At 45.4% G+C, this 60,948-nt stretch overlaps 5 protein-coding genes and 1 pseudogene across 7 annotated transcripts; 2 read left to right on the forward strand and 4 right to left on the reverse strand.

Annotated features, from left to right (window-relative positions):
• The first annotated feature begins 28,664 nt into the window (after positions 1-28,664).
• On the forward strand, positions 28,665-46,036 carry LOC123127326 (DDB1- and CUL4-associated factor 8). Of its 2 annotated transcripts, XM_044546980.1 has the most exons (6): positions 28,665-28,923; positions 29,476-29,727; positions 29,819-29,962; positions 30,073-30,256; positions 44,586-45,127; positions 45,608-46,036. In XM_044546980.1, the coding sequence occupies exons 1-6, from the start codon at positions 28,810-28,812 to the stop codon at positions 45,836-45,838; spliced, it is 1,467 nt and encodes a 488-aa protein (XP_044402915.1). In that variant the 5' UTR covers positions 28,665-28,809; the 3' UTR covers positions 45,839-46,036. The 2 variants fall into 2 exon arrangements, with proteins under 2 accessions (XP_044402915.1, XP_044402913.1); XM_044546978.1 differs by lacking the exons at positions 44,586-45,127; positions 45,608-46,036 and adding an exon at positions 31,279-31,707 and having other exon boundaries at positions 30,073-30,798.
• LOC123127330 (tetracycline resistance protein, class A-like) lies at positions 32,325-37,239 on the reverse strand (annotated as a pseudogene).
• Positions 37,985-40,336, reverse strand: LOC123127336 (uncharacterized). Of its 2 annotated transcripts, none has more exons than XM_044546990.1 (2): positions 39,096-40,336; positions 37,985-38,404 (listed from the first exon to the last, which is right to left on the reverse strand). In XM_044546990.1, exons 1-2 carry the CDS (start codon positions 40,299-40,301, stop codon positions 38,387-38,389), a joined length of 1,224 nt encoding a protein of 407 aa, XP_044402925.1. In that variant the 5' UTR covers positions 40,302-40,336; the 3' UTR covers positions 37,985-38,386. The 2 variants fall into 2 exon arrangements, with proteins under 2 accessions (XP_044402925.1, XP_044402930.1); XM_044546995.1 differs by lacking the exon at positions 37,985-38,404 and having other exon boundaries at positions 39,152-39,392; positions 39,461-40,336.
• Positions 46,037-46,585: 549 nt separating the features above from the next.
• LOC123127317 (uncharacterized) lies at positions 46,586-50,513 on the reverse strand. The gene is made up of 9 exons (XM_044546971.1): positions 49,282-50,513; positions 48,242-48,328; positions 48,050-48,130; positions 47,917-47,949; positions 47,779-47,832; positions 47,640-47,681; positions 47,448-47,526; positions 47,221-47,291; positions 46,586-47,084 (listed from the first exon to the last, which is right to left on the reverse strand). Exons 1-9 carry the CDS (start codon positions 50,485-50,487, stop codon positions 47,022-47,024), a joined length of 1,716 nt encoding a protein of 571 aa, XP_044402906.1. The 5' UTR covers positions 50,488-50,513; the 3' UTR covers positions 46,586-47,021.
• Positions 50,514-53,516: 3,003 nt separating this feature from the next.
• On the forward strand, positions 53,517-56,224 carry LOC123078762 (DDB1- and CUL4-associated factor 8). Its single transcript, XM_044501369.1, has 3 exons — positions 53,517-53,977; positions 54,694-55,315; positions 55,796-56,224. Exons 1-3 carry the CDS (start codon positions 53,517-53,519, stop codon positions 56,024-56,026), a joined length of 1,314 nt encoding a protein of 437 aa, XP_044357304.1. The 3' UTR covers positions 56,027-56,224.
• A 549-nt stretch (positions 56,225-56,773) lies between these two features.
• On the reverse strand, positions 56,774-60,701 carry LOC123127349 (uncharacterized). The gene is made up of 9 exons (XM_044547004.1): positions 59,470-60,701; positions 58,430-58,516; positions 58,238-58,318; positions 58,105-58,137; positions 57,967-58,020; positions 57,828-57,869; positions 57,636-57,714; positions 57,409-57,479; positions 56,774-57,272 (listed from the first exon to the last, which is right to left on the reverse strand). The coding sequence occupies exons 1-9, from the start codon at positions 60,673-60,675 to the stop codon at positions 57,210-57,212; spliced, it is 1,716 nt and encodes a 571-aa protein (XP_044402939.1). The 5' UTR covers positions 60,676-60,701; the 3' UTR covers positions 56,774-57,209.
• Positions 60,702-60,948: the final 247 nt, after the last annotated feature.

A 60,948-nucleotide genomic window follows, 5' to 3' on the forward strand; every position in this document is an offset into this window, starting at 1 on the left:
ACTTTCTCAACCTTGCTCTGCTTTCGAGCTTGAGTTATTTACTTCTGAACCTTGTAGTATATGTTTCTAATATACCCGATGGGTTGGACCAATGCCTTCCCTAGACTGTGCAAACCCGAGAGTTTTCACGAGTTATATTCTTCGGGTGATTACCAGATAAAATTTCAACACTACGACTTCGTCGAAAATGAGAAGTGAATGAAAAGGTATGCATTGGAGAAGTGGGAGTCGACCTTGAACCTTGTGTTCATGCCCATGGACGCGATTTATATCCTATCATGGAAGCTTCTTGTAATAATAACTATTTCCTTGATAACTAACATATGGTATCTGTGAATTGATCCCTTGCAATCGTGGTTCCGACCATGATTGTTCTTCTTTGATTCCATTTCTCGGACAAGTTAAAGCAATTGTCTTCTATGGATCAATACACCCGTCCAATCTTTACCTTGATCTTGTGTCGAGTATTACCCCCTGGTATCTCAATATTATCATGGAACTGCATAACTTCTTATGAGTTCTTCATCAAGTGCTACCTTCCCACTGATTCCAATTTTTCACGGGCTCTGAGTTATTATACACTCAAAGACACCGATAACTGAATCGAGTTCGCATTGCGATTCAACAAGTATTTGTACCCATCACTGCTTACAAATTTGTTAATCCTTCAAAGTCATTCCTAGCCTGATCGGCTATATCATTACCGAGCTAATTTTAACTGTGCTACCCGGTCCTTCTTCCCGGAGCACAATTTTCGATGATGAACTACCTTATGTTGATCATCATCGTCATATCATTTCGCCTTGAACAACAAGCTTGGTTTCGAGTTTGTGTCGTACCCTTGGTTCCAATAACCTTTCACTTTATCATTACTTCGACTTGATGTCGTCGCCGATCGATTACATCTTCATGAACTTCCGCGACAAATGTGTCGTGAATATCATCAACATTCTGAGCTCTTCCAAGAGATCTATTGAAATCATGATGAGAAATACCATCCTTGCCCTCGATGATTGGTGTTATCAGCGACCACTTTATTGCCTTCCGTTCAACACAAACTTGTTCGTGTTTCGTATTATACCTTGACTTCCTTGCTACCCAGCATTGTTCTTCTTTACCTTGGAGAATTACCGCCTTTTATGTCAAGAATGTCGTGGGAATTTCACCACCTTTAGGAATTCTGGGTATAGTGATACCTCTCACCATCACCATTCTTTCCTGGTCCTCACGTTGATCCCAACCGGGGTACCAACAAGTGAACGGTGCTATTTGGATTCTGCCTTTCTAGCAACCCTATTGCTTTGAAGTTAATGGTCGGCCGTTCATTCTTAGTCTATTGATTATTGAATCACCATTCCGACATTTGTCGTGCAACCCAACCCATATTTCGGGCGCACCTTTCAACCAATGTTTAATTATGTATGTTTTCCTCGAGCATACCTCACTATATCATTTGATCTGAAAAGGGTTATCTCCTTGTTCAGATAATCGTGGAAATCCATCTTTTGAGATCTCAATGGAATGTCGCTGAGTCCATCGGCCACCTCCTCATTCTCTCCTTGACTTAATGATGAACTCTTGTTTCGGAACTCGCTTCCATAGTTCAGTTCCCAAGAATCTTACAATGTCATCTCGACAATTTGTGTTGCACCTTTTCTTCACAGACATCCTGATTCTGAGTTATCCTGACACCAATCGGATCTAAATCTCGGTCAGATATGATGGTTGGGACAACTTTCCAAGAGTTATGATGTTGGACCTTTGATGACCCGGTAACATGATGTCATGCCTTGCACCCCCCCCCCCCATGGGTGGAGGACCTATCGTTATAATTTCTTTTGCAAGGATAACCATTCTTCCTGGAGGAAATTGTAAGACTTAGTCTACAAGTTATTCCTGATGGATCCTTCGTGTTTCCAAAGTCTGATCTTCACCTGAAGACCATGTCAATGCTATCTCGAAGCATGTCAATGGTACTCCGATTTTCAACTGGAACATTTGAAGCACGATGCTAAATTTTATTTATCACTTATCCTAACACCGTTGTATGGGTAATATCATGAGATTCCTTCCCCCCTTTCCTAAAGGGTTTTCTATGTTATATCCTGTCATGGATATCTTGCTCTGGTTGTCCTTGGGAAGGATATACCCTTGAAATATGTGTTTAAACATATTTTCCTTTCCATTGTTCTGTTTAATCTGATGATCATATTTTCCTTCCATTGGTTTGTTTAAACCTTTTATATGATCTATATGATATAAGCAGTAATAATCCACTGCTTGTGCAAACACCTCGATGTACAACTCTGTCGGTAAGACCTTGTACTATTGTTGATGACATTCCGGTAACCACCGATGGACGGGAACCTTGCCTATTGGTCCGCCTTGTTCAACGAGCAGGAAAATGGTTCCCTTCGTCCCTCGCCCTTGGTATCGATGTTGTTGCCGACATAACTGACAGGCTACCCTCTGACATGCCTTGCTATTGTGACCGTGCAAGATGTCCGCCCCTTTCTACTTTCATACACATAGTGGGCCCATAACCGACAAGTTCCACAGGATCGAAACCTGACTCTCCTGTACACCCTGTTGCCAAAGATATTCCTCGCGCTTGACTTGTTATGTAATTCGCAAGCCACCTTCCTAGTGATCTACTCTGGTGTCAGACGCAATACTTATTCTCGTGCCCTGAAACCCTTTCACCTTCTAATTGGGCATCGACCGATTGTCTATCCGCTTGATACTTCTTACTATACCTTCTTGATTGGCTCTCGATGAGTTTCATTTGACCAACTCGAGAGATACCCCTGTGTTCATTCATGGGATAACCCCCGATGGTTAACCCTTATAGCATTCTATCATTGTCGAACTGCCCCTTGCCTGTTAGTAAGTACGAGATAGAACCTGAAGAAAGGATGCTGACTTCATCATGATGACTTGAAGCAGAGAAATGAAGACATCAATGAAAGGGATCAACCTCTTCGAAAGGGCAGCCAAGACCGAGAAGACTCGTTAGGTTTTTCGCTACCAGCACCTCCCCCCTGACTCCACCGCTTAAATCTCGGGACGAGATTTCTTGTAGTGGAGGAGATTTGTAACGCCCGGATAATTAAGCTACAGTGATCCCACGCTATTGGTGCCACGTCACCACGGTTACTGCTGCTAATCTATCGTTAGAAGAAAACCGGTCCTAATTTCAAATTCAAATTAATGATAACAATAAAAGTTTTCAAAATTTAAAATAAAAATGTTTGGTTTGTACTAAATATTACAAATGTAATTATGGTGCAACAAACCCATTTTTCTAAAATGCCTAAGTAGTTTAAAATGAAATTAAACAGAAAGGAGAATAAATAAAAAGAAAATAGAAAACTAAAACTAGAAAAAGGAAAAGGAAAGAGAGAAGGCCCCCACTGGGCTTCGGCCCAGCAGGCCGGCCCTTTTCGGCCGCAGGCCCAACCGGCCTCCCCCCACTTCAACTTATCCCCCCCCACGAACCCAAACCTTAATCCACCCACTCGCCCCACACCCCACTCGCTCTCCCCCTCCTCCCCGATCCAGATCGGATCGGGGGAACGAACCCCGTCGCCCCCTACGCCTAGCGCCGGCACGCCCCCCCCCCCCACCAGGACGCCGCCTGGACCGCACCGGCCGCCTCAACCGCAAGCCGCGCACCTCGGACCCGCCATCCCCAGCGCATGTGGACGGCCCCGCCGTCGCCGCTTGACGCCGCCCCGCCGCCAGGACGACGCCACCTCGCCGTCCCCCTCCACTCCGTCGCTCGTCCCCGTCGTCCTCCCCGGCCTTCCTCGAGAACACTGCCGCGTGCCCTACACCCCCCCTGTGAGCTGCGCCCCTCCTCTCCTCTCTTTGCCCTTGCCCATTTGCGGTCACCGCGCCCCGGCCGCGCTCGCCGCGTCGATGGCCGCACCCCGGCGCCTCTGGACGCGCCCTGGCCATGCTCCGGCCGCGCCCATGGACGCACCCCCGCGCTCCCACTCGTCCTCTCCCCGCACTTGTTGCCGCCCCGGGCCGCCGTCCGGCCTCGCCACGGCCAACTACGGCGCCCGGCGCCCGTGCTGCACCACCTCGTCCCCGCCATCTCCTCCTCCCGTGGCCTTGTGCCCTGCCTTCCCGTGCTGCCGCGCCGGGGCTTCGCTTTTCCGCCGCCCCCTGCAGCCTGTAGCTACCGGCGCCTAACACGTGTCCCCCGCAACTCCCCATGCACGGTGCTGCTCCCGTCGTCGCCGGCCACCTAGGCCCCAGGCGCGCTCGCCCTCGCCTCTCATGGCGTCGGGTGCGAGCACCCGCACCAGTTCGCTCGTCGCCCGCTTTCCCCTCGCCCGTTCGGGCGGTGCCCGTGGGCCTGACCCGTTAAGGCCCCTGGTCCAATGACAGCCGGGGCCCAGCCCCCAGAACGTTTTAGAAAAAAAAGGAATTAATAATAATAATAATAAATAAATAATGAAAACAATTAATTAATTAATTAATTAATTAACTAATTAACTTAATTAATTCTGATTAAATTAACTAATTAAGGTTAACTAACTTAATGATTAATTAACCTAATTAACTACTTTTAATTAATTAGTATGACAGTGGGGCCCACCCCGTAATTAATTATGATTAGTTTAAATAATATGTTAATTAAAATGTGTCACTGACCAGTGGGACCCACTGGTCAGGTTGACCAAGTCAACTCTGTTGACTGCTGACGCCAGCATGACATCATGCTGATGTCATAAATCCATTTTCGAATTAAATTAAATACTTAATTAAATTTCAGAAATTAATAAAATCTTTAGAAAATCATATCTTTTAATCCGTAACTCGGATTAAAATATTTTCAACATGAAAGTTGCTCAGAACGACGAGACGATTCCGGATACGCAACCCGTTCGTCCGCCACACCCCCCTAACCTATCGAACTCGCAACTTTCCCCCTCCGGCTCCTCTGCCCGAAAACACGGAACCCCGGGAATACTTTCCCGGATGTTTTTCCCCCTTCACCGGTATCACCTACTACCGCGTTAGGGCACACCGAACATCGCGTATTGCCTTGTTATATTTTGTGATGCTTTGTTTGCTCTGTATTCATTATTTCTTCCCCCTCTTCTCTCCGGTAGACTACGAGACCGACGCTGCTGCTGACCAGTTCGACTACGGAGTTGACGACCCCTCTCTCTTGCCAGAGCAACCAGGCAAGCCCCCCCCCCTTGATCACCAGATATCGCCTACTCTTCTCTATACTGCTTGCATTAGAGTAGTGTAGCATGTTACTGCTTTTCGTTAATCCTATTCTGATGCATAGCCTGTCATTGTTGCTACAGTCATTGATACCTTACCCGCAATCCTAAATGCTTAGTATAGGATGCTAGTGTTCCATTAGTGACCCTACACTCTTGTCCGTCTGCCATGCTATACTACTGGGCCGTGATCACTTCGGGAGGTGATCGCGGGCATATACTATATACTTTACACAGTTACATTACCTGTGATATTGTTCGGAGATGGGGGCTGAAGGGGCAGGTGGCTCCATCCCGGTAGAGGTGGGCCTGGGTTCCCGACGGCCCCCGACTGTTACTTTGTGGCGGAGCGACAGGGCAGGTTGAGACCACCTAGGAGACAGGTGGGCTTGGCCCTATTCGGCATTCGCGGATACTTAACACGCTTAACGAGATCTTGGTATTTGATCTGAGTTGGCTACGAGCCTATACGCACTAACCATCTACGCGGGAGTAGTTATGGGTATCCCGACGTCGTGGTATCAGCCGAAGCACTTCAGACGTCAGCGACGGAGCGGCGCGCGCCGGATTGGAACGTAAGCCTGCTCTTGTATTAAGGGGGCTAGTTCTGCTTCCGGCCGCCCACGCAACGTGCAGGTGTGCTATGGGCGATGGGCCCAGACCCCTGTGCGCTTAGGTTTAGACCGGCGTGCTGGCCTCTCTGTTTTGTCTAGGTGGGGCTGCGACGTGTTGATCTTCCGCGGCCGGGCATGACCCAGGAAAGTGTGTCCGGCCAAATGGGATCAAGCGTGTTGGGTTATGTGGTGCACCCCTACAGGGAAGTTAATCTATTCGGATAGCCGTGATCTTCGGTAACAGGACGACTTGGAGTTGTACCTTGACCTTATGACAACTAGAACCGGATACTTAATAAAACACACCCTTCCAAGTGCCAGATACAACCGGTGGTCGCTCTACCTCAGGGATATGAGGAGGGGATCGCCGGGTAGGATTATGCTATTTGGAGATGCTACTTAGAGATGCTACTTGGAGGACTTCAATCTACTCTCTTCTACTTGATGCAAGACGGTGGCTGCGAGAAGTGTAGTCTTCGACAGGATTAGCTATCCCCCTCTTATTCTGGCATTCTGCAGTTCAGTCCACTGATATGGCCTCCTTACACATATACCCATGCATATGTAGTGTAGTTCCTTGCTTGCGAGTACTTTGGATGAGTACTCACGGTTGCTTTCTTCCCCTTTTTCTCCCCTTTCCTTTCTTTCTGGTTGTCGCAACCAGAGGCTGGAGTCCAGGAGCCAGACGCCACCGTCGACGACAACCCCTACTACACTGGAGGTGCCTACTACTACGTGCTGCCCGCTGATGACGACCGGGAGTAGTTTAGGAGGATCCCAGGCAGGAGGCCTGCGCCTCTTTCGATCTGTATCCCAGTTTGTGCTAGCCTTCTTAAGGCAAACTTGTTTAACTTATGGCTGTACTCAGATATTGTTGCTTTCGCTGACTCGTCTATGATCGAGCACTTGTATTCGAGCCCTCGAGGCCCCTGGCTTGTATTATGATGCTTGTATGACTTATTTATGTTTTAGAGTTGTGTTGTGATATCTTCCCGTGAGTCCCTGATCTTGATCGTACACGTTTGCGTGTATGATTAGTGTACGATTGAATCGGGGGCGTCACAAGTTGGTATCAGAGCCGACTGCCTGTAGGAATCCCCCTTTCCAACTCCTTGGCCGAAGTCGAGTCTAGTCGTTGAAAAACTTTTACTAACATGGCTGTGTGGCCCATGGGCCCACGTCGCCATCGGGAGGTATTAGGATCTTTTATTCCTCGACCTTTACTCTGGGATTCTGAACCCTCTTCTATTCGGGTTAAACGATTTTTACTAAAAACTAACTTTAGGTTCTCGAAAACTTTCTCCGGAGAGCCCCTTCAGTCCAGATGGTCACCGACTGCACCAGAAGATTTCGGAGATACTCTTTGTTATTCTCTTGAGACTTTGTGCCCATCACTTTTGCTATTTCCGACCACCGATAAATCCTTATGGATAACTACTTACACTTTCCATTCTTACGATCATTCTCCATTGTTCTTGTTATTACAAGATACCCGAAGTTTTCTCTATTGTTCCGAGAATACTTCGTGCCTACTGCCTAGCAGTTCTTTGCCACATGAATACCCCTTCAAATAAATCGCCGCACTTGTCAAGTATCCGTTCATCCCCAGTTGTTCATGAGTTTCACAAAAGTCTTCAAAATACTATTCGATCTTCCGAAAATCCTCTGGAGCCTTTGGCTCTTGAAATTCTTGTTTGCTCGCATTATGGTTAATCCCATAAGTCTCGTAGTCTTAATGACATTCCTTGTCATTATCATTTTGAGTCTGTTGACTCAATATGTTTGCGAATGCATGCAATCATCATTGATCCTTATAAATTACTTCTCCGGCTAAGCTGCCATTCTTTTAACTGGAATTGGTTCTCGACCAATCCAATTGTCATTGATTGTACCCTAAGGCTATTCAACTTATCCATCCCTACTCAGAGCATTGCTTCTGATCCCTTGATTTGGAAATCATAATTCCTTTGCATTTGACAAATGATTTAGTCAGTTGTTTCTATAATCTGATCTCCTTGCAATCTTCTTCCTCTAGTTGAGTACCGATGCCCACGTCAGATCCCTTGTGGACCACCAGATCCTTTGTTGGATTTTATCTGACAACGCCCTTCATATTCAATAACTTTGTGAGCCTTCCCTCGGATACATAATGCCTTTGGTAAATTGTATCCTCTACTTTCTCAACCTTGCTCTGCTTTCGAGCTTGAGTTATTTACTTCTGAACCTTGTAGTATATGTTCCTAATATACCCGATGGGTTGGACCAATGCCTTCCCTAGACTGTGCAAACCCGAGAGTTTTCACGAGTTATATTCTTCGGGTGATTACCAGATAAAATTTCAACACTACGACTTCGTCGAAAATGAGAAGTGAATGAAAAGGTATGCATTGGAGAAGTGGGAGTCGACCTTGAACCTTGTGTTCATGCCCATGGACGCGATTTATATCCTATCATGGAAGCTTCTTGTAATAATAACTATTTCCTTGATAACTAACATATGGTATCTGTGAATTGATCCCTTGCAACCGTTCCGACCATGATTGTTCTTCTTTGATTCCATTTCTCGGACAAGTTAAAACAATTGTCTTCTATGGATCAATACACCCGTCCAATCTTTACCTTGATCTTGTGTCGAGTATTACCCCCTGGTATCTCAATATTATCATGGAACTGCATAACTTCTTATGAGTTCTTCATCAAGTGCTACCTTCCCACTGATTCCAATTTTTCACGGGCTCTGAGTTATTATACACTCAAAGACACCGATAACTGAATCGAGTTCGCATTGCGATTCAACAAGTATTTGTACCCATCACTGCTTACAAATTTGTTAATCCTTCAAAGTCATTCCTAGCCTGATCGGCTATATCATTACCGAGCTAATTTTAACTGTGCTACCCGGTCCTTCTTCCCGGAGCACAATTTTCGATGATGAACTACCTTACGTTGATCATCATCGTCATATCATTTCGCCTTGAACAACAAGCTTGGTTTTGAGTTTGTGTCGTACCCTTGGTTCCAATAACCTTTCACTTTATCATTACTTCGACTTGATGTCGTCGCCGATCGATTACATCTTCATGAACTTTCGCGACAAATGTGTCGTGAATATCATCAACATTCTGAGCTCTTCCAAGAGATCTATTGAAATCATGATGCGAAATACCATCCTTTCCCTCGATGATTGGTGTTATCAGCGACCACTTTATTGCCTTCCGTTCAACACAAACTTGTTCGTGTTTCGTATTATACCTTGACTTCCTTGCTACCCAGCATTGTTCTTCTTTACCTTGGAGAATTACCGCCTTTTATGTCAAGAATGTCGTGGGAATCTCACCACCTTTAGGAATTCTGGGTATAGTGATACCTCTCACCATCACCATTCTTTCCTGGTCCTCACGTTGATCCCAACCGGGGTACCAACAAGTGAACGGTGCTATTTGGATTCTGCCTTTCTAGCAACCCTATTGCTTTGAAGTTAATGGTCGGCCGTTCATTCTTAGTCTATTGATTATTGAATCACCATTCCGACATTTGTCGTGCAACCCAACCCATATTTCGGGCGCACCTTTCAACCAATGTTTAATTATGTATGTTTTTCTCGAGCATACCTCACTATATCATTTGATCTGAAAAGGGTTATCTCCTTGTTCAGATAATCGTGGAAATCCATCTTTTGAGATCTCAATGGAATGTCGCTGAGTCCATCGGCCACCTCCTCATTCTCTCCTTGACTTAATGATGAACTCTTGTTTCGGAACTCGCTTCCATAGTTCAGTTCCCAAGAATCTTACAATGTCATCTCGACAATTTGTGTTGCACCTTTTCTTCACAGACATCCTGATTCTGAGTTATCCTGACACCAATCGGATCTGAATCTCGGTCAGATATGATGGTTGGGACAACTTTCCGCCCGTGACACTCCCCAAGCCAAGAAGGCAGAATGACGTGCTTACCATGAAATAAAAGTATGATGTCCATTGTTGGGCATGCAAGTCTATTATTAACTCTTGAAGCAACCAAATTAAAAAAAACTCTTGAAGCAACCAGCAATACATTTATATTTCTATCCTAACCAAAATTTTGTACAATTTGGTGGGAAAAAATGAACCGCTCACTCATGCAATTTGCTACAAAGCGATCTCTAATGAAATGCAATTTGCCACATTTTTAAAAGTAGGAAAATTATTCCACTCAAATAGTCATAATTGAACAGACCAACCCCAACACCCATCCTGCTCATTCTCAACCCTCACTCGTATCACAAAATCTACTTCGTCGTGTTCTAAGTGAGCAAGTGATTAACACCGTCGTGGCATGCCATCGGCAAGGGACAAGGGCGGCAACTGCCTTCCTATCTTAGTGCTAGAAATCAACATGCATGTTTTTATAGAATTAAAGTGAAAAAAGAAATTGCATGTATATCAACTTAAAAATCAACTGCACTTATGTGAATTGGACACGGTGGAACACAACCTTTGCCTTTGTCCCCCATGGTCACCGGTTGTCCAAGTAATGATGACATTTACTTGGTGATTGACAAATCAAAAGAGAATACACAAAGGACTCTGCCATCAGCCATGAGCCGTCGGACTTAGCAGCCACCGCGCCATTCTCAAATTGTTGTTCATATTCACAAGATGGAATTATTCCAAAAAAATGGCATACATGTACGTGTTGTACAATGAAATGTAAGTATACCTGTGTATGGATAATCTAGCCTACACATTTTGCACATAACTTTATTTAAACAAAATTCAGCCATGGAAATTGCTAAGCTACTGTCTATGTCTTGAATATACTGAAATTGACTTCACTGGATCTATGGCTTGAAAGTGGGCAGGATCTGCATGTTGATCCAGCACACAACAACATCCCGTGCTCCCAGTGTAACCCAACTAACAAATCGTGAATATGCATATATGATGGATTGCATTACCTGAAGCGCACATAGTCTGGGTTCTGGCTGAAGTGTTGCTTCCACACGTGATTGATGCCCTAACCGCGCACACATGTACCTGCACTACACAAACATAGAAGCACACGAGCAGCTGGAGTGTGAAGGAGCCATGAGGAGGCCAACCGAGGTCATAGAAGCCGGCATGGCCGCTTGCCATGGATGAAGATGAATTCTGTAACATTTCTCTTCACCTTTCAGAATCGTCAACCTAGGAAGGAATCACAAATGTATACACACACAAAAGAACTTCTTCCAATAGATCAGGGCCAACTCACTTTGGAGCTCCACCACTGTGATGCTAGGCCAGCAGCAGCGCTTGCCGAGCCTAACATGTATCCTCACATTTAGACAAAGCAAAACATACAAGATGACTGGTAGCCGATCATCATCAGGAACAAAACAAGGTTCATCCACTTGGTGCCTGTCGATGATGATATCCCATACAAGCCTCGAACAGCCTGCATGCCGGGTATTGTCCTCGTGGCCCTGACTTCAAATGATGTACCAATGATAGGAACCGGGTCCCTACCAGGACGAGCTCTCAGGTTATAGAGGTGGAAGGGAGGTTGGCGTGGAGGAAGGCGAGGTCGCCGGTGCTAGGGGAAATGGACCTGGTGGATGGGCACCCCGTGCGCCGTCGACGGAAGGCCCGGCCCCGAGATCGCCGGCGGCTGCTGCTGCAGCAGCAGCGGCATGATGGATGCAATGGAGGTCGCCGATGGTGACGACGGCCATGGGAGCTACTGCAGCCCGGTGATGGTGGTGACGGGGGCGGGCCGCTGCAGCCCATAGTGCTCTGCGAGGAAGGTGCGGATGACCTGGACCGCCTGAGTCAGGTCTTGAAGCGCCGCCGTCATCTCCTCCGGAGTGAGCATGGCGGGGGCGGGCGTGGGTGGCGTCCAGGCGGGGGAGGAGACCGGCCCGGTGATGGACGACATGTTGGCCGTGGTGGTCATCGGCGATTGGCAGCGGAAGGGAGGGGGTGGGCGGTGGCGTGGACATGATCGAGCTTGAGACACCTGATACCAGGTTGATAGGAACCGGCTTCCTACCAGGACGAGCTCTCAGGTTATAGGAGAGAGAGAGAGAGAGAGGGGGGGGCGCAGGAGGCGGCGGCTAGGGTTAGGTCTCCCGGCTCCCTTTAGGAAGCCGAGCAAATATGATTGCTTCTGCTCAACTTCAAATGAGTCCTTACATGAGTTCATTTAATCTCCAAATACGATAACTGGGCTAAGCCCCTAATAACGATAAGATAGCTGTGCTAGGCCCCTAATTGCCTGGGCTGTAGCATATGTCGGTCATAACAACCAACATACTCATTCTCGATCAAACCCTACAGCAGCATTGCTCGTTAGCATGCCAGACCCGATCGAGGAAAGATAGGGCCTGGACGGCATATATATGGAATGAGATCTAGGACAACGGATAGTTCCACACGGGCAAAGGTATGGCGTCTTGGATTTGAAATACCCAGCCAGCAGCATCATGATAACCTGAAGTAGCCATGGTTATTTAATTGTGGTTCATTTCATTATTTGTTCCCACTTGAAAGAATAACAGGATGGAAACTTACATATATGCAAATGAGGGTTAGGGTGCACTTGTAAGTCTCGAACCAGATGTATGCAGGAATCATCACAAGTGCTTCGTTCGCCAATAGGCACATAAAGATGGTGATTATAGGTACATAAGGAACCAAACTCATTCATGAGGCCTAGTATGAAGTAGAAAATTAGCGACCACGAGATGGACACCAGAAATACGAAGGGAAATTGGCTAGGTAGTGGCCTAGTAGGAAAACCAGTGTCCCGGAATGCCAATTTGAATCCTCATGAAAATATATCTGCATAGGAGGAAACAGTGTGTTGATATGGTTTTTGGTGCTTATTGTTTTCACCAACATATTCTAGGTATAAATCACATATTCTTCAATTAAAATTATTAGAAAGGAAGTGGCCATAATGTTGCAATTCTGCTTTAAAGAAGAAGAAAAACCGACCTTGATCTCATCAGTATGAGCAGTCACTCCACGAACACTCAGAAGGACGACAAATGAAACAAAAACAAATATTGCAGAAATCCTAACATGTCAAAACAATGCGAACATTTAGCGTCAAATCGTAAATACCGTAAATTTACTCGAGAATAGAAATGTCTAGTAAATTGAAATGTAATTCTGCACTGACACTAAACACTACAGATGACAATGACTGACCAATGTTGATAAATATGGTGCCAAGTTAGTGAGCAATATTAGAAGCACTTCCACGACATACAAATTACTCCTTTAGATAAAATTATTAGAAAGGAAGTGGCCATACTGTTGCAATTCTGTATTAAAGAAGAAGAAAAGCCAACCTTGATCTCATCAGTATGAGCAGTCACTCCACAAACACTCAGAAGGACAACAAATGAAACAAAGACAAATATTGCAGAAATCCTAACCTGTCAGAACAATGCGACCTTTGAGCATCAATTAGTAAATACCATAAATTTACTCAAGAATAGAAATGTCCAATAAATTAAAATGTAATACTGCAGTGACACTAACCACTACAGATGATAATGACTGACCAATGTCGATAAATATGGTGCCAATTGAAAGAGCAATAAGCATATACAATACAAGTCTGCTCCAGAAGTACTTCCAGTCTCTTGACACAATTAACAACAATCTCTAAGTGATAATACCAATTCTTGCTACATCACTGGCTCTTCCTTTACTTTTCAAATAAGGACCTTCCTACATTACACCTTGTTTCGTTATGGTTTATGGATATTGCAGTGTCATATTTCCGCACAGAGGATGTCAATCTAACATAGTTGATTGTGGCATTCCTACTATATGATTAGCGACAAGACAAATATGCAGTAGTTTAGTACCTTCTCAATCAATTTTGCAATCGTTGATTCAACAAGGGAGCTTCAGCCAATGACTTGTACGTCGCTTTTAATGTCCGGATTGGTACAGCAGTGTCCATGCTCATTGATGAGATATTCCTTGATCATCATGTTAATAACTACAAAGCTTTTTATCTCTCACGACGAACGAACATTTGGCCATCAAGTTGACTAAAATGGTTGGACATAATATCAGAATTTATGTCATATCAAAATCAAAAGATACCTGCAGATTTTTGCACATGGCTATGATGCTGTCGAAGTCGGTATGATTGCTCTTAGGGCATCTCCAGCCGTTGGCCCCCCAGGGGGCGTCAAAAAGCGTCGCCTGGGGGTGAGCCGGCGCAAAAAATGGCCCTGGGGGCGAGTCGGCCCCCAGCCGTCGGCCCCCAGGGCCGTCCCTAGGCGCGTATTAAAAAAAGATGAGACGTTCGGCGAAGTTATGATAAAAACTAGTTAAATTTCGGCCAAACATGGCAAATTTCGTCTAAACATGGCAAATTTCGGCGAAATTCGCCATTTTCATGACATTAACCTAATCTAAAAAAGAAAGGCGCTGAAGTCGTCGCCGCCATGTCGTCGGCGGCGGCCTTCTCCTCCTTGACGCGGGCGCCCCTGCTGGACCCGGCGTCGCCATGGCGGACTGGCGGCGGCGCGTCGTCGTCGTCGTCGTCGCTGTCGCGTAGGACGACGACCCCGTCTTCATCGCGGCCGCGTCGGCGCTCTTCGAAGCGGCGTAGGGCGGCGCGCTGGCGCTCCTTCACCTTCTCTCGGCGCGCCTTCTCCATCGCAATGGAGTCCTGGCGCGCCCATTCTAGGGCCGCGTCGTCGTCGTCGAACTCCGCCTTCACCGGCGCAAGCCCCGGCTCCGTCTTTGGCTTGACGAAGCGCGGAGGAGCCAACAAGGACGAGGCGCGCCGGCCGCCCTCGTTGATGACGATGTCGGCGCTGCGAGTGCGCCGGCCGAGCGGCGACTCCGCCGCGGGCTCGGCCTTGACGCCGAGCAGGGCCGGAGTGCCGAAGGAGTGCGACGAGGATCGGAAGGAAGAAGAGGAGGAGGAGGAGCCGAACCTCCTTGGCGCCCATGGCCCGACGCGTCGGTGCTGCGCCGGGGGGTACGCCAACGGCGGGTCGTTGCCGCCCTCGAGGTACGTGAGCACGCCCTCGAGTGTGCGGCCGGGGACGCCCCACCAGAGGTGGCGCCCCTCGCTGTTCTGCCGGCCGCCGACCACCGGCGCGCCGTTGGTGGACGCCAATCGCTGCTGCTGGCGGCGCTCGAAATACGCCGCCCAGGCCGCGTGGTTGTCGGCGGCGTACTGAGGGAGGGAGAGTTGGGCATCGGTGAGGGACGCGCGCACGATCTCGACCTCCTCGGCGAAGTACTTCGGCTTCGCCACGGCGTCGGGCAACGGGGGAATGGGTACTCCCCCGGCGCTGAGCCTCCACCCCGATGGCCCGGCGCGCATGTCCGGCGGCGTCAGGATGTTCGCCTGGAACAGGAGCCAGGACTCCTGTTCGCGGAGCGAACGGCGGCCGAAGCCGTTGGCCACCGCCTCGTCTCCGAGGAAGCGTTCTGCCATGGCAACGGCGGGGCGGGGCGTGCTCGGGAGAGGTAGAGGGAGGGGCCAGAGGGCGGCGCTCGGGAGAGGCAGGGAGAGGGAGGGGTTGGACGGCGGCGAGGGGGGACTGGTCTGGGCACAGGCGAGTGGAGGCCGCTGGCTTTTATAGCCGGGCCGCGCCCGTGTGTACGCGTGCGTGGGAAGGGAGGCGTCGGCGCGCCGCCCCGTGAAGCGCCGCCCATGAGGAATCAATGGCAAGGCTGACCGGCGGCAGCCTTGCCATTGATTTCCCGCGGGAAACCGAGGCCGTTGGGGGAAGACGAGGCGTCGAGTCGCTGACGCGGCTGGCCCCCGTCTTTTTCGCGCCAAAACAGCTCGCCCCGGCGCCCCCAGGCGCCCCCAGCGCGCCGGGTTCGGGCTGGGTCCGCCGACGCTATTTTCGGCCCAAGCCGGCGAAAATCGGGCTCCTGGGGGCGCGACTGGGCCGTTTTTTCGGCGCCGGCGCGAAAAAAACGTCTGGGGAGGCCTTCCTGGGGCGCGGCTGGAGATGCCCTTAGGAAGTCGTCAGATGGACTTTGCATGATTGGACATGGAAACCCAGCATTTGAAAAGTGCCATAACAGAACAAGGCCAAGTAAGGAGAGCCCTTAAAACCATAGGATGAGATATGGAAAATAGGGCCATCTACAACAGGAATAAAGATGTAGCAATAAGGATCATACAAGAAAAGAGACACTATTTTCATGGATATATAGTTTTTTAAAAGGGATATATATGTGACCGCAGGACAATTGAATGGGCTGCAGTAATACGGATCATACAAGAAAGGATAAATTACTCTCATGAATATATAGTGAGCGTGCACTACCTTGTGCAGGCTTGTTTGTTCACAATTCATCTTGGACATAGACATCGTTGATTGAGTGCATCAAGCAAATAGCATCCCACTCGAGTAACAACTCATGCGATATTTAGCTTGGACTCACCGTGTATCTAGTGTTGAAAGAATTGCCATAAATGACAGTAATGTTGAATGAATTAGCAAAATAATTTAGTGATACTATAAACTTGGTGGCATTATTATGTAAGCCATTACCGCTCATTCTCACCTTCATCAAGCATAAAAACCACATGATCTAACCATGGACAAAGACAAATACAAAATGGCAAAATAAAACTATAAATAGAACTGTAGCAACACGATTGCGTATGAACAAAAATTACATGGCAGTGTGATGGTAATGTGCATTCAACCCTGCTTTTTTTTACAGGCCACTTGCAATTGGACAGGGATTTAAATCATCAAAAGTTCAATTCAATACATCAGTCCACAACAAGTGTGTACCTCCAATGAAATAATGATCATCAAATTACAATAAAGAAACATGGTAATGTTTGGCGTGTATCACTAATTCACCATCAGAATCATTACAATACATTGAGCTATTAGAAAAATAATAAGTCTTTGCAATGACAGGTAGCACGCACATAAGCATCCCGTCGTTCCCATCCACACTCAGCACCATCATTTGTACCTGCACCCTGAAGTCACTGAATGAGTTTCTGAACACAGAAAAGTAAAGCAGCCACTCTACCATGTATACACAGGCAGCAAACAGCATAGATCGAGTGAGTGTATGATTACGATAAACTTCATACATAACATGACGTGTTATAGATGATCATGTAGTCTTCGTATACATATTCGTACACCCATCAGGTGATAAACAAAAGGTATGTATTAGGTCATTCTGTGTGTATGGTTCATGCATGACAGGGATTTTGGCCGCCTCATAGAAAATCGATGCATGCTAAAAACTTATTAGTTGGTCCTTCATGAATCCGATCCATAGAAAATGAGTTAGCGACGACCTTGCCATCATCGGGGAGTTCTACACCTGCCGCAGCCGCAGATCGAGAAGGTCGCGTGGGGAGACTCAGATCCGGCTACCCTATGGGATCTGTTGTTCCAGGCCAGCGGGTGGGATTCGGATCCTCTGCCGCCGGGCACGGCAGCAGCAACACGTGGAGGAGAAGTAGCAGACGTCCTGGGTGGACATGGGCGCAGGAGAACGAGCTCGCCGCCGCTGCAGCAGCTAGGCAACTGTCGCAGCCACAGACTATGGGAAGGAGGAGGCCAACAAGGCAGGGGCGATGTCAAGTTGAGATGCGAGCAACACCGCATCGGGATGATAAAGGAGAGGCTGCGTGACTTCAAGGTGAGGCCGGCGTTGGTGTGTAGGGAGGGCGGCGGCGGACATGTTTTGAGGTGACGCGCATCCTCGTCTCCCTCATCTCCTTCCGCGATCATGTTGCATCCAGATCGGGCGAAAAGATAAACGAGGGGTTAAACGGGAGACATGCGGCGGCTAGGGCTCGCGGAAGGGATGGGTCGGCGGCGGCGAAGGGATGGATCGGCGGCGGCGACAGCGAAGGCATGGATCTGGTGCCAAGGGATGGAGGGCGGCGGTGAATGATCTGCTGTGCGGGTCGTGCGTGCTAGACTACTGTGGTTCTCGCTCGTACGTGCGTGCGAATCGATGCCTTTTTTTGCTGGTTTTTTGTCGTAGGTTCGACAGAGGTGGGAGGACATACGAAAAAAAAACAGCGAAAGACAGAACGAAAATAGATCGTGAAGACTATTCACCAACTGCTCTATTAAAAATAGAGATAAGCTCATGGAAAAAATTATGGTCATTTGAAGGATGCCCAAAAACCGCGCTCTCAAACGGACCGTTCTCGCCTACTCAAACTCCCTCCATTGAACATGGTCTATTTTTGGACATGCATGTACTAACCTCAGCTTTTGCCAGCAGGTGGGCATGTCCATGGTAGGCATCCATGCTAGGTTTGAATGAATTCCGACACCATATGCAAATTGCATCACGTCCGACCATTTTTCACCAATAAAACTTTTTAAAATGTAAGAATTATCAAAAACTCAAACGACTTTGCATGGTGTCTTGAATTGGTCTTACAAGACTACGAGAAAATTGGGGCCTTTAGGGATCTCGAAAAATGAAGTGCTCACAGACATACCCTTCTCGTCTACCTGAACATCCTTCGTTGAACATGATCTATTTTTGTATATGCGTAAAATGATCCCAACTTTTTCAAGTAGGTGTGCATGACCATGATAGGCATTCATGCTAGATTTGAATGAATTCCGACACTGTATGCAAGTTACGTCACGTCCGGCCATTTATCAGCCATTTTTTATCGAGAAGACTTCAGAAAATGCAAGAATTTTCAAAAACTCAAACAACTAATCATGGTGTCTTGAATTGGTCATACAAAGTCATGAAAAAAATTGAGGCCATTTAAAAGATGTCAAAAAACAATGTGCTCACAACCATAGTTTTTTGGCTCTACCTGGACAACCTCCGTTGAACATGTTCTAATTTTGAACATTGTTAAAATAACCCCAACTTTTGCAAGCAGGTGAGCATGCCCATAATAGGCATCCATGCCAGGTTTGAACGATTTTCGACACCGTATGTAAGTTGTGACACATCAGTCCATATCGGTCTTTTTTGACCAAACAAAACTCTAGAAAATGCAACATTTGTAGAAAACTAAAACAACTTGGCATGCTCCCTTGAATTGGTCATACAAGCCAACCAAAAAAATGGGGTCATTTGACGGATGTGGAGAAACAACATGCTCTCAAACAAAGGTTTCTTGCCTACATGGTCACCTAATGAACATGATGTTTTTTTGGACATTCGTCAAATGATCCCATGTTTTTTTATAGGTGGGCAAGCATGTCAGGTTTGAAGGAAAAACATATTTAAAACCATAATTTAAACAGGTATTTTGAAACTGTTATTTTAATGAATAAATTGAAAATAGTAAATGTTTTTCTAAAAGCATTTAATAAATATTTAAAAGAAAAAATAAATCATAATTTAGAACAGTTATTTAAAACTGTATTTTGGTATCCAAACAATATTTCAAATTTTTGAACATGTTTCAAAAAGAAAAAGGAAAAAAAATCAAGAATAGAAATACAAATTAATGAAAAACAAAAGAAAAATGAAAAAATAGAAAAGAAAAAAATGCTTAGGACTTGGCCAACTATGTGACGGCATCGCTCCCGTTGGGCGTCTATTGGGCCGGCCCAACCGCTCGTGGATTTGAAAAAAGTTCATCCATTTTGAAAAGTAATGTTCTCAAATTTAAAAAAAACACGGGCTTTGAAAAGAAGTTCATAAAAGTACAAAAGAGTTCATGGATTCTAGGAAAGTTCACGGATTTGAAAACAAACTTTGAGAATTTAAGAAAATGTTCGTGAATTAGAAAAGTTAATTATTTTAAAATATTTTGTGATTTTTAATAAAGAAAAGAAAATGGAAAAATAAAAAAGCACAAGAATAACCGGTCAAGCAAAAACCAAAAAAAGGAAAACCAAACAATGATACTAAACCACGCACTCGCCACTAATTACAACCAGGGACGTCAATGGTTGAATACGGACAATACCTAGTGAAACAACAAGGCCATGCAATTGGAGACCTGTGGGCACCTGGTGGAACCACCGGGATACTAAACCAGACAACCAGAGCTTTCTGGTTTAGTACCACCTAGCCAATCGATGAGAATTGCAACGGAGGGATGGCTATAAAAGCTTGGGGCCTAGACAATTATTTTTCACGCGCTATGTCGGTCTCACAGTGCGAGCATAATTGTAGTTTTTCTTTGTTTTGCTTAATTCAGTTTAACCAAATGGTTTTGGGGTTTTAATCAAAAAAACAAATGCCAAATGGTTTCCAAATTTTGAAACTGAAACTAAAACCAAAAACTGAAAAAAGAAATTTGGTTAGGTTTGTTTTTTTAGTTTCGGTTCGGTTTTGCATAACCTGACTAGGCGGCAAATAATTGAGGCCCAGCCAGGAGGAGTGAGTTGGGCCAGCCCAGTTACAGGTGTAACGTGCGAGTCGCCTTTCATGTGCCAGGCGGTCGCTAGGTTTTTCTTCTTCTTTGTTTTTTTGTTTTGTTTCCTATTTGGGTTTTTCTTTCTATTTGTTTTTGTTTCTCAGGTTTCTCTCTCTTCCAGTTTGGTGTCTCCCCTGGTTTCTTCTTGTTTTAGTTTTTTTTTTCAGATTTGGTTCTTCCTTTGGTATTTTTCTTCCATTTTCTTTTTTTGTGTGTTTATTTTCTTCTTCTTTTTTTCTCTTTTTGTTTATTTATACAAAGAGTTTACCCATGTATTAATAAAATGTTTATCATATGTTTGAAAAATGTTCACCATATATTAAGAGAATGTTCAATATACTTTTTGAAAGTGTTCATGTGTATTTGAAAATGTTCAGCGTAGCGTTTATCACAAAAGTGTTCAATGTGTATTTAAAGTTCAGTGTATATGAAAAAAAATGTTCAATGTGTACTTAAATATTGTCAACATCTATCACTTAAATGTTCAATATGTATTTAAATACGGTTTAAAGTATGTTACATAAATGTTCAGTGTATATTTAAAAATATTTATCGTATATAAAAATTCAATAATTGTTCAGAATTTCAAAACTTTGTACACATTTTTCATTTTTTGTTCACTTCAGAAAACAATTCATATTCTAATTTCTTTTTGAATTTCAAAATTTGTTCACAATTTTCAAAGATTATTCACACTTTTTTAATGAAATTTGTTCACATTTTTTCAACAAATGTTGAAGTTTTTGAAAAAACATATATGTCACTATACTTAGTATTTTAATTATATTGATGCAATTTGGCCTCGAACATTTGTTAGCTCAACGAGCTGTAGGTTGGGAGTTTGACTCCCCACTCCCGCACTTTATTTTTTCTGACATTTAGTTTGACGCATCCTTTTTTTTGTGTTTTTTTGTGCCAAAGTGGGGAAGAAAGAAAAGCGATCTCGCGGCTGCCACCAGAGAGCTCCGATCCACCGTCGTCCTCCGACGGCTCCCATCGGTCATGTGATGAGTGGGGGAGGGTCCACTGTTGGGGAACATAGCATGTAATTTTAAAAAAATCCTACGCTCACGCAAGATCTATCTAGAAGATGCATAGTAACGAGAGGGGGAGAGTGTGTCTACGTACCCTCGTAGACCAAAAGCGAAAGCGTTTGACAACGCGGTTGATGTAGTCGAACTTCTTTTCATTCCGACCGATCAAGCACCGAACGTACGGCACCTCCGAGTTCTGCACACGTTCAACTCGATGACGTCCCTCGAACTCTTGATCCAGCAGAGTGTCGAGGAAGTAGACGAGTTCCGTCAGTACGACGGCGTAGTGACGGTGATGGTGAAGTGATCCGCGCAGGGCTTCGTCTAAGCACTACGAGAATATGACCGGAGGCGTAAATTGTGGAAGGGGGACGCCGCACACGGCTAACAATTGTTGGTGTGTGTTCTAGGCGCCCCCTTCCCATGTATATATAGGTGGGAAAGGGAGGGGAGCAGCCTTGGGGCGTCCCAAGTAGGAGGAATCCTACTTGGGACCCTAGTCCAATTCCCCCCCCCCCCCCTTCCTTTTACCGGAAGGGGAAAAAAGGGAAGAGTGAAGGGAGTAAGGAAAGGGGGGCCGAACCCCTCCTCCTTCTCCTATTCGGCCTCCTTCCTTAGGGGGGGGGCACCCCTTGTGGGCTGGTGTGCTCCCCTCCTATGGCCCATATGGCCCATTATTCCCCCGGAGGGTTTCGGTAACCCCCGGTAGTCCGATAAATACCCGATACTACCCGAAACACTATCGGTGTCCGAATACTATCATCCTATATATCAATCTTTACCCCTCGACCATTTTGAGACTCCTCGTCATGTCCATGATCTCATTCGGGACTCTGAACAACATTCGGTCACCAAATCACATAACTCATATAATACAATATCGTCATCGAACGTTAACCGTGCGGACCTTATGGGTTCGAGAACTATGTAGACATGACCGAGACACCTCTCCGGTCAATAACAAATAGCAGAACATGGATGCTCATATTGGCTCCCACATATTCTACAAAGATCTTTATCAGTCGAACCGTTATGACTTATGACAACATACGTTATTCCCTTTGTCATCGGGATGCTACTTGCCCGAGATTCGATCGTCGGTATCTTCATACCTAGTTCAATCTCATTACCAGCAAGTCTCTTTACTCGTCCCGTAATGCATCATCCTACAAATAACTCATTAGTCACTTTGCTTGCAAGGCTTCTTATGATGTGCATTACCGAGAGGGCCCATAGATACCTCTCCGATACTCAGAGTGACAAATCCTAATATCGATCTATGCCAACCCAACAAACACATTCGAAGATACCTGTAGAGCATCTTTATAATCACCCAGTGACGTTTGATAGCACACAAGGCATTCCTCCGATATCCGAGAGTTGCATAATCTCATAGTCGGAGGAATATGTATTTGACATGAAGAAAGTAATAGCAATAAAACTAAACGATCATAATGGTAAGCTAACGAATGGGTCTTGCCCATCACATCATTCTACTAATGATGTGATCCCGTTCATCAAATGACAACACATGTCTATGGTTAGAAAACTTAACCATCTTTGATTAACGAGCTAGTCTAGTAGAGGCTTACTAGGGACACGGTGTTTTGTCTATGTATCCACACATGTATCAAGTTTCCGGTTAATGCAATTCTAGCATGAATAATAAACATTTATCATGAATAAGGAAATATAAAATAACAATTTTATTATTGTCTCTAGGGCATATTTCATTCATCCACACGTGTGGATCATTTAGGCATTAGTAGTTTAGGTTTTTCGGCTATTTATCGTCTCGGCTCTGATGTTGGCGATGGCGCGCTGAACAGATTTAGCCTTTGTTTGGGGATGGTTTGTTGGGGGCTTCAGATCCTTTTCCGATGAGGCGATCCGGACTTTGTTTGGGGATGGATTTAGAAACCAATCTATTCAACCAAGGATGGTGTGGCGACGTCATCCTCATGGTGGACTTGTGTTCTTGGGCTCAGCGCATGCGACGCCGTTTGCTCCAGCGCCGACGCGGAGTTTAGGAGGTAGTCAAGGAGCGGATGCAGATTGTGGTCTGCATTGGCAGCATTTAGAATATGGTGGATCCTGTGCTGGGTTCGTGGTTCGTGGCAGACAGGCATGGTTTCCTTCTTCGATGTCTTGGTCATGCGGGGATGACAGATCTAGAGTTTGATGGCGTGCCCGGTGTGTTGCCCCTGTCTGATTTGTTCAACAGCAATAGCTTCACCTTTGGTGAGCCATCTAGGAGGTTCCCAAAGTTGTATATTAGTGATGGCTTCCTTTGGATTAGTTGATTGTGGGCTGCATACAGGAAGCTATGCAAAGCTAGATTGCTTCGGGAATTTAATCACGTGTAGAAATCAAAGGATTACTGCTTCTTTCTAAAAATTAATTGTTGTATCTTGGTACCTGTGTTTTGGTCCAGAGGCTCAAAAAACTCGAGGGAGTAGGTCTTACTTTATGTCTCTCTTATAACATAACCATCGCACAAACAAGAAAGGGTGGCCTATCTCTGCAACTCGCCTGATACCAGCAACAACATGACCCTCTCTTTTTTGCTATTTAACATGGGTGTTTTGACTCGATACAACCCCCTTGCCCAATGTTAGAGTGTTTGCAGTATATGGGCAGAGTCATGCCGAACATCATGTGTCACTTTAAGCCTGGTATGGCGAGCGCTTGCAGGTATCACTTTTCTTTACTGTTGGTTCAATGCAATTTTTCATCTTCAAATAATGGCGTACAATTAGATGAAGAAAAAGACTTGTATGATTTAATTTTAATTTTTATTGATTGTTCTACATCTAGTTTGTCTACCCATTATATTGTCTTTTATTTTTCTTAATCTAAGATATCCTTCGGGTGTCTTTACTTAACACCACCCCCCCCCCTCAAAAAAAAAGATGATGGCGTGTAGAAAGAGGACCAAGCTTGCATGTCCATGATGGAGCCCGACGATGATCTTGTCTCTACATTGTATATGTCAAAGAGACCTTTCCACCCACTGACAACGAGGTGTCCATCTTCTAGCGACGTCGAGTAGGTGGATGATATGTCCGTCTCATCGTATACAATGCTCTCATGTCACCACTACGTTGAGCCTGCATTTGGTCACCACATGTCCTGAGAGTTGCGGTTGCAAAAACATAATGGGTAATAACATATAAGTATATTTATAGTAAGCACTCTATTAAATTTTTAAAAATACATATGGATAATTAGACATTGGAAGCAACACATATACTCCCTCCATGTCGATGTATTAGTCACAATGTAAAAATCAGATAATCTCAAAACTTTTAGGTGGCGCGTGATGCATTAACTAGAGGTAAATGCAGTGGTGGTACATGAAGTTGTTTAGCATGTGCAGTTTGGTGCTTGATGTTGCAAAATACGAAAAAGTGGTGCCAAAACTTGTTTGTGCGAGCACGTACGGTTCAAAACACAGGTGCTGTCGTATCCTGACTCGTGGGGCCCAGTGGCAGCGGCTGGAAGCGGTACGAAGCGGCTGGCGCGTGGCGAGTTTGCAGAAACACCCCCGACCTCATAGCGAATCTCAGAAAAAAACGCCTGAACCGGCATTTAGCCACTTGTTACCTGAAACACGAATCATGCACACCCGCATCCCTAACCCTTGGAAAATCCCCAATCTCACACTTCTGCCGGCGGCGGCTTTGCGGCGACTATGGCAGGGTCGTGAACCCCTTGAGCGAAGAGGATGGAGGAGGTGGGCGGCGTCGGTGAGCGCAATGTATAGGAGGTGCGGGACCGCTGCAGTCGGGCCTCCCAGGCAGAGATGGCCGGCACCGGCGAGCCATCGTACAAAATTTCGTCGGATGTGTAGTACAACCCCAAAAAATCCCCGTTGGTGCTCAATCCCTCCTCTATTTCTCTCACTCTCGGTGGTGCCTGTAGATGAATGGGGAAATATTCCTTTTTTAGGATGAAGAGCTCCAGGATTTTGATTTTGGGCTGCGTCAGTGCCAATTTGATCAGAATTTCAATGGAGTGGAGCAATTGGTGGATAAGTGCATCTGCCTGCTAGAACCAGCTCGCCGTGTGTGCAGTGAGGGGTTTGACAGTAGTTGAAGATTTTGGGGGTGTCAATATGAGGTCTGTTGCTGCTCACTGATCATTTTTTTGTTGCTTAACTACTTCATAGTGAAATGTTTTTGCTCACGAGATTATTTGCATAGGATTTCAGGGCTTGTCAGTTTGTTGAGTGGGTGGACAAACCATGGGAGGAGAGGGCAAGAACAGCTATTGGTGAGCCAGCTAGCAAGAATTTGATCCTGGAGAATTTAATCAAGGAGGAGTCCAAGAAGGTTGATGAGAAGGAGAGGCACGGACCGGAGAAGAAGCTAATAAGTAGGATGTACAAAGAGAGGCTGAACTATAGAGATATGATGTTATTGTCTGTTGTGAGATCTTTCAGAGAATATTAAGTGTGTGGTCTTTTTCTTTAATGAGAATGAAGCTTGAATAATTTGTTGTTGGCCATTTCTCTCATATTACAGAGTAAAAAGCATATATAAGCACTTCCTTGGGAGAAATTAAACAAGATCAGTACAAAGAACCTTATTTTTTTGGGAGAAATTAAACAGGTACATATAACATAATTATTTTGGGAGAAATTAAGCAGGTAGAAAGAACAATGTTTTTTGGGAGAAATTAAACATGTACAGAATAGTACAATTTTTTATGTTGCTAGAACAACATACAGTGCACTATGCTTATTGCGAGAAGCACATACAGAAGTAAATAACATGTACAAGCAGGTTATATCCATTTTGCAAAGGAATAGCATCGGAGATGAATTTAGTGCGTCATACATGACAACAATAGTGCATTAACAAAATGAAAAGGTTCAACAACACAAAATAGAAGATTCAGTAGACAGTATTCAGTACATAGGTAGTTCATTCATGAACTTAGTGCATCACTTAAAATGCTTCAGGTGTTGGTCATCTACCTGAACTACAATGAGAGGGAATCATGCCAATCATCATCTTGAGGTGCATTCTGTGTGAACACAACCTCTTCCTCTGCTTGGACATAATTTTGTGCTCGTGAAGTTTCTGTTCCTACAACATTATCCCTGTCATCTCCAAAAAGGGGGTTGTAGAAGCCAGGAGCTGCTGCTCTTGCTCCTCTAGCAGTAGTTGTATCTGCTCCTCTTGAAGTTGTTGCATTTGCTCCTCCTCTTGTAGCACCTCCCCTTGTGACACCTCCTCTTGTAGCAGCTGCTTTTGCTCCTCTTGTAGCACGTCCTCCCGCAGCACCTCCTCTTGTAGCACCTCCTCTTGCTCCCCTCCCAGCCCCTACTCTTGATCCTCTCCCAACACCTCCTCCCGTTCCTCTTCTTGTTGATTGCTGCCTGCCCCTGGACATAGTTGTAGTCACTCTGGCAGGTGGAATCTCAGCTCTTGCATTTGCAATGAAAGTGGACTCAGGTAGTGGACCAAAGTCCCTGGCAGGTGGATATGTGAACCTCTCCTAATAAATCAAATGACATGATTGTAAGTAAAAAACTAAACAGTAGAAGAATTTGAGTTGTAGTTTCAGTTGACATAATACCTGCTCTTGCATCATGAAAATCATTGACCCAGGAGTTTGAGTTGGATCCAAATTAGCATGCACTGTGTGTGGCATTATGTCCTACATATGGTAAAGAACATGTTATGCAGTGCACTTTTTAGGAAAAAAATCATAGTGCTAATAGCTTAGAATATTACAGCAAGGATTGATGGATCGTCATAATCTTCTTCTGCTACTTGAGCAACTTCTTCATTTGGAATGTCATTCTCATGCTTGTAATGCCCTTTTTTGTTATGATCAGGTGCTCCACATATGGAACAGTGCATTGTAGATCCATGCTTTGTAAGCTTCAGCCCTCCATGCTTGTCATTTTTCTCTTCTGGATCTTTCTTCCTATTTTTCTTGGGTCTCCCCATAACTTTAGTGTACAGAGGTGGATAGACAATAGTGCCATCAGTCTTGCATGTCTCACTGTACTCTCAGGTTCGTAATAAACATGTAGCTGCTCCTGTGTTGTTATCATCAGTCTTGCGGCTGGTCATTGCATCTAGTGTGTAGACTGACTGGCTTACACTTACAGGTTAAAACTTCTCATGGGTTGTCAGCAGCAGGGAGTTATATTGGCTGAGTTAACACATTGTTGGCCCATAAATAACTATGTACTAAATCTGTCCACATATTCAGATAAATGAGTCTGTCCGTAAATTCAGAGAACCGAATCTGTCCACAAATTCATATAAGTCTGAACTGTTAAAAATACAGTTAACTCATGCAAGCCATACATTCAGTTATGTGCAGAGGTAAATCAACAATAAATTGATGTATGAGTTAACACATTGTTGCCCATTCCAACTAAATTTACATCTCCACGCCCTATTTGAGTTAACACATTGTTGTACATATGTTCCTCCTGTCGGTCTTTAATAAAATCAGATGGAAAAGGAACCACCTCCCAACCCCCTGTTAAACCCTATAATGAATCTGCTCTTTTGCCCATCTAATCCTTCATGGATGAACGGATACTCAAATCACAACACACATTAAACGTACATGTAAAATCAGATTACCATGTCATGATCGTTACCATTTTAGCCCTAACCTAAACAGGGTCAGAGAGGTGTGAGAGACAGCACATACGAGAGAAACATAGGAGAAAGAAACTCACCATAGTGTGGCGCGTCCTCGCCGGGCAGCTGACGCCGAGGCTCGCCCGTCATCGCCGCCACCCACCGTGTAGTCCGTGGTCGATTGCCGCCACGTCCGTCGCCGCCTCGAGTTGATTGGGAAAAGAAGGAAAGAAAGAAGGCATACGAACAGGAGATCCCAGAAACAACTGCCTTCTCCCGCTGGTTTAGGCGTTTTTTTTCCGAGATTCGCTATGAGGTTGAGGGTGTTTCTGCAAACTCGCCACGCGCCAGCCGCTTCGTACCGCTTCCGGCCGCTGCCACTGGGCCCCGCGAGTCAGGATACGGCAGCACCTGTGTTTTGAACCGTACGTGCTCGCATAAACAAGTTTTGGCACCATTTTTTCGTATTTTGCAACATCAAGCACCACATGCTAAACAACTTTATGCACCACCACTGCACTTATCTCCATTAACTATCCATCTTAGGTGTGATGCATTAACTACCCCACCTTCCCTGTTTTCTGTCACGAACAAAGAAATCAATCAATAAAAGACGTGGGACGTGTATGTATCTAGTGACTTGAGACTACTTAGCACAACATAAAGTGGTCAATTCTTTCCATGCAATGATATAACTAGAAATAAACATCAAGTTCTTTCAATTTTTCCCGATCGCAGTGCACAACCTAAAATAACTAATGCACCGGTGCGGAGGGTGTAAACGATCCGGTCTCCGCGACACGTGTGCCTGTGTACAGCGGTTAACCTCTGGTAGCATCCACAATCTGCTGTTCGCTGTGTGTCTCCTCCCTCTCTTGCTCGCCCGCTCGCGTTCACCACGAAGCGCAATCGCAGCACTTCGCCTCGTCGCTCGGAGCACCGCGCCATGCGCCGCCCATGGAAGCACCCCACCGCGCGCCACGGCGCCGCCGAGCTCTGCTTCCGCGAGGTCGGCGACCTCCTCCCCCGCCGCTTCGCTCGCCGCGCCGCCGCATCCGAGGTCCCCCTCCCTCCCTCATCCACTCCGCTTCCCTCCCCCCAATCGTGCTTCGATCGATCCATCAGGGGTGCGGGTCAGCATAGGTACTAGCCAGCCATGTGCCATCGGCCAGCTGTGGGTCGTGCTGCGGAGTGTTCGGGTCGTGGTCTTCTTGCCGTTTTAACTGAGATTTAGTGTTGGGTGAGATTGGACCACTGCTGATGTTAGCCCACGCAAATTGGCTTCTCGAATTAGTGCTTCGGGATCACAGTCATGTAGGAGTATTATTTTGGTCATTGATTGCTCCTTACATTGGACTATATGACATGGGTTGTGATGATCGGGGAATGAGGTAATAATGGTATTTTAATACTATGTGACAGAATCTTTGAAATGCAGGGCGGTATCTTGACCTCGTGATTTGGCAATCAAAAGGATCTGATTGAATAGCTTGACCTGAATCCTGAACTGCTCATTAGCTTCTTCCTTATCAAGTACTAGCAAATAGACTGAATGTGTAATGTATGGATTTATTTTATGCTGTTACTTGCTAATGTAAGTGCTGTCATACAGGAGCTCGTAATGCGCCTCCAGATTCATAGGAAGCTCAACAAGCACACAGGATGCGTGAACACGGTGGGCTTCAATGCCGCTGGTGACACCCTCATATCTGGGTCAGATGATCAGAGGGTAATGCTGTGGGATTGGGACACTGGTGCAGTTAAAATGCAGTTCCATTCGGGCCATGGCGATAATGTATTCCAAGCACGGTTCATGCCTTACACGAATGATCGCACCATCGTCACCTGCGGTGCTGATGGCGAGGTAGATGTGTTAATTTCTCTTTCATATACTTCACATGATGTCTCAGATGGTGATAGTAAGTTCAGAGGTTACAATCTGTTAATTCAATCAGGTGAGAGTTGCCAAGATCCAGGATGGCCGGGATGTGCTTACTTCATTGCTTGGTGAACATGATGGAAGGGCTCACAAGTTGGCTATAGAGCCTGGAAGCCCTTATATTTTCTATAGTTGTGGCGAAGATGGCCATGTCCAACATGTAAGGTCCCAATCCCCAAAACATGCCCTTTCTCACTCTCATGTGTGCACATGCAACATTTTATCTTTGTATCTGACAGCTTGTAGTTAACCATTTTCACTTCTGTGCAGTTTGATTTGAGGACAGATACAGCCACAGAATTATTCATTTGCAGAAAATCTGTGGCTAAATCAGGATACTCCTCTCATGTCCGTCTTAATGCAATCACAATTGATCCACGGAATCCAAATCTTCTTGCAGTTGCGGGAAGCAATTCTTATGCTCGTGTCTACGACACCCGTAAATGCAAGTCGGGTGGATCATCTGATTTCGCTCAGCCATCTGACTGTTATTGTCCACCACATCTTATTGGCAATAAGAATGTTGGAATAACAGGGTTAGCATTCTCTCACCAGAGTGAGTTGCTTGTATCTTACAATGATGAGAATATTTACCTCTTCCCTAAAAATGGAGGGCTGGGACCCGACCCAAAATCATCCGTCAAAATTGGAGGCGGTGAAGGGTCCAACTCAATAGTGTTTGCATCCGGTGAAGATGTTGATCGACCTGCGCCTCAGGTATATGTTGGGCATCGCAATTGTGAGACTGTGAAGGGTGTGACTTTCATTGGGCCAAATCATGAATATGTTGCCAGTGGGTCAGACTGTGGTCGGTTATTTATTTGGAGGAAGAGAGATGGGAAATTTTTACGGGCAATGGAGGGTGATGAATGCATAGTCAATTGTATTGAGCCCCATCCTCATGCTATGACAATTGCAAGCAGTGGAATTGATAATGATGTGAAGCTATGGACTCCCTCTGCCGTTGAACGAGCACAAGTGGTTAATGTTGAGGAGGTAAATCTCCCGGCATTTTATATGGCTCTTATCATCTCAACTTCTAATGGCCTATTATTTTCTATCCTACGTGTAACATTAACTTCATAATTTATAATAAACAAATTCAAGAGCTGACTGATAATTAGTTCTTTACCAAGAAAAAAAATTGTTTAATCTGTAGAAAGAATTTACAAGACTATATATTCTTTCCTCTTGAAAATTCAGAACCCTTCTTTAGCCTTTGAGATGTAAATTCTAGGGTAAATTTGATATATGCCACCACAAACTTTCTAGTTTTGAAATATGCCATTACTATTCTTTGATTTTGAAGCATGCCACTACATCAAAGTTCACAGGCTTTGAAATATGCCATTACTGGACATTAGACAATAATTTACCTTTTCATTCTCATTCGTCTTGGGAAGAAATTTAATTTGTTGGTGTAGATTTTAAGTTGGAACCTTTTGCTTTTATCTTACCATCACATGTATGTTCCAGTTGAAGCCCCGAAAGAGGAAAGCAAAGCTCTGGCAATTTGCCTTGCCGGAGGAATTGGTCTGGCACGTGCTGGCATCACGACGTAGGCAACCAGCGGCTGGAGAAGATTCATCCGAGGATCTTGAAGACAACACAGAATTGCTTAATCTTGTACTGCGAGCTACAAACAGAGATAACTTGTCTGATGAGAGTGATGAGGATGAAGAAACCTCGGATGGCTCTGGAGAATAGAGGCCAATGATCAATTGTCCTTGGGGGATATTGCAAAATTGTGTATATACGATAATAATTACTCCATTTTCATGGATGATAATAGTATTAGTGTGCCTATGTAGCTTGTGATTCTCATCTATGTTAAGATATGTGTGTTTCCAAAAAGGGTACTTTGTTGAGAAATTCGAAATATGGACATAGCGTGCGAGCATCTTCTGAAAATGTGCAACCGAGCAGCTTTGGCGGCACTACTTTTTTAACAGAAAGAAGCAAATACTTTGCAATTACAATTTTTTTTGTGTGGAAAATTGCACCTGTGTTCTTCAATGTCCCGCGCTTGCATGAGTAACCTTGTTTGGTTTGTTTCCACTTTGCTTGCTAAGCATTTTGTTTGATTCATATCCGTTGCTTGTTAAGCTATAATGGTCTGATGAAGAGGATGTTGAAAATTGATATTGATATAAGTTCATCTGTGTTATTTGGTCCAATTTGGAATAATTGCTAGATGTATAGTTTGAAGTTGTTTGTTTCTTTCGAACTTACTTAATATTTCACTGTGCAGCAGATCAACTTGGGTTTACAGAATTGGATGTTAATGCAGTTGTGGAGAAGAAAAAAGACAAAAAATCCTGCACTAACAGGTCAGTGACCCACATAACTTTATTCCTCTAATTTGAATGTTATGTTTGTTAGGACATAACGTGTGACAGAAAAAATCAATGTAAAACATTTAGTACCATCAATGTGCATCCCATGCAAAAGGTCTGTTTCTTGCACAACGATTGTGCTAACTATGCATACTTGGTTTACTCCAGCCTTACACTCGCAACTAATTAGCTATGTCGAATCAACCTTGTACCTGTAGTGTCAGTTATTGAGTACAATTTACAAACTGAAGCCTGTGGATCTGCTTCTACTTTCGATACTTTACACCACTATTTGCTGCCCTATTGTCAACTGCACAGGATGGAACAGCTAATTTTAATTGACCTTGTACTTGTAGTGTCAATTATCGAATACAATTTACAAACTGAAGCCTGTGGATCTGCTTCTACTTTTGATACTTTACACTGCTATTTGCTGTCCCTACTGCAGAGGATGGAACAGCTACCTTAATTGACCACGGCTATTGATACTGAGTAAGAGTATTAGCATTATAGGCATCTACCATATGTACATCGACATGTATTCAGTAGTTCTTCTATCTGGTATCTGGCTGAACCTCTGCTGGCCTCATATTAATGCTCATTATGAGTGCCACCAACTGCAAGGATGTACAATAGAAGTTCATATATAAAAATCAAGAAATATATACTAAACAAAAAGTGTGCAGTAAGTTTTAAATTCCACAGCACAATATTTTAACCATATTCATAGCAATGTTCAATTAGGGAGCCTACCGTAGCAAATCCAGCACAAGCCAGGCTGAAACCTTTGAAGTTGAAAGGTGTGGTCTCTGATAGGAACCATGCTGTCAAACCAATGGAAAAAAAAACGTTATAGCTAATGACATCTTTGGCTAAGCTTGTGGGAAGTGGCATAGGGATGAAAGAAGTAAGAAGGACATGCTAGACATAATCTGTTGTGAGTTTAGATGTGCTAAGCAAAGATAATGACAGATGCTTACCTGTGAGCGGAGTAAAAACTAGAGGAGATATGACACTTGCAGTTGAGCTGATTCCTGTAATACAGCCTTGAACCATTCCCTAAAATAAACATTGGAAAAGAGAAACTGATTCACAAAGGGTATCTAATATCTTGGTGGAAATAAGCAGCTTCATTTAGTCATGGATTAAATTATGTACATTTAGATTAGTACCTGCTCAGAAGGCCCTACTTTTTTTGATACAATGCTCCTTATCTGTTAAAGAATAGAATCAATAAAAACAAACTATTGACATGGTTACACGAACCGAAAATAAAAGCAAAAGAGGCAATCGCTGATAGATATTACTCACACAAGGGCCGACCAAAATGCTTAGAATCACACAGCTTGCAGCAAGATAAGGGACCTTCAACAAAACATAAAAATTTAGTACGACTAATACCAAAAAATAGCCATCATTCACAAGACCACCATTTGATCAGTTGCATACCCAGAATGACCATGCAATGCTGTATAGGAATCCCTGCAAGATACATGCTAGATCAAATCACATTGGCAAGTTGTTCTTGCAGGAGAATTATATAAGAAAAACTAACAGGACTATGCCATAACAATGCCCTTACATGCACGCAGCTCCCTGTAAGTGCCACGACAAGTAGCTTCTGCTCACCCAGCTTCGGCGCTAAGAAAGGCATCATGGTCAGCTGCATAGATCATAAATCGTAAACTGCTTTTGCCGCACCAAGTGAAATCGAGCACATAATCGATCATAAATTGAAGACGTTGTAGGTAAACATTGCTAAATGAACTCGTACCTGTGAGAAACTTCCTGTAATGCCAATAATAAGCAACAAATTAGCATACTGGTTCTTGGTATAGTGGAATTGGGCCTTCAGGAAATACTGCATTTGTGATTATATCACAAAAGACACAACAGTTAGAAGCATTTTGAGATATCCATGAAGTATAGTTGAAAAACATGCAAGAGATGGATTGTCCATGATCCCAGCTTATCGAGTTCTTCAAAGAGGAACCTTCGTGTAGAATTTACAGCATTGCAGTTTACATGTATGTTGAAAAGTATTTTGGCGGATAAAATGTAGTACCAGTAATGCAGTTTGCAGGCCTGTTTCGCCAAGGCTGTGGAAAAATGTGACGACCGCTGCTCTTGTGAAAGTTGAGCTGCAAGTGGTTTGCAGGCATTCAGCTGGTAATCCGAGGTTAATGTCTTAGTGCATTTTCTTTTCTAAGAATATACTCCCTCCGTTCGGAATTACTTGTCTCGGAAATGGATGTATCTAGAACTAAAATACATCTAGATACATCCATTTTCGCGACAAGTAATTCCGAACGGAGGGAGTAGATAGGAGGAACTAAGCTATCCTTCTTTTTCATAGAAGAGTATATATCTGTGTATTTTTCATTGATAGGTCTGTGGTTTCCACGGCAAGATAATGCACATCATCATGTTGGATGAAAGCTAAAGAAACTCAATTCATTGCTAATCCTTATACACCAAGCGGAAGGAGTTGGTGATGACAGAACTGATGAACTGGGAGTCTTAGCCTGTTTAACAGAAAGAGAAACCCTGTTCGCTTACTTGAACTGTCAAAGGTTAGTACAGTTTCTACTCTCCGTTGAGCCAATGAGCAGGCTAATTTTGCAATCTTTTAAGCTGAGAAAGGCATGCATGTCACCTGCTGGTAAGAAGGGTGGCCATCTCCGACAGCGACGGCGCCTTCCGGAGATGCGGGAGCCTCGGCGACGCCTCCTCGGGGCTAGAGGAGGTAGGGAAGAGCAGGCGCGAGGCCTCCTCGTCGCGCAGCAGCGACGCTCCGCGGTCCGTCTCCTGGACAAAGGCCCTCAGGTACACCGCCGCAGCAACGGACGCCAACGTCGCCACCTGCAGAGCACAAACAGATGAAGAAACAACCTATGTGGCGGATGCAAACGCACGAGGCGCACGTAAAACATACCTGGAACGTAGAGGACACGGAGAGGAAGCGGGCCGCGATGGTGCCGCCTACGAAGCCGGCAGTGCAGACGCCGGAGAACACCCCGAAGGCCGCCGCTCGCCGCCCCTCGGGCACCTTGTCGGCCTGCACGCCACGCAGAGTAAGAGAGAGCAATCCATGCATTGCATTGCATCAAGGTGAGCTCCAGTCATCTATGGAAATATTGGAAAAACTTGAAGTTGGTGAGAGAGGCGATGGAGCTGGTTACCACGTAGGCGAGGGAGAGGCACATCATGGCGCCCTCGGAGACCATCGCCGTCAGTTGTCTTGGCGACGTAGAATGCGTAGAAGTATGGCCTCGTCTGGTTAAAAGCCATGATGGCTAGCCGACACGAAAGGAAACCAAAAGGTGGTCAGTATTATTTCCACTTGCAACCTGTGGCTGTGGGTGACGTGAAAGATTAATTCATGAGTTTACCCAGTGGAACGATGGACAAGGTCGCCGGGAGAGCGAGCAGCGCCTTGCGGCCGTACCTGTCGGACAGGTTGCCGATGACCGGCGTGACCACGAGCGCACCCAGCCCGGTGATCTGCAGCAATTTTTATACAGGTGAGAATGAATTGCCACCGGCCCGCACCCACAGTGTCGCTTGTACTGCTGCTTTTAGCACGCCGGCTTCTGCTTGTCCCGTGGCGCCCACTCGCTGATTCTTGTACTGCTAGAGCGACCCGTCATCGGTGCAAGTTAACGTCAAAAAATAAAGATCAGGGGCACGCGTCGCTGATGGACACTACTACTACCACATAGCACGACACAGTCTAGCAAGTTTTCTGGTGCTGGTAACTGCGGGAGTGCGGGCCACAGTAGCCACTCACATTTTCAGTGCCGTCACATGCACCACATTCGCAAGTTGTGCGACGTGTAGCCCCGTGTCTCGTTTTCTCCCTCCGCTTTTGGGGCAAAGCCTTCACGAAGAAGAAAAAAGAGAAAAAAAAGGGCTAAAGAATGAGGTCTGCTTGGGTTAGTTTCCCTGTCTATCTGTTTATGAGATGACACTGGTAGTAGTAGTCGTAGCGGTGGTAGTCACAGTTCCGACGACTTTTCTTGTGTCTCGACTCTCAACCATACTACTACTACTACTACTACTTGGGAAGCAATGCTCCTAGCTTTTGACGCCAGGGAGAGCTGCAAGATCTACTCATAAAAGTGTATCGTCGGGTTACCTCAAGAAAAGGAGAGCGTGGTCGGTGCGGGGGTGCGACATTTACGATGGTTGGCCGCGGACAAAAGCGAGATCTCGCGGGTGCGTCGTCGTATCGCCGTGTGACGCACCGGCCACACCGATCGCACCCAAGACGAGACAGTGGACTGCTAGCTCAAAGTCAGGGCGACCGCCCGACGCGACGGCGAGAGACCCGTCACCGTTCACCGGGGCGACGGACGGTGCCGCATATGACGAAAGCAAACTTGTTGCATTCAATGGCTCACGGAAATTCTAGGCCGGTTTTCCTAGGAATCGGGGAGGTTTCCCAAGTTCCAGACGGTGGCCAGAAGCAACTATTCCACACACATGGGACTGTGGTGGAGGTTAGCTTCATCTGATGGTGGAGGCTAACTAGAAGCAAAGGCAGGAAGCGTGCGTGGTGGTGCTTCCACTCTCTCCCTGTCCCTTCATGCCATCCCCGTGTTCCTTCCTACAGTCTCACCAGCCTCACGTGCGAGAACACAGGAAGAAAAAGCCAACGAATATAGCAAACATACAGGATACGGCCACACCACATTGATCCGATATTTCCTAGCAAAAGGGAGGTAGCAGGCAAGCAGCGGCTCGGCGCCTGGCAAGCACGCGGGAGCTAAAATCTAGCTGGATCACCTGGACTCGGCTGAAGCCTAGCTCAAAAAGCTGCATGCGTATACGAGGAACCAAGAAACGGATGCAGAGAGGTGCACGCATGGGATGCGAGTACGTACGGCTTGCTGCAGGCCGGTGAGGTAGATGGCGAGGGAGCACTGGTCTTGGCCGGGGCAGAGCGCCGCCATCGTCACGTCGGTGATCACTGGCGCCACCATGAAGGCGCCCACGCAGAAGAGGAAGGCGAACACCAGCAGGTGCCCCAGCTCCGCCGCGGCCTCCTTCATCTTCAGCTTTACCAATGGATGAACCTTCCCCCCCCCCCCCCCCCCCCTCTCTCTCTCTCTCTCCTCTCCTATGTCTATGCTGCGTGACGTGCCTTTGGGCCTTTCCCCCCACTCACACTCCTCCCTCTTTATATGCTTCTCCTGGCTACATGACAGGACATGCACAAAGTACTGTTAACTTGCTGGATAATTAACTGTAATCAAGCACCTGTGACTTCTCGGGCCTGACAAAGATCGACGTGGTTAAACCGACAAGGCAGGAAAAGAAGCAAAGTAGATAAAGGCGGAGCATATTTATTTCCGATCAACACAGACATATAGAGCATATTGGAATATGATTTCCTTCAAGTTTAGTCTAAAGAAATATAGTGACAAAGTGGAGAAGCTAGTAAAGCATGTACTAGTACGTATCAAAATGAAAGGCGGTTTGGTTGGCTGTGAAGGAAAGAAATGTGTCTGGTGCCTCCGCTTTCGCTTTCATACGCTTCAATGGTACACAGAGAAAACTCTTGACTCTTTTCGTTTTACATATGACCCCCGAAGTCCAAAACGCCACAAATATCTATTCCTCGAGCGAAAGAGCGCGCACCGGCGTCATTCCAGTTCATGCAACTCCAGTGCTCGCGCGATCGTTCATTAGTGCATCCCAGATCTTTGCGGGTATAAATAAAACAGTTCTAAGAGGAGATAATTAATACTCCCTCCGTCTTAAAATAAGTGTAGCTGATCTAGTACAAAGTTAGTACAACTTTATACCAAATGAACGACGCTTATTTTGGGACGGAGGGAGTATTATCCTTAATTATCCTTATTATGAAATGCAACAATATCTACCACTACAATGAAAAATTGAGCAACAGCATGGCATAACTTCATTTCAGATCTTTGGAAGTTTTTTTAAAGTATATTGATAGTTCTAAGAGAAGATAATTAATTCCACTTCTGGCCCAAGTCTAGCATGTTGTAGCCATAACTTGCAATTCCACTTCTAGCCCAGTCAAGCTATGATGCATGAAAGAACTTGGAACAGACTTTCTCCTTCTACGCCTCAGGGAGCATATGAATGGTGCAGCGCAGCAACGAGTACATGTTGCTTCAGTAGTTTCATCAAGCTCTGTAGCATCAAAGAACTTGTACAGATGTTCCTTTTTCTGTGTGCGTATGAATGATGCAGCGCACTGAGCACATGTCACTTCAGTAGTTTCTGGTGGGCTGCATTTTTTTTTAAAACATGCAATCAGCTACCCTGGATAAGCTGTTTTTGCAGAATTCAAGAAACAAGATTAACATGGAATTTGACTTTCTTCTGGCAATCCAAATGACAGCACTAGTTATTAGTTACCATCCTGCATGCTTTTTTGCTTTATCATCACAAGTCAAAATCTGGATCGCCTCTAGAGTTTTTTTTTAATCGCCTCTAGAGATTGTTATGCCCGCATGTACAATGTACTTATCAGTCCCAATATCTCAACTGCCAATCGTAGAGAGGATGAGTTTCTAACTACACGTACTTCTAAAAGTAATGGAACACAAACTCTAGCAAATTAATTAATTTCATCCATGCCAATTTTACGTTTGATATATAATCAGGGTCAGCATGTCACTTAACATTTATACGATAAACCATTTAATACGTTAATACATATTATAAGAGAAAGGTAAATAATGACCGTCGTTCGAAGCACACTAGAAAAACAAGTCATTTCCCACTTGACAATTTATAAATGTTGCTGATCCCTATCGAATACTTCTCGATGCACGGAAGTAAGCTCAAATTTGTTTCTAGTTTTCATAAATATACTACCATGTCAGATCTCCATGAGATATAAGGGTGCAATAAAAGTAGGAGATTTTGTATTTCTGCAGAAGACGGCCTGTCAAGGACCTTGATTCAAGGACTCACCTCGTTGAGCACCAAAGAAGGAGGCCACGCCATGATGTAGGGATACAAACTGTTAGGGTAAAGGATAGTGCAGAGCTTATTCAGCTTTGCTGTTTCTAGGCAGAAGGACAGGAACAAACCAGGCAAATCGCGATCCGGCTCACAGTAAGTAGACAAGTACACAAAGCCATTGACAATCGCCAGAATCTTCAGCGCAATGTGATCATGGTCGAAGCAGTGATCGTGCGCATGAATGTCCTGCTCTAACGGAAATGTCTTGTGCTGCGTCCATCTCTCGACACCATCATCATCGGTTCTCTGGAACCAAACCACAAGTGTGAGCTTGACGGTGCTGATGATGCAGAGCCTCCCATCCTTGGTCTCACCAGCCGTGAGCGCTCCTTGCCCTTCGATGTGCGGAGGCAGGTCGATGCGAGAGAAGTGCAATGTCGAGGTGTTCAGCACGCGCGCAAGGGCTCGGCTCCCGTCTGTCCAATAGATGGACCCGTTCACCAGCGTCCCGTTGCCAGAACACTTCTCGTTGTCGTCCCCAGGCTGCATGGCTGCGGCCTCCACAAACGGGAAGACCTGCCACTCCCCGGTCTCTGATGAGAGGACGGCGGCTTGCGCACCGCAAGCTTCGTGGCAGACGCAGATGACGCGGAACGGGCCGCGTTCTTCGTCGGAGGGGAGGACGTGGTACTCGACGTACATGTCTTCGCAGATCTCGCCGGGCGGCCTGGGGAAGAGATCCAGGGCTCGTGTGAGGGGGTCGTAGACGGCCATGTGCCCGGTTTTGTAGCTGGCGAGGACGACGCGCCCGTCGTGGCAGTCCTGGATTAACCACTCGGGGGCGACGCCCTCGATCTCGTCGGGGAGTCGGGTGAGGTGGAAATCGCCGCCGCGGACGGCCGCGGCAAGGTCCGGGTCAGAATGCAGGCGGAGCGGGCGGAAAGCGGGAGTGTCGGACTCGAAGACGTCGAGGAATACGCCGAGGAGTGGGGCCGAGTGGAGCTCGCGGAAGCGGCGGCGGAAGGCGGGGGATGAGCGGACGGCGCGGAGAGAGGCGCGGCAGGTGAGGGCGGCGCGGACGAGGGTGGGGAGGGAGGGCAGGCGGAGGAATATCTCCCGCAGCAGGTCGTCGCCGAGGGCGCATATGGTGGTCGGCGCGGCCGCTGGGGATTTCTGCTTCTTCGGCAGCGGCGGCGGCGGCGGCTCGCATGCCATGGCGCGACCCAGCAAAAGCGTAGGAGGGCTGTGATCTCGTTTCAAGCAAGAAGCTAGGGAGCGAGGGCCGCGGGCCAAGGAAAGCCCGTCAAAACGCGAGTGACCGGGTCACGGGCCCAGTTGCTACAAAGGACTGGACTAGTCGAGTACTCCCTCCCTCCCTAAATACTCCCTCCGTTCCGATTTACTCGTCGTGGTTTTAGTTCAAATTTAAATTAAAACTACGACAAATAAATCGGAATGGAGGGAGTATAAGTCTTTTTAGATATTTGAGATGGATTATAATATACAAATGTATGTAGACATATTTTAGAGTATAGATTCACTCATTTTGCTTCGTACGTACTCACTTGCTGAAATCTCTAAAAAGACTTATGTTTGGGAATGGAGGGAGTAGACTGCTTGTCTATCCTAAAAAAGTGCTTGTCTCGAAAAAAAAACATGTAGAATGCTTGTCTAAAAAAATAAATGATAACGCCTACATGTGTGCCACGAAGCAATTCCGCCCACACTTTTTTATGGCAACTTTAGTTACAAGAGGATGACAACTTTAGTTGTGAAGCATGAAAAAATTCTGTTTGGATGGCAAATTTCAGTTTTTCTGAGATTTGTTTTTTTTGGATGGCAAATTTAGTGCGAAAAACATGTGGACGGTGTTACTACATGCCACATGTGTGACAGTTACCGGCGTAAAAAAAAGATACATGTAGAATGCTACTCTTCGAAGGAGTACTTGTCGACATTTTTTTTGCGAAATAATTATTGTATTACTCAATCAAGGTTATATCACGCTCGACAGCATCCAACACATCCTTTGGTCCAGACCCTAGCCACACCATTGTTCTACCCTGAGTCCTACCAAAGTTTGCCAAAGCATGACTAGAAAAATTACAATTTCGACGTATATGAGTAATACAAGAGCTATGTTCCGACATGCTAGCTTTAATCTCCTGAATGAGAAACGCGTACTTTGATATGTTTGTGTCTCTGCTTTCAACATGTTGACAGCCGTCAGGTTATCACATTCAATATCAATTGGAAGATTGCTCCATTGTAGAGCTAGCATGATCCCCTCACGGATAGCTAAGATTTCACTCTCGAGCACATCATCACATGAGGATAAATGCCTACAGGAGCTGAAGATAATTTCACCCATATGATCCCGCAATAGCATGCCTGTTCCACCTACTCCATCTTGAACAAAACCATCTGTGTTTAGTTTGACTCTCCCAATAGCTGAGGGCCTCCAACAAGTACCATTTTCTGAACTTTTATTGCATGTGAGTGAGGTACATGGGAGGTAAAGTTGGACAGGGGTTTTGCCTTTAATATGATCAGCATTAGGATGATCTATAACAGATTGAAGTGAAGCCAGATAGCTAGAGAGAAATCTGACAGAAACATCAGTTGGAGGTGCAGGTTTGTTATGTACCAATTCGTTTCGCACATACCAGATACGCCAAAACAACATGAATATTCGAAGTCGAGTAGGCTCATCCAACAGGCATAAAAACTGAATGAAGCAATCTTCACCAGATCTTGTGATAGAGGTCACATCCGGCAACATCCATTCTTCAGAAACATCCCTCCATAGCATTCTAGCATTGATACAGGTAAAAAAGTGTGAAAGGATTCCTCCTCCTCCGATCCGCAAATGGGGCAAGTCGCATCAAGCTCAAGTTTTCTTCTCCTCTTGTTACACCACGTGGCCAACGAGTCTGTAGCGAGTCGCCAAGTGAAGCTCAGAACTTTTGGAGGACACGCACATGACAATAGGGCCTTCCAGCCCTGCCGTCGTCCATCAGGCCGAGAACTTGAAGAAGAAACATGCCCATTGTATAATTCATCTGAAGCTAACTTATAAGCACTCTTGAGCGCGACGATTGCAGCCTCCTCATGCCAGCTTGTATGTTTGCAAGAGACTAAGCTTGGCTGCATTGATAAATTCGTTGCTGCCTTCCTTGGTGGTAACAGGCTTCAAGGCTTTGCGCAACGCCCGGCTCTGGGGACTAGGGGAGGGATTCTGCTACTTTGGGATGACACGGTCCTCGACGTCTTCGATATCACTGCATCGACCTATTGCCTCTCTGGTACGGTTCGTGCCCGTGCGACTGACGTCTGTTTTAGGGTCACGTCTGTTTATGGGCCAACTGACCACGCCTGCAAAGATGCGTTTTTTGCCGAGCTTATCTCCCACAAGCCTCCTAATGGGACTGCATGGCTGGCCCTTGGGAATTTCAACCAAATTTACCGTGCACGCGACAAAAACAAGAGAATCTTCAACCGGCGTAGGATCAATCGCTTTCGGGCTGCGTTACAATCTTGTGAGCTCAAGGAAATTCACCTCCAGAATCGGCGCTTCACCTGGAGCAACGAGCGGAACAACCCAACTCTCTGCAAGCTTGACTCCTTCTTTTGCAATGCGGAGTGGGATACGACCTTCAACACCCATGTCCTACATGCTCTGTCATCTTCACTTTCCGACCATTGCCCCCTGCTGCTTGCTGATGATAAAGGGCCCAGAAGGCCTAGGTCCTTCAAGTTTGAAACCTTCTGGGCTTCTTTGCCTGGCTTCTCCGAGGTAGTGCAAAAGGCCTGGGACGAGCGCGTCGGGCACTCGGAGCCGTACCAAGTTCTGTACCATAAGCTAAAAAAAACTGCGATCCGTCTATCTAAGTGGAGCAAGAACTTGTTCTCAAGGCTAAGGTTCAGCTCCATGCGGCCCTGCTTGTGATTCTACACCTCGACATCGCGCAAGAGGAAAGGGCTCTCTCTCCTGAGGAGCGAGACTTGCGCACAAGACTCAAGCGGAGGGTGATTAGCTTGGCGGTTCTTGAGAGGTCTAGGAAGAGTCAATGTGCTCGGTTGGCAAATTTGAAGCATGGGGATGCAAACACAAAATTCTTCCACCGATGCATCAATGCCAGAAGGAGGAAAAACCACATTCACTGGATCAAACATGTGCATGGGTGGGTGACCGAACACAAGGAAAAAGAGAAGATCATACATTCCCACTTCACCGAGATCATGGGTACAGGATGCAGTAGCAACAAAGACTTCAACTGGGAGGAGCTTCGCATAGAGACCCATGACTTGCACGACCTAGGCAACACCATCACGGAAGATGAGGTTTGGGCGGCCATAAAGGAGATGCCTAGTGATAAGGCGCCCGGTCCGGATGGCTTCACGGGGGTCTTCTTCAAGAAGTGTTGGGGCATCATCAAGCTTACGGTCATGAGAGTCATCCAGTGTTTTGACTCTCTCCACACCTCCAACCTGCATTGGTTGAATTCTGCCAATGTTGTGCTATTGCCCAAAAAGGAGGGCGCGGAAGGCATCTCTGATTACAGACCTATCAGTCTCATCCACGCCATCGCAAGAATAATTGCCAAGATCCTTTCGCTCCGGCTGGCTCCACACATGGACTGCCTTGTCTCCAACGCGCAAAGTGCATTCATAAAGAGGCGTAGCATACATGACAACTTAATGTGCGTTCGTAATTTTGCTAGGCGCTTACACAAGTGCAAGACCCCGTCTCTTCTTTTCAAGCTGGATATAAGAAAGGCATTTGACTCTGTCAAGTGGGGCTACATGTTAGATCTCCTTTAGCGTTTGGGTTTCCCGGATAGGTTCCGGGCTTGGATTGCCGCACTCCTATCCTCGTCATCGTCTCGTATTCTCTTAAATGGCATCCCCGGCCCTCCCATTAAGCATGGGAAGGGGTTCCGGCAGGGGGACCCCATTTCCCCCCTGCTTTTCGTCATCGCGATTGATCCGCTGCATAAGATTCTGGATTTGGCAACCCGGAAAGGCCTTCTTCACAAGATACGTGGGCGGGGGCCTACGGTGAGAACCTCCCTATATGCGGATAATGCTGCTGTTTTTCTGGCTCCTATCAAAAGGGATGTTGACAATCTGGCTTCCATCTTGAGAGGCTTTGGCGAAGTGACAGGTCTATGCACCAACTTTCAGAAAAGCTCCGTTGTGCCAATTCGATGTGGTCATCTTAATCTTGGGCACACTCTTCAGAGCTTGCCTGCAACTCGTGCTACTTTCCCGGTGAAGTATCTTGGCTTGCCTCTCTTTGTTTGGTGGCTCAGAAAGGTGGATTTCCAATACCTTGAGGACAAGGCGGCGAGTAAATTGGCCACTTGGGACGGCCAAAATATCACTACCATCGGCCGCACGGCACTTGTCAAATCAGTCATTTCATCCCAAGCGATCTACTCAATCACGCCTCCAATTCTTATGCTCGTGTCTACGACACCCGTAAATGCAAGTCGGGTGGATCATCTGATTTCGCTCAGCCATCTGACTGTTATTGTCCACCACATCTTATTGGCAATAAGAATGTTGGAATAACAGGGTTAGCATTCTCTCACCAGAGTGAGTTGCTTGTATCTTACAATGATGAGAATATTTACCTCTTCCCTAAAAATGGAGGGCTGGGACCCGACCCAAAATCATCCGTCAAAATTGGAGGCGGTGAAGGGTCCAACTCAATAGTGTTTGCATCCGGTGAAGATGTTGATCGACCTGCGCCTCAGGTATATGTTGGGCATCGCAATTGTGAGACTGTGAAGGGTGTGACTTTTATTGGGCCAAATCATGAATATGTTGCCAGTGGGTCAGACTGTGGTCGGTTATTTATTTGGAGGAAGAGAGATGGGAAATTTTTACGGGCAATGGAGGGTGATGAATGCATAGTCAATTGTATTGAGCCCCATCCTCATGCTATGACAATTGCAAGCAGTGGAATTGATAATGATGTGAAGCTATGGACTCCCTCTGCCGTTGAACGAGCACAAGTGGTTAATGTTGAGGAGGTAAATCTCCCGGCATTTTATATGGCTCTTATCATCTCAACTTCTAATGGCCTATTATTTTCTATCCTACGTGTAACATTAACTTCATAATTTATAATAAACAAATTCAAGAGCTGACTGATAATTAGTTCTGTACCAAGAAAAAAAATTGTTTAATCTGTAGAAAGAATTTACAAGACTATATATTCTTTCCTCTTGAAAATTCAGAACCCTTCTTTAGCCTTTGAGATGTAAATTCTAGGGTAAATTTGATATATGCCACCACAAACTTTCTAGTTTTGAAATATGCCATTACTATTCTTTGATTTTGAAGCATGCCACTACATCAAAGTTCACAGGCTTTGAAATATGCCATTACTGGACATTAGACAATAATTTACCTTTTCATTCTCATTCGTCTTGGGAAGAAATTTAATTTGTTGGTGTAGATTTTAAGTTGGAACCTTTTGCTTTTATCTTACCATCACATGTATGTTCCAGTTGAAGCCCCGAAAGAGGAAAGCAAAGCTCTGGCAATTTGCCTTGCCGGAGGAATTGGTCTGGCACGTGCTGGCATCACGACGTAGGCAACCAGCGGCTGGAGAAGATTCATCCGAGGATCTTGAAGACAACACAGAATTGCTTAATCTTGTACTGCGAGCTACAAACAGAGATAACTTGTCTGATGAGAGTGATGAGGATGAAGAAACCTCGGATGGCTCTGGAGAATAGAGGCCAATGATCAATTGTCCTTGGGGGATATTGCAAAATTGTGTATATACGATAATAATTACTCCATTTTCATGGATGATAATAGTATTAGTGTGCCTATGTAGCTTGTGATTCTCATCTATGTTAAGATATGTGTGTTTCCAAAAAGGGTACTTTGTTGAGAAATTCGAAATATGGACATAGCGTGCGAGCATCTTCTGAAAATGTGCAACCGAGCAGCTTTGGCGGCACTACTTTTTTAACAGAAAGAAGCAAATACTTTGCAATTACAATTTTTTTTGTGTGGAAAATTGCACCTGTGTTCTTCAATGTCCCGCGCTTGCATGAGTAACCTTGTTTGGTTTGTTTCCACTTTGCTTGCTAAGCATTTTGTTTGATTCATATCCGTTGCTTGTTAAGCTATAATGGTCTGATGAAGAGGATGTTGAAAATTGATATTGATATAAGTTCATCTGTGTTATTTGGTCCAATTTGGAATAATTGCTAGATGTATAGTTTGAAGTTGTTTGTTTCTTTCGAACTTACTTAATATTTCACTGTGCAGCAGATCAACTTGGGTTTACAGAATTGGATGTTAATGCAGTTGTGGAGAAGAAAAAAGACAAAAAATCCTGCACTAACAGGTCAGTGACCCACATAACTTTATTCCTCTAATTTGAATGTTATGTTTGTTAGGACATAACGTGTGACAGAAAAAATCAATGTAAAACATTTAGTACCATCAATGTGCATCCCATGCAAAAGGTCTGTTTCTTGCACAACGATTGTGCTAACTATGCATACTTGGTTTACTCCAGCCTTACACTCGCAACTAATTAGCTATGTCGAATCAACCTTGTACCTGTAGTGTCAGTTATTGAGTACAATTTACAAACTGAAGCCTGTGGATCTGCTTCTACTTTCGATACTTTACACCACTATTTGCTGCCCTATTGTCAACTGCACAGGATGGAACAGCTAATTTTAATTGACCTTGTACTTGTAGTGTCAATTATCGAATACAATTTACAAACTGAAGCCTGTGGATCTGCTTCTACTTTTGATACTTTACACTGCTATTTGCTGTCCCTACTGCAGAGGATGGAACAGCTACCTTAATTGACCACGGCTATTGATACTGAGTAAGAGTATTAGCATTATAGGCATCTACCATATGTACATCGACATGTATTCAGTAGTTCTTCTATCTGGTATCTGGCTGAACCTCTGCTGGCCTCATATTAATGCTCATTATGAGTGCCACCAACTGCAAGGATGTACAATAGAAGTTCATATATAAAAATCAAGAAATATATACTAAACAAAAAGTGTGCAGTAAGTTTTAAATTCCACAGCACAATATTTTAACCATATTCATAGCAATGTTCAATTAGGGAGCCTACCGTAGCAAATCCAGCACAAGCCAGGCTGAAACCTTTGAAGTTGAAAGGTGTGGTCTCTGATAGGAACCATGCTGTCAAACCAATGGGAAAAAAAACGTTATAGCTAATGACATCTTTGGCTAAGCTTGTGGGAAGTGGCATAGGGATGAAAGAAGTAAGAAGGACATGCTAGACATAATCTGTTGTGAGTTTAGATGTGCTAAGCAAAGATAACGACAGATGCTTACCTGTGAGCGGAGTAAAAACTAGAGGAGATATGACACTTGCAGTTGAGCTGATTCCTGTAATACAGCCTTGAACCATTCCCTAAAATAAACATTGGAAAAGAGAAACTGATTCACAAAGGGTATCTAATATCTTGGTGGAAATAAGCAGCTTCATTTAGTCATGGATTAAATTATGTACATTTAGATTAGTACCTGCTCAGAAGGCCCTACTTTTTTTGATACAATGCTCCTTATCTGTTAAAGAATAGAATCAATAAAAACAAACTATTGACATGGTTACACGAACCGAAAATAAAAGCAAAAGAGGCAATCGCTGATAGATATTACTCACACAAGGGCCGACCAAAATGCTTAGAATCACACAGCTTGCAGCAAGATAAGGGACCTTCAACAAAACATAAAAAATTAGTACGACTAATACCAAAAAATAGCCATCATTCACAAGACCACCATTTGATCAGTTGCATACCCAGAATGACCATGCAATGCTGTATAGGAATCCCTGCAAGATACATGCTAGATCAAATCACATTGGCAAGTTGTTCTTGCAGGAGAATTATATAAGAAAAACTAACAGGACTATGCCATAACAATGCCCTTACATGCACGCAGCTCCCTGTAAGTGCCACGACAAGTAGCTTCTGCTCACCCAGCTTCGGCGCTAAGAAAGGCATCATGGTCAGCTGCATAGATCATAAATCGTAAACTGCTTTTGCCGCACCAAGTGAAATCAAGCACATAATCGATCATAAATTGAAGACGTTGTAGGTAAACATTGCTAAATGAACTCGTACCTGTGAGAAACTTCCTGTAATGCCAATAATAAGCAACAAATTAGCATACTGGTTCTTGGTATAGTGGAATTGGGCCTTCAGGAAATACTGCATTTGTGATTATATCACAAAAGACACAACAGTTAGAAGCATTTTCAGATATCCATGAAGTATAGTTGAAAAACATGCAAGAGATGGATTGTCCATGATGTTCATTTTCAGATCATGTTGTCCATTTTCAGATCATGTTGCTTCAGTAGTTTCATCAAGCTCTGTAGCATCAAAGAACTTGTACAGATGTTCCTTTTTCTGTGTGCGTATGAATGATGCAGCGCACTGAGCACATGTCACTTCAGTAGTTTCTGGTGGGCTGCATTTTTTTTTAAAACATGCAATCAGCTACCCTGGATAAGCTGTTTTTGCAGAATTCAAGAAACAAGATTAACATGGAATTTGACTTTCTTCTGGCAATCCAAATGACAGCACTAGTTATTAGTTACCATCCTGCATGCTTTTTTGCTTTATCATCACAAGTCAAAATCTGGATCGCCTCTAGAGTTTTTTTTTAATCGCCTCTAGAGATTGTTATGCCCGCATGTACAATGTACTTATCAGTCCCAATATCTCAACTGCCAATCGTAGAGAGGATGAGTTTCTAACTACACGTACTTCTAAAAGTAATGGAACACAAACTCTAGCAAATTAATTAATTTCATCCATGCCAATTTTACGTTTGATATATAATCAGGGTCAGCATGTCACTTAACATTTATACGATAAACCATTTAATACGTTAATACATATTATAAGAGAAAGGTAAATAATGACCGTCGTTCGAAGCACACTAGAAAAACAAGTCATTTCCCACTTGACAATTTATAAATGTTGCTGATCCCTATCGAATACTTCTCGATGCACGGAAGTAAGCTCAAATTTGTTTCTAGTTTTCATAAATATACTACCATGTCAGATCTCCATGAGATATAAGGGTGCAATAAAAGTAGGAGATTTTGTATTTCTGCAGAAGACGGCCTGTCAAGGACCTTGATTCAAGGACTCACCTCGTTGAGCACCAAAGAAGGAGGCCACGCCATGATGTAGGGATACAAACTGTTAGGGTAAAGGATAGTGCAGAGCTTATTCAGCTTTGCTGTTTCTAGGCAGAAGGACAGGAACAAACCAGGCAAATCGCGATCCGGCTCACAGTAAGTAGACAAGTACACAAAGCCATTGACAATCGCCAGAATCTTCAGCGCAATGTGATCATGGTCGAAGCAGTGATCGTGCGCATGAATGTCCTGCTCTAACGGAAATGTCTTGTGCTGCGTCCATCTCTCGACACCATCATCATCGGTTCTCTGGAACCAAACCACAAGTGTGAGCTTGACGGTGCTGATGATGCAGAGCCTCCCATCCTTGGTCTCACCAGCCGTGAGCGCTCCTTGCCCTTCGATGTGCGGAGGCAGGTCGATGCGAGAGAAGTGCAATGTCGAGGTGTTCAGCACGCGCGCAAGGGCTCGGCTCCCGTCTGTCCAATAGATGGACCCGTTCACCAGCGTCCCGTTGCCAGAACACTTCTCGTTGTCGTCCCCAGGCTGCATGGCTGCGGCCTCCACAAACGGGAAGACCTGCCACTCCCCGGTCTCTGATGAGAGGACGGCGGCTTGCGCACCGCAAGCTTCGTGGCAGACGCAGATGACGCGGAACGGGCCGCGTTCTTCGTCGGAGGGGAGGACGTGGTACTCGACGTACATGTCTTCGCAGATCTCGCCGGGCGGCCTGGGGAAGAGATCCAGGGCTCGTGTGAGGGGGTCGTAGACGGCCATGTGCCCGGTTTTGTAGCTGGCGAGGACGACGCGCCCGTCGTGGCAGTCCTGGATTAACCACTCGGGGGCGACGCCCTCGATCTCGTCGGGGAGTCGGGTGAGGTGGAAATCGCCGCCGCGGACGGCCGCGGCAAGGTCCGGGTCAGAATGCAGGCGGAGCGGGCGGAAAGCGGGAGTGTCGGACTCGAAGACGTCGAGGAATACGCCGAGGAGTGGGGCCGAGTGGAGCTCGCGGAAGCGGCGGCGGAAGGCGGGGGATGAGCGGACGGCGCGGAGAGAGGCGCGGCAGGTGAGGGCGGCGCGGACGAGGGTGGGGAGGGAGGGCAGGCGGAGGAATATCTCCCGCAGCAGGTCGTCGCCGAGGGCGCATATGGTGGTCGGCGCGGCCGCTGGGGATTTCTGCTTCTTCGGCAGCGGCGGCGGCGGCGGCTCGCATGCCATGGCGCGACCCAGCAAAAGCGTAGGAGGGCTGTGATCTCGTTTCAAGCAAGAAGCTAGGGGAGCGAGGGCCGCGGGCCAAGGAAAGCCCGTCAAAACGCGAGTGACCGGGTCACGGGCCCAGTTGCTACAAAGGACTGGACTAGTCGAGTACTCCCTCCCTCCCTAAATACTCCCTCCGTTCCGATTTACTCGTCGTGGTTTTAGTTCAAATTTAAATTAAAACTACGACAAATAAATCGAAATGGAGGGAGTATAAGTCTTTTTAGATATTTGAGATGGATTATAATATACAAATGTATGTAGACATATTTTAGAGTATAGATTCACTCATTTTGCTTCGTACGTACTCACTTGCTGAAATCTCTAAAAAGACTTATGTTTGGGAATGGAGGGAGTAGACTGCTTGTCTATCCTAAAAAAGTGCTTGTCTCGAAAAAAAAACATGTAGAATGCTTGTCTAAAAAAATAAATGATAACGCCTACATGTGTGCCACGAAGCAATTCCGCCCACACTTTTTTATGGCAACTTTAGTTACAAGAGGATGACAACTTTAGTTGTGAAGCATGAAAAAATTCTGTTTGGATGGCAAATTTCAGTTTTTCTGAGATTTGTTTTTTTTGGATGGCAAATTTAGTGCGAAAAACATGTGGACGGTGTTACTACATGCCACATGTGTGACAGTTACCGGCGTAAAAAAAAGATACATGTAGAATGCTACTCTTCGAAGGAGTACTTGTCGACATTTTTTTTGCGAAATAATTATTGTATTACTCAATCAAGGTTATATCACGCTCGACAGCATCCAACACATCCTTTGGTCCAGACCCTAGCCACACCATTGTTCTACCCTGAGTCCTACCAAAGTTTGCCAAAGCATGACTAGAAAAATTACAATTTCGACGTATATGAGTAATACAAGAGCTATGTTCCGACATGCTAGCTTTAATCTCCTGAATGAGAAACGCGTACTTTGATATGTTTGTGTCTCTGCTTTCAACATGTTGACAGCCGTCAGGTTATCACATTCAATATCAATTGGAAGATTGCTCCATTGTAGAGCTAGCATGATCCCCTCACGGATAGCTAAGATTTCACTCTCGAGCACATCATCACATGAGGATAAATGCCTACAGGAGCTGAAGATAATTTCACCCATATGATCCCGCAATAGCATGCCTGTTCCACCTACTCCATCTTGAACAAAACCATCTGTGTTTAGTTTGACTCTCCCAATAGCTGAGGGCCTCCAACAAGTACCATTTTCTGAACTTTTATTGCATGTGAGTGAGGTACATGGGAGGTAAAGTTGGACAGGGGTTTTGCCTTTAATATGATCAGCATTAGGATGATCTATAACAGATTGAAGTGAAGCCAGATAGCTAGAGAGAAATCTGACAGAAACATCAGTTGGAGGTGCAGGTTTGTTATGTACCAATTCGTTTCGCACATACCAGATACGCCAAAACAACATGAATATTCGAAGTCGAGTAGGCTCATCCAACAGGCATAAAAACTGAATGAAGCAATCTTCACCAGATCTTGTGATAGAGGTCACATCCGGCAACATCCATTCTTCAGAAACATCCCTCCATAGCATTCTAGCATTGATACAGGTAAAAAAAGTGTGAAAGGATTCCTCCTCCTCCGATCCGCAAATGGGGCAAGTCGCATCAAGCTCAAGTTTTCTTCTCCTCTTGTTACACCACGTGGCCAACGAGTCTGTAGCGAGTCGCCAAGTGAAGCTCAGAACTTTTGGAGGACACGCACATGACAATAGGGCCTTCCAGCCCTGCCGTCGTCCATCAGGCCGAGAACTTGAAGAAGAAACATGCCCATTGTATAATTCATCTGAAGCTAACTTATAAGCACTCTTGAGCGCGACGATTGCAGCCTCCTCATGCCAGCTTGTATGTTTGCAAGAGACTAAGCTTGGCTGCATTGATAAATTCGTTGCTGCCTTCCTTGGTGGTAACAGGCTTCAAGGCTTTGCGCAACGCCCGGCTCTGGGGACTAGGGGAGGGATTCTGCTACTTTGGGATGACACGGTCCTCGACGTCTTCGATATCACTGCATCGACCTATTGCCTCTCTGGTACGGTTCGTGCCCGTGCGACTGACGTCTGTTTTAGGGTCACGTCTGTTTATGGGCCAACTGACCACGCCTGCAAAGATGCGTTTTTTGCCGAGCTTATCTCCCACAAGCCTCCTAATGGGACTGCATGGCTGGCCCTTGGGAATTTCAACCAAATTTACCGTGCACGCGACAAAAACAAGAGAATCTTCAACCGGCGTAGGATCAATCGCTTTCGGGCTGCGTTACAATCTTGTGAGCTCAAGGAAATTCACCTCCAGAATCGGCGCTTCACCTGGAGCAACGAGCGGAACAACCCAACTCTCTGCAAGCTTGACTCCTTCTTTTGCAATGCGGAGTGGGATACGACCTTCAACACCCATGTCCTACATGCTCTGTCATCTTCACTTTCCGACCATTGCCCCCTGCTGCTTGCTGATGATAAAGGGCCCAGAAGGCCTAGGTCCTTCAAGTTTGAAACCTTCTGGGCTTCTTTGCCTGGCTTCTCCGAGGTAGTGCAAAAGGCCTGGGACGAGCGCGTCGGGCACTCGGAGCCGTACCAAGTTCTGTACCATAAGCTAAAAAAAACTGCGATCCGTCTATCTAAGTGGAGCAAGAACTTGTTCTCAAGGCTAAGGTTCAGCTCCATGCGGCCCTGCTTGTGATTCTACACCTCGACATCGCGCAAGAGGAAAGGGCTCTCTCTCCTGAGGAGCGAGACTTGCGCACAAGACTCAAGCGGAGGGTGATTAGCTTGGCGGTTCTTGAGAGGTCTAGGAAGAGTCAATGTGCTCGGTTGGCAAATTTGAAGCATGGGGATGCAAACACAAAATTCTTCCACCGATGCATCAATGCCAGAAGGAGGAAAAACCACATTCACTGGATCAAACATGTGCATGGGTGGGTGACCGAACACAAGGAAAAAGAGAAGATCATACATTCCCACTTCACCGAGATCATGGGTACAGGATGCAGTAGCAACAAAGACTTCAACTGGGAGGAGCTTCGCATAGAGACCCATGACTTGCACGACCTAGGCAACACCATCACGGAAGATGAGGTTTGGGCGGCCATAAAGGAGATGCCTAGTGATAAGGCGCCCGGTCCGGATGGCTTCACGGGGGTCTTCTTCAAGAAGTGTTGGGGCATCATCAAGCTTACGGTCATGAGAGTCATCCAGTGTTTTGACTCTCTCCACACCTCCAACCTGCATTGGTTGAATTCTGCCAATGTTGTGCTATTGCCCAAAAAGGAGGGCGCGGAAGGCATCTCTGATTACAGACCTATCAGTCTCATCCACGCCATCGCAAGAATAATTGCCAAGATCCTTTCGCTCCGGCTGGCTCCACACATGGACTGCCTTGTCTCCAACGCGCAAAGTGCATTCATAAAGAGGCGTAGCATACATGACAACTTAATGTGCGTTCGTAATTTTGCTAGGCGCTTACACAAGTGCAAGACCCCGTCTCTTCTTTTCAAGCTGGATATAAGAAAGGCATTTGACTCTGTCAAGTGGGGCTACATGTTAGATCTCCTTTAGCGTTTGGGTTTCCCGGATAGGTTCCGGGCTTGGATTGCCGCACTCCTATCCTCGTCATCGTCTCGTATTCTCTTAAATGGCATCCCCGGCCCTCCCATTAAGCATGGGAAGGGGTTCCGGCAGGGGGACCCCATTTCCCCCCTGCTTTTCGTCATCGCGATTGATCCGCTGCATAAGATTCTGGATTTGGCAACCCGGAAAGGCCTTCTTCACAAGATACGTGGGCGGGGGCCTACGGTGAGAACCTCCCTATATGCGGATAATGCTGCTGTTTTTCTGGCTCCTATCAAAAGGGATGTTGACAATCTGGCTTCCATCTTGAGAGGCTTTGGCGAAGTGACAGGTCTATGCACCAACTTTCAGAAAAGCTCCGTTGTGCCAATTCGATGTGGTCATCTTAATCTTGGGCACACTCTTCAGAGCTTGCCTGCAACTCGTGCTACTTTCCCGGTGAAGTATCTTGGCTTGCCTCTCTTTGTTTGGTGGCTCAGAAAGGTGGATTTCCAATACCTTGAGGACAAGGCGGCGAGTAAATTGGCCACTTGGGACGGCCAAAATATCACTACCATCGGCCGCACGGCACTTGTCAAATCAGTCATTTCATCCCAAGCGATCTACTCAATCACGCCTCCAATTCTTATGCTCGTGTCTACGACACCCGTAAATGCAAGTCGGGTGGATCATCTGATTTCGCTCAGCCATCTGACTGTTATTGTCCACCACATCTTATTGGCAATAAGAATGTTGGAATAACAGGGTTAGCATTCTCTCACCAGAGTGAGTTGCTTGTATCTTACAATGATGAGAATATTTACCTCTTCCCTAAAAATGGAGGGCTGGGACCCGACCCAAAATCATCCGTCAAAATTGGAGGCGGTGAAGGGTCCAACTCAATAGTGTTTGCATCCGGTGAAGATGTTGATCGACCTGCGCCTCAGGTATATGTTGGGCATCGCAATTGTGAGACTGTGAAGGGTGTGACTTTTATTGGGCCAAATCATGAATATGTTGCCAGTGGGTCAGACTGTGGTCGGTTATTTATTTGGAGGAAGAGAGATGGGAAATTTTTACGGGCAATGGAGGGTGATGAATGCATAGTCAATTGTATTGAGCCCCATCCTCATGCTATGACAATTGCAAGCAGTGGAATTGATAATGATGTGAAGCTATGGACTCCCTCTGCCGTTGAACGAGCACAAGTGGTTAATGTTGAGGAGGTAAATCTCCCGGCATTTTATATGGCTCTTATCATCTCAACTTCTAATGGCCTATTATTTTCTATCCTACGTGTAACATTAACTTCATAATTTATAATAAACAAATTCAAGAGCTGACTGATAATTAGTTCTGTACCAAGAAAAAAAATTGTTTAATCTGTAGAAAGAATTTACAAGACTATATATTCTTTCCTCTTGAAAATTCAGAACCCTTCTTTAGCCTTTGAGATGTAAATTCTAGGGTAAATTTGATATATGCCACCACAAACTTTCTAGTTTTGAAATATGCCATTACTATTCTTTGATTTTGAAGCATGCCACTACATCAAAGTTCACAGGCTTTGAAATATGCCATTACTGGACATTAGACAATAATTTACCTTTTCATTCTCATTCGTCTTGGGAAGAAATTTAATTTGTTGGTGTAGATTTTAAGTTGGAACCTTTTGCTTTTATCTTACCATCACATGTATGTTCCAGTTGAAGCCCCGAAAGAGGAAAGCAAAGCTCTGGCAATTTGCCTTGCCGGAGGAATTGGTCTGGCACGTGCTGGCATCACGACGTAGGCAACCAGCGGCTGGAGAAGATTCATCCGAGGATCTTGAAGACAACACAGAATTGCTTAATCTTGTACTGCGAGCTACAAACAGAGATAACTTGTCTGATGAGAGTGATGAGGATGAAGAAACCTCGGATGGCTCTGGAGAATAGAGGCCAATGATCAATTGTCCTTGGGGGATATTGCAAAATTGTGTATATACGATAATAATTACTCCATTTTCATGGATGATAATAGTATTAGTGTGCCTATGTAGCTTGTGATTCTCATCTATGTTAAGATATGTGTGTTTCCAAAAAGGGTACTTTGTTGAGAAATTCGAAATATGGACATAGCGTGCGAGCATCTTCTGAAAATGTGCAACCGAGCAGCTTTGGCGGCACTACTTTTTTAACAGAAAGAAGCAAATACTTTGCAATTACAATTTTTTTTGTGTGGAAAATTGCACCTGTGTTCTTCAATGTCCCGCGCTTGCATGAGTAACCTTGTTTGGTTTGTTTCCACTTTGCTTGCTAAGCATTTTGTTTGATTCATATCCGTTGCTTGTTAAGCTATAATGGTCTGATGAAGAGGATGTTGAAAATTGATATTGATATAAGTTCATCTGTGTTATTTGGTCCAATTTGGAATAATTGCTAGATGTATAGTTTGAAGTTGTTTGTTTCTTTCGAACTTACTTAATATTTCACTGTGCAGCAGATCAACTTGGGTTTACAGAATTGGATGTTAATGCAGTTGTGGAGAAGAAAAAAGACAAAAAATCCTGCACTAACAGGTCAGTGACCCACATAACTTTATTCCTCTAATTTGAATGTTATGTTTGTTAGGACATAACGTGTGACAGAAAAAATCAATGTAAAACATTTAGTACCATCAATGTGCATCCCATGCAAAAGGTCTGTTTCTTGCACAACGATTGTGCTAACTATGCATACTTGGTTTACTCCAGCCTTACACTCGCAACTAATTAGCTATGTCGAATCAACCTTGTACCTGTAGTGTCAGTTATTGAGTACAATTTACAAACTGAAGCCTGTGGATCTGCTTCTACTTTCGATACTTTACACCACTATTTGCTGCCCTATTGTCAACTGCACAGGATGGAACAGCTAATTTTAATTGACCTTGTACTTGTAGTGTCAATTATCGAATACAATTTACAAACTGAAGCCTGTGGATCTGCTTCTACTTTTGATACTTTACACTGCTATTTGCTGTCCCTACTGCAGAGGATGGAACAGCTACCTTAATTGACCACGGCTATTGATACTGAGTAAGAGTATTAGCATTATAGGCATCTACCATATGTACATCGACATGTATTCAGTAGTTCTTCTATCTGGTATCTGGCTGAACCTCTGCTGGCCTCATATTAATGCTCATTATGAGTGCCACCAACTGCAAGGATGTACAATAGAAGTTCATATATAAAAATCAAGAAATATATACTAAACAAAAAGTGTGCAGTAAGTTTTAAATTCCACAGCACAATATTTTAACCATATTCATAGCAATGTTCAATTAGGGAGCCTACCGTAGCAAATCCAGCACAAGCCAGGCTGAAACCTTTGAAGTTGAAAGGTGTGGTCTCTGATAGGAACCATGCTGTCAAACCAATGGAAAAAAAAACGTTATAGCTAATGACATCTTTGGCTAAGCTTGTGGGAAGTGGCATAGGGATGAAAGAAGTAAGAAGGACATGCTAGACATAATCTGTTGTGAGTTTAGATGTGCTAAGCAAAGATAACGACAGATGCTTACCTGTGAGCGGAGTAAAAACTAGAGGAGATATGACACTTGCAGTTGAGCTGATTCCTGTAATACAGCCTTGAACCATTCCCTAAAATAAACATTGGAAAAGAGAAATTGATTCACAAAGGGTATCTAATATCTTGGTGGAAATAAGCAGCTTCATTTAGTCATGGATTAAATTATGTACATTTAGATTAGTACCTGCTCAGAAGGCCCTACTTTTTTTGATACAATGCTCCTTATCTGTTAAAGAATAGAATCAATAAAAACAAACTATTGACATGGTTACACGAACCGAAAATAAAAGCAAAAGAGGCAATCGCTGATAGATATTACTCACACAAGGGCCGACCAAAATGCTTAGAATCACACAGCTTGCAGCAAGATAAGGGACCTTCAACAAAACATAAAAAATTAGTACGACTAATACCAAAAAATAGCCATCATTCACAAGACCACCATTTGATCAGTTGCATACCCAGAATGACCATGCAATGCTGTATAGGAATCCCTGCAAGATACATGCTAGATCAAATCACATTGGCAAGTTGTTCTTGCAGGAGAATTATATAAGAAAAACTAACAGGACTATGCCATAACAATGCCCTTACATGCACGCAGCTCCCTGTAAGTGCCACGACAAGTAGCTTCTGCTCACCCAGCTTCGGCGCTAAGAAAGGCATCATGGTCAGCTGCATAGATCATAAATCGTAAACTGCTTTTGCCGCACCAAGTGAAATCAAGCACATAATCGATCATAAATTGAAGACGTTGTAGGTAAACATTGCTAAATGAACTCGTACCTGTGAGAAACTTCCTGTAATGCCAATAATAAGCAACAAATTAGCATACTGGTTCTTGGTATAGTGGAATTGGGCCTTCAGGAAATACTGCATTTGTGATTATATCACAAAAGACACAACAGTTAGAAGCATTTTCAGATATCCATGAAGTATAGTTGAAAAACATGCAAGAGATGGATTGTCCATGATGTTCATTTTCAGATCATGTTGTCCATTTTCAGATCATGTTGCTTCAGTAGTTTCATCAAGCTCTGTAGCATCAAAGAACTTGTACAGATGTTCCTTTTTCTGTGTGCGTATGAATGATGCAGCGCACTGAGCACATGTCACTTCAGTAGTTTCTGGTGGGCTGCATTTTTTTTTAAAACATGCAATCAGCTACCCTGGATAAGCTGTTTTTGCAGAATTCAAGAAACAAGATTAACATGGAATTTGACTTTCTTCTGGCAATCCAAATGACAGCACTAGTTATTAGTTACCATCCTGCATGCTTTTTTGCTTTATCATCACAAGTCAAAATCTGGATCGCCTCTAGAGTTTTTTTTTAATCGCCTCTAGAGATTGTTATGCCCGCATGTACAATGTACTTATCAGTCCCAATATCTCAACTGCCAATCGTAGAGAGGATGAGTTTCTAACTACACGTACTTCTAAAAGTAATGGAACACAAACTCTAGCAAATTAATTAATTTCATCCATGCCAATTTTACGTTTGATATATAATCAGGGTCAGCATGTCACTTAACATTTATACGATAAACCATTTAATACGTTAATACATATTATAAGAGAAAGGTAAATAATGACCGTCGTTCGAAGCACACTAGAAAAACAAGTCATTTCCCACTTGACAATTTATAAATGTTGCTGATCCCTATCGAATACTTCTCGATGCACGGAAGTAAGCTCAAATTTGTTTCTAGTTTTCATAAATATACTACCATGTCAGATCTCCATGAGATATAAGGGTGCAATAAAAGTAGGAGATTTTGTATTTCTGCAGAAGACGGCCTGTCAAGGACCTTGATTCAAGGACTCACCTCGTTGAGCACCAAAGAAGGAGGCCACGCCATGATGTAGGGATACAAACTGTTAGGGTAAAGGATAGTGCAGAGCTTATTCAGCTTTGCTGTTTCTAGGCAGAAGGACAGGAACAAACCAGGCAAATCGCGATCCGGCTCACAGTAAGTAGACAAGTACACAAAGCCATTGACAATCGCCAGAATCTTCAGCGCAATGTGATCATGGTCGAAGCAGTGATCGTGCGCATGAATGTCCTGCTCTAACGGAAATGTCTTGTGCTGCGTCCATCTCTCGACACCATCATCATCGGTTCTCTGGAACCAAACCACAAGTGTGAGCTTGACGGTGCTGATGATGCAGAGCCTCCCATCCTTGGTCTCACCAGCCGTGAGCGCTCCTTGCCCTTCGATGTGCGGAGGCAGGTCGATGCGAGAGAAGTGCAATGTCGAGGTGTTCAGCACGCGCGCAAGGGCTCGGCTCCCGTCTGTCCAATAGATGGACCCGTTCACCAGCGTCCCGTTGCCAGAACACTTCTCGTTGTCGTCCCCAGGCTGCATGGCTGCGGCCTCCACAAACGGGAAGACCTGCCACTCCCCGGTCTCTGATGAGAGGACGGCGGCTTGCGCACCGCAAGCTTCGTGGCAGACGCAGATGACGCGGAACGGGCCGCGTTCTTCGTCGGAGGGGAGGACGTGGTACTCGACGTACATGTCTTCGCAGATCTCGCCGGGCGGCCTGGGGAAGAGATCCAGGGCTCGTGTGAGGGGGTCGTAGACGGCCATGTGCCCGGTTTTGTAGCTGGCGAGGACGACGCGCCCGTCGTGGCAGTCCTGGATTAACCACTCGGGGGCGACGCCCTCGATCTCGTCGGGGAGTCGGGTGAGGTGGAAATCGCCGCCGCGGACGGCCGCGGCAAGGTCCGGGTCAGAATGCAGGCGGAGCGGGCGGAAAGCGGGAGTGTCGGACTCGAAGACGTCGAGGAATACGCCGAGGAGTGGGGCCGAGTGGAGCTCGCGGAAGCGGCGGCGGAAGGCGGGGGATGAGCGGACGGCGCGGAGAGAGGCGCGGCAGGTGAGGGCGGCGCGGACGAGGGTGGGGAGGGAGGGCAGGCGGAGGAATATCTCCCGCAGCAGGTCGTCGCCGAGGGCGCATATGGTGGTCGGCGCGGCCGCTGGGGATTTCTGCTTCTTCGGCAGCGGCGGCGGCGGCGGCTCGCATGCCATGGCGCGACCCAGCAAAAGCGTAGGAGGGCTGTGATCTCGTTTCAAGCAAGAAGCTAGGGGAGCGAGGGCCGCGGGCCAAGGAAAGCCCGTCAAAACGCGAGTGACCGGGTCACGGGCCCAGTTGCTACAAAGGACTGGACTAGTCGAGTACTCCCTCCCTCCCTAAATACTCCCTCCGTTCCGATTTACTCGTCGTGGTTTTAGTTCAAATTTAAATTAAAACTACGACAAATAAATCGAAATGGAGGGAGTATAAGTCTTTTTAGATATTTG

The sequence above is a fragment of the Triticum aestivum genome, chromosome 1B (assembly GCF_018294505.1).
Source record: "Triticum aestivum cultivar Chinese Spring chromosome 1B, IWGSC CS RefSeq v2.1, whole genome shotgun sequence".
Lineage (NCBI taxonomy): Eukaryota > Viridiplantae > Streptophyta > Magnoliopsida > Poales > Poaceae > Triticum > Triticum aestivum.

Coding starts and splice junctions, on each gene's coding strand:
- LOC123127326 (XM_044546980.1), top strand. CDS start 28,810: ATGCGCCGCCCATGGAAGCACCCCACCGCGCGCCACGGCGCCGCCGAG. Junction 28,924..29,475: donor GCCGCGCCGCCGCATCCGAG/GTCCCCCTCCCT, acceptor GCTGTCATACAG/GAGCTCGTAATGCGCCTCCA. Junction 45,128..45,607: donor AAGTGGTTAATGTTGAGGAG/GTAAATCTCCCG, acceptor TGTATGTTCCAG/TTGAAGCCCCGAAAGAGGAA.
- LOC123127336 (XM_044546990.1), bottom strand. CDS start 40,301: ATGGCATGCGAGCCGCCGCCGCCGCCGCTGCCGAAGAAGCAGAAATCC.
- LOC123127317 (XM_044546971.1), bottom strand. CDS start 50,487: ATGGCATGCGAGCCGCCGCCGCCGCCGCTGCCGAAGAAGCAGAAATCC. Junction 48,329..49,281: donor CTTCTTTGGTGCTCAACGAG/GTGAGTCCTTGA, acceptor TCACAAATGCAG/TATTTCCTGAAGGCCCAATT. Junction 47,085..47,220: donor CTTGTGCTGGATTTGCTACG/GTAGGCTCCCTA, acceptor ACATCCTTGCAG/TTGGTGGCACTCATAATGAG.
- LOC123078762 (XM_044501369.1), top strand. CDS start 53,517: ATGGGTACAGGATGCAGTAGCAACAAAGACTTCAACTGGGAGGAGCTT. Junction 53,978..54,693: donor AGCATACATGACAACTTAAT/GTGCGTTCGTAA, acceptor TTGTCAAATCAG/TCATTTCATCCCAAGCGATC. Junction 55,316..55,795: donor AAGTGGTTAATGTTGAGGAG/GTAAATCTCCCG, acceptor TGTATGTTCCAG/TTGAAGCCCCGAAAGAGGAA.
- LOC123127349 (XM_044547004.1), bottom strand. CDS start 60,675: ATGGCATGCGAGCCGCCGCCGCCGCCGCTGCCGAAGAAGCAGAAATCC. Junction 57,870..57,966: donor GCATTTTGGTCGGCCCTTGT/GTGAGTAATATC, acceptor ATTCTTTAACAG/ATAAGGAGCATTGTATCAAA. Junction 57,273..57,408: donor CTTGTGCTGGATTTGCTACG/GTAGGCTCCCTA, acceptor ACATCCTTGCAG/TTGGTGGCACTCATAATGAG.